Raw genomic sequence first — 72,089 nt, 5'->3', positions numbered from 1 at the left:
AGTCGTTCGCTTAAAGACCTTCTTTCACCACTAGACACGGTCATAATCGCCAACAAGTAGTAAAGGCAGTAAGCTTGCAATAAGGAGAATTGTCCTACGGCATCTCCCCATCGTTCCTTCGAACTCAGGGCACCCGTTCATGGTAATTCAAATGCTTGCGAATCCCCTTTGAAAAAAAAAAACAGACATTGTCAATAGGACTTGGCACTTAACCAAGGCTCACCCTACTCAGACATATGACACGGGCATCTAAAATCGAAATCTAAAAGTATCATTAAAGGGAAGACATAATAGCAACTGGGGGCTAAAAATTGAAATGAAAGAGCTAGGGACAGAACTAAGTATACCTTGACCTTTTGTACAGACATACACCAAGTAAATCTAAGTCAGTTTGAAAACGGTTTATATTCCCGCAATTCTGGAAAAGATGGCCCTAAAAGCCTAAAGTATATGCCAAAACGGGCACAAGTATATTTTGACGCCTGCACCCTGGCTCCCAGCAAATCCTTAGACAACATTCCAAAAATCGTAACAGTACTTTGATTCACTCATGTAATCCTGTACGAACCCTTCTATAAGTCAACCTACTTAGGACACCTCGGATTGTACACAGTAGGACTCGGATTTTAAATAATTTTCAAATGATTTTTAAAGACTTCTTCGAACATAATAAAGTGTCGTTGGTTTAAGCTTAGTATGCGTCTATCTCAACGTTGCAAGTGAGTCAAAAAGATTTCTAAATATGATTATGGCTAAAAAAAAGGCACCTAGCTTTTGGCCAAGGCATACTACAACATGTGACTACCTTGACCATGGCAATGTCGCGCAATACGACATTTACAAGAGAAGTAGCAAAATCACTACTCAAACGTACCTCGCACTAAACGAGTCTGGTTCAAACTATTCATGATCCATGTCACCATGAATGCATAAAGACGTATGCAAAGCATTATAGCACCAAGCCAATTCCGTAGCTACGTTTGGGGGCATGAGAAAAACACTCTAAAAATGCTCGAAATGACGATTTTATCGCAAATTCTCGACGCTAATGCTATACATACATAGGGGCACAATCCTAAGGTTTGATCGTGTAAAATGAACCTTATAATGGCTACAACCCCTCCCAAATTCTAAAGCACTACTTAGAATATATGAAGTCACCCCACTATCAAGTGTAACTGTAAATCGCGAGTCACCAAAACTCCGATCAAACTACTACACATAGCACTCGCCCTACAAGCGCCCGTTACACAGTCTACCTCGTTCCAAAGCAAAAGCGAAAGAAAAAAAATCAAGGATAAGAACTGTCAAAATATACCCAGAAACCATTTCCAACGCCCAGAGCTGGGCGCCGATATCTTTAACGGCCCAGCCTGGGCGCTGAATCTTTCTGCTAGCCAAGTTTTGCCCAGATATAAAAATAAGAAAGAAACACCTATGAATCCTCGCATCGAACGAAGTAATAAGCCGTGCAAACCCGCACAGAAGGTGCTACCCTTGTTCGAGCACCTGAACTAGGCGTGATGAAGTACTCCAATGCAAAAAATAATAATGATATCCCAACACCTGGAGGAATGTTCTAAAACATGTTGGTAGGCCACACAAGCCTACGTCGCACCATAAGTTCAACCATCCCACGGTACAAGTCTAAATAAAGAGAGTACTTCATGTTGCACTAATGCGGGCACGACCAAAGAGCATGTGTAAAAGAGGCAAAGACTACTTATCGCCCAAATTCAAAATGCAAGCCACACGACTTCTACATTAAGGATTAAAGGTAGCAAAATATTACCTACCACGAAAGGGATAGCTCGCACCTATACGAGCGGAACCCCAAGGCATCTTTCTCAAAAGAACCTACCAAAAATCGTACGCCAAAAGGAAGCATCCCAACATGCATACTTGGGGGCTCCAAGCTACGAAACAATCATAGCAAAAAAAAAAATATCTCGAAGCAAATGTTTGAACAATCGATAGGGCACGATGTTTGAGCCCACTTCATGAATGGGCCTGACCCCTATCAAGCTTCTAAGCAAACTATTCAAAATCAGTCATTGTTCAAAAAATGATTCAAGCAAACTGATTAATGGACCGCACACGACGACCATTCTATGAACGCTCGTTCGCACATACATATCATCATTCTAAGTATCGAACATTCAAGAACGCAAGAAAAAAAATATATACAAGAGCGATCAAAATCTTACGCCTCAAGGTATGTTCCTCGGGCCAAATAGACTCGCCCAACTATTGCAATAACTGTACGCCTTAAGAGCAACAGTTCCTTAAAATAATCTCCCCAAAGCGATAAGCACCGTAGTCCACCAATCGGCTACGACTTCTCAAGAAAATCATCACGTTCTAAAAATAAAAAAAACAAAAGAGAAGAGAATACATAGAACTTCCAAGTGAAATAAACGAATGAACAAGAGGCCAACTGTGTCATCAAAAGACTAGCCCAAACAACATTTTCAACGCCCCACCTGGGCGTGAATTATTTCAACGCCCAGGCCAGGGCGCCGAAAATGAACCCAGGCTCAAAAAAAAAAGGCCCTAACTTCTATTGGGCCCTGCCGCATCCATTTGACTCGAAAATTGCCAATTTCCTTACTGAAAGTTGCACCTCACGACTTTGTCAAGAGTAGCACACCACTACGAAGATCGCTCGCACTTACGAGCACGATCCCAAACACAATCAAGGACATTACAAAATGCGTATCCCCAAAGAACCTCTTTGACAAGAACTGACCGCCAAGCACGAGTACTTGGTGGCTCGAAAGAAAAAATATATCTCAAAAAAAGGTATGCAAAGTTAAAACAATATTCCCAGACTACGCTGTACAAAGTCCCGTGTTTGGATAATCTCAAAAGAAAAAGAACCGGTTTACGACCTCAAGACAAAGGTCGCCATTGACACTTATACATAGTCCCCTAATCAAGGACCCAGGTAGTGGCAAAATTGAGCCATAAAGACTAGCTCAAAACCATGAAAGATGATGACCACGAGACAATGGTCCGTCTAAGCACGTTATCAACCCACATTCAGGTTGCAACTAAATTCGAGCATCCCTCGAAAGAATTCGCTCTTACAAGAATGAATGAAAGAAATTCTCAAAAGATATCACAAAGAACAAAAGAAATAGGAACTTGCCCATCTTCAGTTGGCAAGATCGCGTCACAAACCACGCGAGTTCCCAAATCGAAAAAACGAATTCAGGGATGTCCACCCTTAGCGGACAGAGCTCGCCCACCTTCAGCGGGCGGGGTCTGCGTCACTAGCCGCGCAGGTCCTCAGTTTTCCAAAAAATGAAGTTTTCAAAATTCAAAATGAAACAGGCTCGCCATCTTCAGCCGGCGGGGTCTACGGTGCAAACCACGTAGGTCCTAATTTTCAAAAAAATAAACACAAAACAAATTTCCAAAAAACAAGATTCGTCCACTTTTTCGGACAGGGCGTCCAACTTAGCGGACAGGCTCGCCATCTTTAGCCGGCGGGGTCTACGTCACAAACCGCGTAGGTCCTTATTTTCAAATTTCAAAAACAAGATTCGTCCACTTTTTCGGACGGGGCGTCCACCCTTAGCGGACAGGCTTGCCATCTTTAGCCGGCGGGGTCTACGTCACAAACCGCGTAGGTCCTTATTTTCAAATTTCAAAAACAAGATTCGTCCACTTTTTCGGACGGGGCGTCCACCCTTAGCGGACAGGCTCGCCATCTTTAGCCGGCGGGGTCTACGTCACAAGCCGCGTATGTCCTTAGTCGCTGCAGCGATAACTTTTTCTGGTTTTCCCTTTTCCAAAAATTAAAAGGATTGGTTTTCCGTTTTTTCCAAAAAAGAGCGATGTGCTGGATTTTCCTTCGTTTTACGTCCCATAAAAACAAGGGGGTTTTCTCGTTTAACTAGCCCTGAAAATGAGAGTCTTTAAAAACATTTTTACCTCGTGATTGGGCTTGGCCAGGCCCAATTACACTTTATAGCTTTGATTTCGAAAACATCTGTAGCTACTCCCAATGACAAAGTGAGGGAGTTTCTACGCCTCTTTAGATACTTCCAATGACAAAGTGAGGGAGTATTCTATACTATCCGTTGACAAATCCCAATGACAAGTGAGGGATATGTCGACATTTCAAGTGATGACCCTTAAGTCAAATGTTATCACCCGGGGGCTCGTGAGACCCTCGCAAAACAGGTCACATACACCATGGCTTGTGTGACGCACTCCGTCTAATACTTTGACCATCGTCTCATCCCGAGACTCAGTCAAAGTGGGGGCTAACTGTAGACACCTACTTTTGTCCCCATTCCCGAAAGGGAAGGTTCGATGATGAAAACGTAAATCTCCACTTGAAGGAAATAATGCCCTTGGTCCAAGTATGCATTCTATGTTAAGTCTAATAAATGCGGTTCAGTATTAATTAACAAGTTAATAATTCAGTGAGATCAAGTAAGCTGAATGCCTAGCTAGAGGCCGCTTCAGTTCAAGTGGAATTAATGATATTAATCCACAGCTTACTCTTGACTGAACCCGTAGGGTCACACAAATAGTACGTAAACGGATCAAGTATTTAATGGCATTAAATACTCTATCTATGGATATTCGGAATTGACGGATCTTGGTTTCAGTGGGAGCTGAGATCGTCACGAGCAAGAAATGAATACTCCGGAAACGATGATATTGCCGGAAACGGAAATATGGATCATATCGGAAATATAAATATTATCCAAGTCGTAGATGTTGCCGGAAACGGAAACATGGTACGTATCGGAAAATATTATCGGAAATGGAAATATTGCCGGAATCGGAAATATTGCCGGAAATGGAAATATTGTCAGAATCGGAAATATTATCGGAATCGGAAAATAATTCCGAAAACGGAAATATTAAATATTTGTTCGAAACGGAAATTAATTCCGGAATCGGAAATATTAAATATCGTTCGTATCGGAAATGAATTCCGGAATAGGGAATTTAATCGGAAGCGTATCGTACGAATTAGCATCGGACGAGGCCCGCTAGACAAAGGCCCAGCACGAAGCCAGGCTATCGCCCAGCGAGCCGCACACACCAACGCACGCCTCAACCAGGCCCAGCGCAAGGCCAGGCCCAGCCAAGGGCGCGCGCGCGCACAGCACTGCACATGGGCTGTGTGCCTGTCGTGGGCCGCAAGGCCTGCGCGGGTGCACGACTTGTACGATGCGTGTGCGGGAAATCCTAATCCTATTAGGATTCGTGCGAAGATTAAAATCCTAATCCTATTAGATTTGCTTTGTTATTTAGAGTCCTAATAAAGTTCTAATTAACAAATCCACATCCTAGTAGGATTACAATTCCTTTTCCATACTCCTATAAATAAGTGCCTAGGGTCACAATTTATGGGTACAATTGAAGTATTCAAAGGGTAAGTTTTTGAAATAAAAATCAGCCATACACTTGCAAACACTAGACGAAATTCCTAAGCACCTTAAGGGCGATTCTAGTTGGTCTAACTTGAGGCGGATCCGGACGTACTGTGGACTATCTACGGAGGGACGACATTTGGAGTCCTAAAGACTTGTTCTTGTTCGGTTCGGGCGCAGCTAGGGAAGGCACGCTACAACATGTATGCATCTATTCTGTGCTAAATGATTATGTGTAAATAATATGCTTTCCTGGCTTAATGGTTTTTCCGCATGATTTATGAATTGTCATATGTATCATAATCTAACAGTGGTATCACGAGCCTCTTATTATTTTCATAATCTAAATTGCATAAACATGGTTAAATATTACAAATTTGCAAGAATTAAAAGGGGTGATTAATTTTCGTAATTGTTAATTAATTGCAAATTGCGTTTATTTAATTATACGTATGCAGTTTTTCGGCAGTTTCTTCGTTACTCATCCAAATCGAGTGATTTTTGTGTCAATTCCGCATGAAAAAGGCATTCTAAAATTTTGACAAAAATGGTAATTTTCGGCCGAACACAGAATTCTCAAATTCGAAGCCTAACTATGACTTTTCGGAGGTTTTAGTTTTTCGAATGCAAAATTTCGTAAATTTAAGATGTTAAATTAAATATTTGCGATTCTTGTTGATAAATCTTGAATTTTTGATTGACCTACTGTATATGTTTAACAAGTTTGAATGCCTAGCCTTGTTAATTATGCAATATAATTTGTAATTATGATTAATTTGTTGAAAATTGGAATAATTTAGAATTAATTTGATTTTCTTAATTAGTTATAATTTAATTAGATACCTATGATTAAAAACCACCATAAAAATTGTAAATTTATGTTAAATTTTAAATTTTTATGACCTAGACTTGAATCCATGTTAATTGGAAATCGATTAAATAATAAATTTTCGATTTTTCGCCTTAAAATTATGAAATTAATATGATTTATTAATTTGTCATTAATTTTGAAAATAAATTTTTAATTTTTATGCGATTCGCTCATATAACTTGCACGCACAAAGCAATGGGCACTACGTGTTACCCTTAAGGGGTGTTGTATAGTGCGGGCATGCGACGACGAGCAAGGGAGCTCGTCGCCCATGCGGTACGAATGCAGCGAGCAAGGGCATGGTGCACGAGCACAAGGCAGCAGCCCTGCCTTGTGTCGTGGGCTGTGAGCAATGGGCGCATGGGCAAGGGCGAGAGCAAGGCACGAGCAGTCGCGTGTGGGCAGCAAGCGTGCTGCGCCACAGCGCGCACTGCCTCGCGCAAGCGTGCGGAGCCTCGCGCGCAGCGAGCGCAAGTGCTTGTTGCGACGTGCGACGAGAGCTGCGCCCAGCGATGGCGTGCAGCGTGCTTGTTGCGACGTGCGACGAGCGCTGCGCCCAGCGATGGCGTGCAGCGTGCTTGTTGCGACGTGCGACGAGCGCTGCGCCCAGCGATGGTCAGCAGCATGCTTGTTGCGACGAGCGCTGGCGCGCACCTTGCGATGGGGAGCAGCAGCGATGCGACGCAGCGCATGAGCTGCGCGCACATGGCCAGCGATGGCTGTGTGCGTGTGGCCCATGGGCGTGCGTTGCGTGGGGTTGTTGCGTTGCGATTAGATCGTTTTGAAATTTTAATTTTGAAATTTTCAGTTTACGTAATTTTAATTAATTTTAAAATTAATAATTTAAATTAATTTCTTTGATTTTAATTTTGAATATTGTAATTATAATAAATTTTATTTATTCTAATTATTTTACTAAAATTAAAATCATGAATTAATTTAAATACGACTGAAATTAAATTAAATTTATGGATTCAATTATAAATTTATATGAGCTTTAAATTTTAATTAAATTTGTATGTTTCCGGTTAGACTAGAAATACATTTTTATGTTTAAAATTAGTAAAGCATATGAATTTATTGGTTTAAGTGGGAGCCCTTTTTAGTCATAAACTCTTGATTAGGTTTACAAATCCTTAAAGTTAAAACAACTTGATTAGAATTAATAAGGACTGAATAATTTGTAGATTATTGGTGCCCTTGATTAATTGCTGCAAATGTTTATGTGATGCATAATGTGTTTTACTAACCATCTATGTGGGCCATTCATAATAATGAATGGGTGAATGGTATATATTGTATATGTACTGTTTTGCAGGTTATGAAGTGACTAGTATGGCCCAAATAGGACAGAAAATATGGTATGCGTACCATTAATTTGAATGTAATTGGTCTAAAGTACCAAAATTGTTTTTCAATTCAAATATGGTCTGCGTACCATCAAATAGTTTTAATTAGTTTAATTATAGCTTATCCTATTTGAAGAAAATGGTGCCTCCCACGGAGATTTTCAAGACGGACTTTGAAGTTGAAGCTTCAAGATGAAGTCGGGCCATACTAGATCACATTTATCTTATGCATGTTTTAAGTTATTTATTGCTTTTAAATATGTCTTAAATATGCATGAGATCAAAGCTTGATTATGTTGCATGATTAAGGATTTTAGTTCACTTAAAATCTAACCAACATAGTAAGAGCCTTAAGTTCCAAACTTAAAAATTGAGTTAAAAGGTGCCATGCCAAAATATACACTTGCTTGGATATCCTTTACATCAATCTAGTAATAGTTTTCGCTCAGCGAGGTGTTACTTATTGGTCCTAAAGGGGCAAGGTACACAAATAATTGTGAGTACATGTTAGTTTTGGTGAAACTCAACGATATAAGTAAGGAGTCCTTTTATGTCGTGGCAAAATCGATAGGTTTACCTAATAAGTTCTTAGACGTACCTATCAACCAAGAGTAGTTTCTAGACTATTAGCAAAAGGCTTTTTCCTTACCTAAAATGTTTTAGAATTGAGTCGACAAACTGTGCTTAATTCTTCAATGGTTTTAGGGTCTTGGAATCATTTTATTCACACCTGCCGGAACACATAATTCGAATAAAATGCTAATGACTTGTTTAAATTGCATGATTGCTTTAATTTTCAAGTTATTACTCATGATAAATGTTTAGAGTTTGCATGCTTCAATGTATGTTTTAATTATTGTTTATAATTAAACATCTTGCACTGCAATAAATCCTTTTAGAAAGGTAACAGTAAATTTCCTTGATTGGTAATGAATCCAAGAACGATTCACGGAAATGAGAGAAAATGAGCAATTTAAATGTACGTTTCTTTTAATGACTTTTATGGTTGTTTTCGAGTATCAAAGTCGAATAGCAAACCGATTGGTGCTTGTGAATTCAAAATACAATGTAGTTTTGAGATCATAAAGCATTGAGTTTAAAGGCTCAGCTTTACCAATGGTTAGCAACCTAAAATCTTAGTCCATTTAATTCTCGAATGAGTCTAGTCCCTAGACATTCGAATAGATCAATGCTTAGAGAACTTTAGAAGCTTCTGGTAAGATCATCTAGTTGAAACAGAATATTCAACATAAATTAAATGGTAAGAACCTTGTTGGGGTGACATTGGACATGTCTAACAAAGTATAAAAGTCAACACTAAAGAATTCAATTCTTAAGACTATAAGAAAGGGTACAAGAAATAGGAAAACAAGGAACAAATGAAAGGAATTTACGATTCCGTTTCTATCTATAAGTTTATGTTTAAAGAGAAGTGACCTAGCAATCAAACTTCCTTGGTATCATATACCGCTTGAGGTTCTTACTTCGGTAATAACTCAAACAATGGAAGCTAGGATACACTAATGACCTACAAGTGGGAAATGAAGCATGACAATGCTACATTAGTTGTAGGGTCATCTAGTTTGTTTTAAGTCCTTTCAAAGGCTGGAACATAATGGCTATTTTGTTCCATAATCAACATACCTAAATTTCTGTTTTCAAACACAGAAAGACTCACATTCAAGAAAAACAAAAACAATGTTTGTTTGTTTATTTGAATGAAATGGTCAATTACAGGTTGAGTCAATATGCTTGATTAAAACAAAAAACTCTTTAAAGAACTTTACTAGGTTCAAATCAACCCCTTGATTTGTGTTCCACTAATCTTTGTCATTGTTACTTAGACCATGTCAACAAGTTAACATTCAAAAGCTCTGTTTTGATGGACTTTTGAAAGTTGATTGATTTCTAAATCATTCAAGACAATCTAGTCTTACTTGTTGAAAGTAACAAAAGATATGAACTATTGTTAGAACGCCTAGACAATAGAGTTCAAAGCTAAAGAAAGGTTTTATGACTTTATTATTTCACACAGATTTGAGTGAATATAGGTTTATTTACTCAATGTGATATAAGTTTGAATCTGTTTGGCTAGTTCAAAGATTCAGAAGTATAAATCCCACTTAGCAAGAAATCATAAAGATCTAGGTTAAGATCATGTTGATGATTACTTAATTCAAGAATGATCATCAATGATTGTGTGTCGTAAAATTCACAATCTAGCTCCATAAGATATGACATATCTATGTTGGAATGATCGAAGTCAATTAGTACTTGATTCGATCAATGATGAATCATATAGACTTTTCCTATAATTTCTAAAACAAAATGCTCAAACTAAACCAAATTCGTCAAAACTATTGAAAAGTAATATCAGAATATCTTTTCATCATATATCTAGAGAGTTCCTAAACTCAGTGGGAGCTTAGTGTTTGTTATTCAACAAACTAAGGCCCAAGTATAGATATACGTTTCATTGTGATTTATTCAAATGAGACACAAGGGTATTGTTTCTACCACAAATTTTTGAGAACATAATGTTTGTTTGCTCGAAATGATGTCCTTTTGGAGATTCGTTTCCAAAATGACAAGTGGGAGAAAATAGACCTCGAAAGTCTTCGAGGCGAACAACAAACATAGACGGACATTCCGGAGGCTTTTCGAAGTTCTTTAGAAAATCCGAACACGTATTCTTTAAGGACTTTAGAAGTGGCTTTAAAGAATAGACATCTCTTAGAAGACTTTACAAGTGCTTCAAGGAGAACAGAATATTCAAAGGACTCTCAAAGTGCCTGTTGATATTCTATTGTTTGATGTTCTATACCCAAGTAGGCATAGAGTTCAGGTCAAGGAAACTATGAGATTCTTCTATTAATAGTGAAGAAACCTACAACTTGCAGTCAAACTATTAATGAGTTTGTAACCTGTAAGAAAGCTATGACGAAACCCAGATTCCCTTAAATGGTTAGAGGCCATATATAGACTCAAATGTTTTAGATGGTTAAAGGCCATAAAACATAACCAATGTTTTGATGACAAAATTGAAATTTTGTTGATTTGCAAGAATAGTTTCACACCTATTGGTTGCAAGTTTGTTTTAAGGATAAAAACCATCAAACATGGAATTGTGTTCACACACAAAGCTATATTAGTTGCTAAAGGTTACAAGCAAATTCATGGCATGGATTGTGTTGAAACCTCATGCATAATCGCAATGCTCAAGTCTATAATTCAAGCAATGATTGCATATTGGTACACATGGCAATTGGATGACAAAACGTATTCCTCAATCAAATGTTGGAATAAACTATGTACATGGTATGTCATAGGATTTGTGGATCCAAATAAATGCTTGAAAAGGAAAGCTAGCTTATAAAATCTAAGTACAGATTTAAGCAAGCAATTGGGAATTGGAATTGTATTTTAGTGAAGCTAATAAGTATTTTAGTTTCATAAAATATACATGATTCTTATAGATATATATAAGAAGTTTAGTGGGAGTACATAAAACTTAATTGGTCCTATGTGTATCACACACATATCTCTCTATTGTGAAATAACATTCAAATGCTAATGACTTAGATTTGAGATTATTCATCAATGATGGACCATGGCGAAACTTAGTACATACTGGGTATTAAGATCTATTTACAAAGATCTTATGATATTGTTTTGGATTAAGTAATGGTATTTACTAAATCAAACACGAAAGACTCCATTGGAGATATTCGATCCATATGAATAAATCTAAGTAAAGAATGTTTGAACTATGCATAAGCATTTACTAAGTTAAAACATCAAAGGATCTAAGTGAGATTCTTAACCTATATTATATGTCAAAGAATTTAGCTGGATTCAGTATCTACTGAAATTGAATGAGCTAAAGTTACATGAATAGAATTCAATTGAGAATTATTCTGCAAAAGAATTTATCATGTATGATATAATATGAGGATCGCCAAAAACGTATCGTATGACTTTAGGCATGACGAACATATACCAATCTCTATTGATCTAAGTGAAGACCAATTAGATTGAGATCAAGAAAAACTTATGGTACTTGAAAAGGTACATAGGATTACTTCTTGATTCAAGGAAATAAAGATATGCTAAATATTGATGCTACACGCATAAACACTGGTAAAGGATCAAGAAAGATCCCTTTGGAGTTAACCATTGGCAAGGACGATCTATAGAGCATCGTGTTTTGAAATGGAAACATGGATTGGAGACCATGAGTTGTTGCGTGGGAAATTAAATATTAATTTCTATGTTCAAAGATACAGCTGGAAAATCTTCCACATATCTGTGAACTGCTTGGATAAGTAAATCCAAACAAAGCATCACTAGCAAGCTATACAGTTGAAGTGAAAGTACTTATTGCCTAAGAAGCAATAAAACTGAGTTGTTTACATTAGAAAGTTCTTCACTGAACTTGGCTGGATCACATGTCTGCTGACTTGATGGTTCTTCATTGCAAAATGCGTAGAACCACTATTTAAGTAAGAAAGACTAGATCACATAATAAACAAACTCAAAAGATCTTATCATCATATCTCGAAAATCATTCGATGAAAAGGATATTAAGATTGGCAAAGCATGATAACTAAACCTATGCAACAAGTGAGAAGCAACACTCATATTGTAGCACTGGAAATCAAACATAGCTTTGAAATTCCATGAACTGTTTTAAAGATGGGTTTAAGGCCCATGGTTGTAAAACATTGGGGTTAAAAGTTTATCATATATGAAATGTATTTTCATATTCCATTTAATCTTGGTTTAGTATTAAATGATGGGTCCCTTCAATTTGACGAAATATTCAAGATAGACTGTCAGGACCAGTCCTGTGACTAAGAAATGTCTATGAAGTGAACTTGAATGTCAAAAGTTGAAAATGGTCCCTGGTCGGAGTTTTCTATAAAATTGGACGCATAGAAAACGTTAGACGACTAGAATGCAAGATGACTAGTAGTTCTGTTTCTTGAACTATGTGGACATGGCAATGTCATAATCATTTGCATAGATACTTACTTTGAGAAGACTAGTATCGGACAGACCTATGAAACTTTACTGTAAGAGATGAAAATCTGTCATAAGTAAATTTCATTAAAATTATTAGACACTAAATCATCAATACCTGAGTGATTTGAGATTACTTGTTTGAGAACTGGTTACTTTGACGTTGACCAACCGTCGCACCGTAAAAGGAGGCTATAAAGGCAACGCTCAGGTAATCACCTATCAAACGAAGTCTAATCTCAAGATCGCAAGATTGGGATTGTCCTCCCATAAATCGGGATGAGATGCTTAAAAGTTGTACAAGGCCACTCGGAGAGCTAGAAACTGTGAAATGCATGGCCGTGCTCGGATGAATCATAGGATATGATTATCTGTTTATTTGATCAGTTGAACTCTGAAACCGAGAAACACCTATGGACATAATAAGGATGACAACTCTTACCTTATGTTCAAGAGCAAGCATCGAGCGACAAAGGAATTAGGAAATGCACACTTGTCCCTAAGGACAAGTGGGAGACTGAAGGAAATAATGCCCTTGGTCCAAGTATGCATTCTATGTTAAGTCTAATAAATGCGGTTCAGTATTAATTAACAAGTTAATAATTCAGTGAGATCAAGTGAGCTGAATGCCTAGCTAGAGGCCGCTTCAGTTCAAGTGGAATTAATGATATTAATCCACAGCTTACTCTTGACTGAACCCGTAGGGTCACACAAATAGTACGTAAACGGATCAAGTATTTAATGGCATTAAATACTCTATCTATGGATATTCGGAATTGACGGATCTTGGTTTCAGTGGGAGCTGAGATCGTCACGAGCAAGAAATGAATACTCCGGAAACGATGATATTGCCGGAAACGGAAATATGGATCGTATCAGAAATATAAATATTATCCAAGTCGTAGATGTTGCCGGAAACGGAAACATGGTACGTATCGGAAAATATTATCGGAAATGGAAATATTGCCGGAATCGGAAATATTGCCGGAAACGGAAATATTGTCAGAATCGGAAATATTATCGGAATCGGAAAATAATTCCGGAAACGGAAATATTAAATATTTGTTCGAAACGGAAATTAATTCCGGAATCGGAAATATTAAATATCGTTCGTATCGGAAATGAATTCCGGAATAGGGAATTTAATCGGAAGCGTATCGTACGAATTAGCATCGGACGAGGCCCGCTAGACAAAGGCCCATCACGAAGCCAGGCCATCGCCCAGCGAGCCGCACGCACCAACGCACGCCTCGACGAGGCCCAGCGCAAGGCCAGGCCCAGCCAAGGGCGCGCGCGCGCGCAGCACCGCACATGGGCTGTGTGCCTGTCGTGGGCCGCAAGGCCTGCGCGGGTGCACGGCTTGTACGATGCGTGTGCGGGAAATCCTAATCCTATTAGGATTCGTGCGAAGATTAAAATCCTAATCCTATTAGATTTGCTTTGTTATTTAGAGTCCTAATAAAGTTCTAATTAACAAATCCACATCCTAGTAGGATTACAATTCCTTTTCCATACTCCTATAAATAAGTGCCTAGGGTCACAATTTATGGGTACAATTGAAGTATTCAAAGGGTAAGTTTTTGAAATAAAAATCAGCCATACACTTGCAAACACTAGCCGAAATTCCTAAGCACCTTAAGGGCGATTCTAGTTGGTCTAACTTGAGGCGGATCCGGACGTACTGTGGACTATCTACGGAGGGACGACATTTGGAGTCCTAAAGACTTGTTCTTGTTCGGTTCGGGCGCAGCTAGGGAAGGCACGCTACAACATGTATGCATCTATTCTATGCTAAATGATTATGTGTAAATAATATGCTTTCCTGGCTTTATGGTTTTTCCGCATGATTTATGAATTGTCATATGTATCATAACCTAACACCACTTGACAACGCATCTCCTATAAAATAACGAATCTCAATTCCCCTTTATAGGAACCTGCTATTTATGGAAACCTGCTAAAAATAGTAACTGCCGTGATGGGCAGCTGTTAAAAGTGGCAAGTCATAAAAGATAGAAACCTGTCAGAATTAGGTGTTGCACTCCAACATAAATCCTAAATGAGATAGAAAACTGCGAGAATCCTATTCCTAATGTGATTCGAAAATAAGAGTTACATATTAATTAAAATCCTAACGAGCCTAGAGTTCGTAACGGGCCCAGACGCATTCCGTCATGAAATTGATACGCACTAAAAGACTCGATTAAGTCTCAAACACTACGGATTTCAGGAATCCGAATCTGACTAAGAAAACAGCCCAGACCCTATTTTCAACGCCTGGCTCTGGGCGCCAAAATCTTCGGCGCCCAGGCCTGGGCGCTGGAATTACCTGGGTACGTGTTTTTTCCTAATTCTTTGTGGATTAGAGCTCTGCAATTCTATCTTTCCACAAACTCTTCCCTATAAATACAACCCCAAATTCGACGTGAAATAACACAACACACAATTCATATTCTGAGTATTGACTCCAACCCTTAGCCTAAGCCTCACGCTGCGAAATTGTTCACGCGTTCTGTCGCAATCGATCCATAAATCGAACAGAACGTATCCTGTCCCATAATTTGAGATTCGTTAAATAAAAAGGAGAAATAGCAAAGTCAAAGTGGTTAGTTTTCTGAGAACCGTGACGCACCTCTCAAGGGTGCGTCGTAATGTGTCCCTTTTCGATGATTTAATTGCTTTACTCGCCCTTTTTATGAACTGTTAAACTAACTAAATCTGATTGTTCTATCACGCCTAACAAATATAATATTTTTGGGAAATTGGATTATCATGCTAGGTCCCTTAATGCTATTTAAATCACATAATCGCGATCGATCTAGTATTATATGTTGCATATTGCTAAAATCAACTCAGATTAGTTTAATAGTTAACGTATGTCCCTTCAATTATTTATGCTGAGCTAGTAAGGATATCCTGCCTCTGGAGTTATCGACGAGCGAGTACTCCTCTCGGTAGTTACAGTCCCCCGAACCCTCAATCTCTACCTTGCGGGTGTATGTTGAGAGATCCCCACACCAGGGATCACAAGGGAACCTACGGCCGTCGTGGTCAAACATAATTGCACTCCCTTTATGTCACGATAACCGGGTTTTGTCAGTTTTTCTCATTGTCGTTAAAAACTGAATGGCGACTCCTATATTACTAGTCAATTGAGTGTATACTCACAGGAAATCCAATTACACTTGATTGAATAAAAAGAATCGTCACACCCACGAGGGACAAGGTCATGCATTAGCCTCGCGCTTTTTCGACCCCCTCACAGTCGGTCTCCACGGTCCTATTGAAAAGACCAAGAGCATCATCAAAGGCCGGCCCCGGACCATCAACACCTGAAAGCCGGAGAAGCGAATCCTGCAAACCAGAAGACTGCAAACGGGATGCAAGAAAAGCATAATGTCGAACATCACCAGCTGAATAAACACCCAATCCTCCATAAGAATAAGGCAAGGTGGCAAGACGCCATTGCCAGTCACCGAACCCAGGTCCCGAAGCAGTCACGATACGCTCTAAAGAAGCCTGAAGAGCCAGATCAAAAGATAATTGGGCCGCTTCAAAAAGATGAGGCGGATAAGTGCGCATAGCAAAGTAGAGTTTAGAAACTCCAGTACACGCACGAAGAAGCAACAACTCACATTGGGGATCATTAAGCTTAGCAACAGCATCCATCAACACAACAGTCTTCGACACACGTTGCGAAACCAACCCCTTACAAAAAGAGGAATCCGTACTGACTGGACCACCAAGCAACTTAACACTAAGCGCAGGACGAGCAATATCCGTAGGAAAGACACCCTCTAGACGACTACGTGGGTCCTCCGAAGGCCAGAAAACCTCTGTCTTCTCAACATTAACATGGAGACCTAAATGAGGACCCTCCTCCAAAATCAACTCCAAGACCTTTCCAACCACCAAAGTGTCACCAACGATAGTGCCATCGTCCAAGTACCAAGCCTGAAGAGATAGATCAAAAGAGTCTCTGATTTGACACACCAATGGATGTAGAACCAGAGAAAAAAGCAAAGGGCCGAGAGGATCCCCTTGCTGCACACCTTGACAAGACCACAAGGTATGCTCCCCATAATACAGCCGCGCTGGAGAAGAGTAGCAGAATTCAACCCAACGCGAAAGTGCAGGACAATGTAGCCGAACCTCACGCATTAAAGCCGATCGATCAACTAAATTGAACGCATTATGAAAATCCACCAATAACATAGAGAAGCCAACATCGTCCCCACGAGCCTCAACCAAACGATTGACAGCATGGAGAATGGCCTCACCACCTGCTGGAACCCCAACTCCAAACTGAAGCCCTCCTAAGTAGTTTCCTAAACGCGGACCAATCAAAGCAGCCCCGGCCTTAGAAACAAGGCGCCTCCAAATAGTGCCCACAGCAATAGGCCGAATACCACCACCAGGCTTAACAAGTGGCGTAAGAGGAGCACTAGCAATATATCCTCCAAGCTCAGCAGGACACTTTCCATCAAGAAAGAGATTAACTAGCTGAGTGATAGCATCCACCAACTCATCAGAAACAGCTACAGCAGCACCACCCAAACAATCCAAAAGGTGTTAAGCACGCAAGCCATCTCTACCGCACGAAGTACCACGCGAAAGCCCCTAATCTGCTCCAACACAACAGCGGAGGAAGCAGTAAGGTGATGATCAACAGGGATATCCGGTAAGGTAGGGACCGGAACGGAAGGGTGCTTTGCTTGCAAATCTGCAAGAGTAGCATCATTGTAAGGGGCAAGACCTGAGGACGAAAGAACTCTAACGGCAGCAGTGTAGTGACCGTCAGAAATCTTTCTCTTGCATTGCTTAATATTACGCACCGCCAAATCATGTTCTTCGTCAACATCCAATAGAGGGGGAGACATGCTAGCCAATGTGTCTATGACAAGTTGCTCAGAACCACCAGGCACACCCCAAGAACGAATAGCAGTGGTGATACCCTCTTCCTGTCGTCGCCGCCTAACACCGGAGGAACACTCATGATTACTTCGCGGAGAAAAAGTCTTGAGGACACAAAGAGGTAACACAAGCAACTGAACCCAACAAGCGATGTCATCTGGTCTGCAAATCACCTTATCAAGCGCCCCTTTCAGAACTCGCGAAAAACCCAAACGAGATTTGGGAGGGATGGATTTCACAGAACGCAACCGCTTAGGCAATAAAGTGTCTAGAAGAGCAACATCAAAAGAAAAATGATGTTCTCGAGGCGCATCAGAAGTAGCCAGCTCGGTAGTAGGAGCTTGTGGTTTTTGAATACCGTAAAGAATAAAACGAATAGTACCATCCCCAGAATTAGGTGGGTCCACAAAAACAGTACTAGAACCACTGCCACGTCGACACCTAGTACGATGAGTATGCGTCTTGAAACAATCTCCACATAGCCAAATTCCCATACGACGAAAGGTCACCTCAGCCGTAGACAAAACATGCAAATTGGTAGTAAGGGAATGGCGGGTTACATCCCGCACACCAGTGCAACAATGACGATCCCGTAAGTGAGTGATCAGAGAACTCCTCACCAAACCACGCCCACCTCCATCCAAGCACCCGCTAAGACCAACAAAAGGGCAATGAAACTTCTCCACGGAAGCCGCCATATCAAAGCACTTCAACCAAAAAAGAAACACCAACGTACCCACTGCCAAGCACACTAACACACCCACGAAGACACACAACACACCAACACCACACCAACGAACACAACAAACCCAAACTATACCAACACACCGCCGGAAACTGATCGCAAACTGCCCTATAAAATCGCTTCAAACCGTCCCGAAACTGACCAAAAACTGCCGAGAAAACAGAAACCACTGCTGCCGAAAACTGCTATCGAAATATGAACCAGAAACCACCGGAAAACAACCGCTAACCGCCGAAACTCGCCTGAAAACTGCACCAAACACACCCCACACCACCAGCGTTCCTAAAACACCAAATAAACCACGAACCTCCACACCGGAAACTGATCACAAAAGCCGGCACAAACACTGCCGGTAACAAACCGCCCACAAACACACACGACAAACACAACCGGAAACTGATCACAAACTGGCCAAGAACTCGCCTGAGACTGACCCAATACTGCCGTCAAGACCGTCGCCTGAACCACCGCGGATACTCGCCTAAAACCGACCCAAAACTGTCGTGAAAACCGACCCACCGTTGCCGTTTAAGCCTGCACTAGAAACTGCAATTGTAACCGCCTATTGCCACCTGAAAACACCGCTGAAACGCCGTACCCTTGCCGCAACCACCGCAAAACCGATGAATTATTATTATTATTATTATTATTATTATTATTATTATTATTATTAATATTATTATTATTATTATTATTATTATTATTATTATTATTATTATTATTATTATTATTATTATTATTATTAAGGGTTTTATTTGTGGTATAGATGTAGAATACACTACAAAATATATTTCTTTTCTTATTACTTACCAAACGTTTAAGTAAAAAAATCGTACATAAGTGATTCATTTCCTATGATATATCAAACAATCAATAATAGAAATAGTTAAAATTACCCTTTCCCCTTCTTATTTGTTTCCATTCCACTCCATTTCCAACATACCCCCTAAGTGTATTGAATTTGAATTGCATGGAAACATAGATGAAGTATCAAATGTTGAAAAAGAAAGTCCATGTCCTGAAAGGTGAACAAACAAAAAAATATTAGTCTTCAAACTTTGGATTTACTTTAATCTTTTAACCCAAGTACCTAATCTTTTAACCTAAGGACCTAACATTTTAAAGTACTCTAGTTAAATATGATTAAAAGTAGGAAATGAGGTCCCATATGGTGAGAAAAAAAAGATACCGGCCCTAAATGGTGAAAATTCCAAAAGGTTGCACCCCATATATTAGCTTAACTCTTTAGAAAAATTATTTGCCACCATCAACTGAACAAACAAGAAAAATGAGAATATCATTTCCCAAAAAATTGTTTTTCGTCAAAACAAACAGAGCCCAATTGGAACCAATTGAATACAACTCATATGATCATCATATGAAATACAAATCAATAGAAAACTGAAAATCAATAAATGTGTTTTGTGAATATTACAAATAATTAAAATGATAATTTTCGTAAATACATGATAAGAAAAAAAAGGTGGAAATAAAACAAGAAATAAAAAAGTGAATTAAATGAATAAAGTTTGAGATTAATTTAATAAAATTTAAAATAAAATGAATAAATATTAATTTTAATAAAAATTGAATCTAAATGAATGAGCAGTGAGCCAGTGACGGAGGTACGAAATAAAAAGTTACTGGATTTAGGATTACAAAATAAATAAAAATTAAAACGAAATTGCTCAACTTTCTCCCCGTACTTCAGTCCCCTGTACTTCTTCTCCGAACGTCGCTCACCTCCTGCCTCTCATCGGCGCCGCGTCACCGACTCACCGACGTCTCCGTTTCCGTAGACAAATTAATATATTATCACCAATATTTCCATCTTTGGGATCAATAGATTGAACATGCAACAGGAATCTATGGTAGGTGTAACAATTTGGCGATTCACGCTTCTTTCTTTTTCCACAGTTTATCCTTTTTGTCAATGTAATTATGTTTGTCATATATTTTACTGAAGTTTCTCATTTTATGAAGTATTTTGAATTTGGCTTCTTTACTAATTTGTTGAAGAGCTTGGCTTTATTCTTTTATTATTTATGAGAACATTTATGGTTTTTATTTATTCAACCGCAATTGCAATTTCAAACCCACGAATTGCAGTCAGAGACCTAAACAAGTCAAGCCTCCGTTCTCTCTCTTCGCCGCCGCCTAACTACCAACCATTGTCGGAGTGCCGAGTTACCCACCACCGCCGGCCACTCACCCATTCGGACGACTCAACATCTCTAACTCCATGGCAGGTACTTAATTCCTTCTTCAATTAAACTTAAAATAGTTAGTTTCTCAAAAATTCAGAAAAATAGTTAGGGTTCCTTACTTAGTCACCAGTTAATTCCTTGTAGAGTTGTAGAATGAACTTGAAATAGGTTTCTTGTTAATTTAATTTGTTAGTTGTTGTTCGATTAAACTTTTAGGATGAGATTGAAGGGAAGGGGAAGACTGGAAGAACCTATCTATATATCTATATTATTATACTAAAAGAGAGGAAATCAATGTGGAGCTGACAAATGTCGCTCTCTGATTTGCCTCTCTTTTAATTAAAATAAATATATTTTTAAAAAATATTCTCTGGTATATATAGAATAATATCAAACTCTTAATTAAAGAAAATAAAATTATATCGTCATACTCAATACTCATATTCATCTTTAACTTTATACTAATTTATACGAAGTATATATTAACTAATGTGTGTAGCTTACCATATAGCAACAATCATTTTCATATTAATGTTTAATATGGAATATGGTTTTTCTAAGTTAATAACCTATATACACCTAAATGCATACAATAAGAATGATCCATTATTGAAAAAAGAAATGCCTAAATAAGCAATTACACCCCATAGACTTGACGAAGTAAATTTTATCAGTTGTGTGAAAATTGTATTTTTGGAACTTACCGAAAACAATGCAAAGAAAAATACATGTGGGATATTTATCCTTAAATAGATATTATTTCCATGGCTGCCATCATTGGTAAAATCAATCTAGCGCTAGAGCAACAAACTCAACAAGATATTACACTCTTTAGTCTCCAACTAATCAACACCCGACATACGCGACCATCGCAATTTATTGTCTTATTGAGACAGATGCTAACCGCCATGAGTCCATGACTATTGAGAGAAATTAAGTAATGATTTTGAAACGGACTAAAAAGAAAAGTGACATTGATTTTGAAACGGAGGAGAATCAATCTCCCATAGTCCATATATACGATATTGTCGATATTCTTTAACATTGACATCATTTGAGAGCAAAGAGAAAATCAATGCGGAGTATATAAAGGAGATCGATGGCGGTTGTGTGATTGTGTTTGTGCATAGGTTAGAAATATCGGAAAAATAATTAAATAAAAAATTTATAGGCTCGCATGAAAATTGAAATATTAATATGGGAGTACATATTGTATAACGAGTATCAATATGAATGGCAATAAAATTTTAAAAAATAAATCGCAACAATCTTTGACATAAAATATTTCACATGATCCAAACATATATATTTTCCCACATACAATATTATGGAAAACGTGTATATTCTCTAATCTATATTAACAAATTGAACAAAATGTGTACTAAGATGTACTACCTACGTTTCAAATGATCTTTACGGGTTACTATTTGCATAAATATTAAAACAAATATGAAAAGTGTGTAAAAAGTTGGGTGCATATAATAAAATATGGATAAAGTAAGGTAGATGTGTAGAAATGTGGGTAAGAGGGGTAAGATAGTAGATTTTTATATCATAAAATAGAACAAAGAACAATTTAAAAAACATTTATGAAACAGACTAAAAAGAAAAGTGTAAAAATCATTTTGAAACGGAGTTAGTATATTAATATTGAAATATGTTTTTGTATGGATATTTTGTTACAATTACACCCCATAAAAATAGATTAAATCGTAGTCTATTACATTTTTCACTCTTTGATTTAATCACTTGATTAATATATAATTGTTTTTGGTGAGAATCGGTCACAAGAGAAATATAATTACAGAAGGAGGAGTGAGATTCGAACCTCGGATATATAAAAAGAAAAGAACCGCAATAAAACAAATAATGAGTATGATAGTAAGAGTAAGAATTAAACTAATAGACAATACATTCCAGTATAGTTCATCATCCAAACAAGAGAAAATAATTTGTTCAAGTATTACTTAGTCGTATCGATGTTGGACATCCGCCCCCAACTTGTATTATATATTATGTTTTATTCAAAATTATATTCTTCAATATCACTAATGATTCATCAACCTTAGTCTCTTATATTTTGAATCCTAATTAATATACTAATAACATATTCTATGAATTCTTACTCATAATAATAATAAGTGGTATTTGAATGGAGTATGAGATTGTTTTGAAACAATGTTAACAGTTGATCAATAATGGCTAATTGTTTGAAAAATAATTATTTCTGATTTTTAATATTGTGTTAGATTTCTATTTAGACCAACTTTTGTAGATTGTCTATCATAAATAAACTTTATTTGGAAACTTGACTTAAATTGATTATTGCCTTTGATTATAGTTTCTTATAGTATGATACCCGTGCGATGCACGATTTATAATCTATACATAAATTTATATGAAATATGGTAGACAATTATCATTAAAATAGAGCTTAATTATAGCTAACCTCCAAATTATAATTAATGATGGATAAATTTGTTATTTCCCATTCGGTGTCATATTTATTAAAACAGTTAAAACAAATAAGAGTACATAAATAAATTTATTTTCTTTCTCATTCACATGTTGTGTCAAGAATAAACTTAATGATCTCATCCACCATTCACTTCGATAGTAATACCCAGTTAATACTCGCACAGTCCCCCATTAACTTCATTACCCGACCACTTAAAACCTAATTACACCATTTAATGTATTCAGTTAGAGATGACTTTGAGGCGAGGCGAGGCCTGCACACTATACCCGCCTACAATTCTCATCTCTATCCCCTCCATCTGCGATAGGAACGATACCCACCACTCTCAATCCCCTCTCGAGAGGTACAAAGTAAAATGTATCCCTGCTTCATGACTCCCCCTTCGGTGTATCCAGTATCCCAGCCTAAAATAACCCACCCGTAGACTCAGTTTTTTTTTGGGTAAGATATTTTTGAATTTTAATACTTATTCTAGAGTTTTTGACAATACATTTGTCTGATTAGAGTAATTGAGTAATAAATAAAACATTATAATATGTAAGTTAGTAGTAACTTTTTTTACATATTCATAATCAATTAGATGAAGGATTAGCAATGCATGCATGTCCAATCTAAAATGTTTGAGACAACCTTGTAAAATATAAAAATCAAGAGTTCAAGTTTGTTATTCATATCTGTATTCATTATATGACACTAATTCTTAGAAAGATGATAGTATTATGATAATATAATTTATAGTACATGTTCAACTATTATAATATTTTCTATATCGATTATCAGAAAATGCATGCAAAGATTCATTTGATTACAAATAATAAATGAACAAAGGTAAACATACGTATATACATATCCGCATCCAGTATATGACATAATTTCTAAACAAAAATTGATATTGCATCTAGTAGTTTACAATTAGTCATTATTTATGTTATAATAAGCTAGAGAGACAAATCATATAGCGATATTTGTCATCTCCACATCAATTTAACTTTCTTTTGGTATAGTACAGAATATATAGATATAGATACATATATAGTTTGCCATCTCCGCAAACTATAGTACAGAGTATAAACATTTGTAGGTAGAATAAGTAAATAAGTAAATAAGTGCTTAGTAGTATAATCGATTATTATGAGTCATTCTTAATCATATGAGTAATCATCTAATACTTAAACATCTCCACAAATTTATTGGTCATAAGTAAATAAGTATTTCGTAGTATAATCGATAAGTAATTAGAATGTACGATGTAGGTAAAATAAATATGAAGTATATTAATTATTTTATCATACGATAGTTATTTATATTATAAGAGAGGCACTTCAGAGAACATCATTTTGTTAGCTCCACGTCGATTTGCCTCTACTTTGGTATAGTACTGTGTATATAGATGGTGTTAAAAATTGACCAAAATATAATTCAATGGTTTAGCCTAAAATATTTGGTGGAGCTTTTTTAAGTAGAGAGGACCATGTGTTAGTTGCATATTGATTTTCTTGTATACTACTTTTCCATGTTTTTGGATTAACCAATTTTATTTTCACGGTTGTTAATAAGTAACAATTGTTAATATCTTAAACTATCAAATAAGTAAAAATTATTTAAAAAAAAATTACAACATTGTGCAAGTATTTATACTAATCCAAAAAAATATTACTGGAAAATCCGTACATGACTATGTTCATCATATAGTATTAATAATCACCAAAAGAATAGAAAAAGTAGAGCGATGTGTGAATATAATAGATAGTACAAAAATCAAAGAGTTTTATCTACAATTTGAGGAATTAAGTAGTAGAGTAGTATAGTAGTAGATACATTAAATTACGCAATATATGTTTAAGGAAGTTACATGTTTTTTTTTTTTTAAAAAAAAAAGTAAACTATTACTAACAATGGCATGGATTATATCGAATGTAGTTGCTACATATACTACTAATAAAATCGTACAACCAATGGCGGTTATAATTATCGAATTTAATTGTTAAAATTTTATAGAGTACTATAGTAAAAAAATTATCTCTTAATCACATATACTTGATTGATTTTCAAATTTATTTGTATTATAATTATCCAGTATCAGTAGACTACTTTTAAATTTTTATAAGAATCCTACTATGTATTCCGTAAAAAAATATTTTTATAAGAATCCTACTTTTAAATATATTCTTATATTGGTCATATTTTTTACCAAATTATAGAAAATATAATTTACAAAATAATTCCCATGTGTAGAATGATTTTTTTTTTTTTAAGGAAAATAGAATAAAATATTTTTATGAGGTGCAAGTTAACAAAATCACTATAGAATCAAATACTTTTTTTTAGTCTTTTTGTATATCTATAAGAGATAAATTAAAGAGATGCATTTGTCAGCTTCACATTGATTTCCTCTCTTTTAGTATAGTATATAGATTAATAGATAAAATGGTAGTATTATGTAAATATTTAGACAAAGTCGACAAAATGCTACGGAATACATAACTATGTTCAACATACAATATGAATAACTAATCCAAAAAAAGATGGAAAAACGTAGAGCGATGTGTGAATATAAAAACTAATGTAAAAAATTAAAGAGTTGCATCTAAAAAATTGAGGAATTACGTAGTAGATAGATTAGATTACGCAAGTTTTTCTCTTGTTTAAGGAAGTTACATAATTTTTTTTAAAGTAGTAAAATATTACTATCATATCAACGGCGGTGATAATTATCGAATTTAGTTGCTAAATATATTACGTCTAAAATATAAAATAATACAATCATTGGCGGCTATAATTATCGAATTTAGTTGTTAAAATATTATAGAGTACTACAATAACTTTTTTTTTATACACTCTTATTTATATTGTATTGATTTTCTAATTATATGTATTCTAATATATTATGTAAGTACAGATCGGTTGATTACTGCAATTTATTTTTTATAAACATCCTAATACGTACTCCATATAATAGACTATTTTTTTTTATATAAAAAGATATATAATCATATTGGTTATATTTGTTAACAAAATATAGAAAAGATTTTACAAAATATTCCCCATGTATTGAGTGGCATCTTTTTTTTAGGAAAATAGAATCAAGTACTTTTTAAGGTGAAAGTTAACAAATAATTTTTTTGTTTAATTTATTTTATATCTAAAAGAGAGGCGAATCAATGAGTGACATTTGTCATCACCACATTGATTTCCTCTCTTTTAGTATATTATATAGATGTTTTTTCTGCTCGATATATTTTTCAAATGAGACTATAGTAAATGGGTCGGGTTGACAAGTATACTGGGTTACATCATGTTCAAGTTTATATTGGTTCAGTTTTTTAGTGTTTAGGCTCAAACAATGTGGATAAATCAATAGCGTGATAAAAGGGGTAAAGGGTTGTGCTTCGGGTCATGTGAATTTGGTTTCAAATTATAAAATCACAATTTCTAATATATTGAGGCCTTGATTAGGGGACGGCAAAGTCAATAACTAACTTTTAGAAGTGTTAAGAATTTAAGACCAGTAGCGGGAGTAGCGGGATTAAACGGGCTATAGGTTATAAACGATTCGAATTAAATGGGATACAAGTTGTAAATGGTTCGGATTAAGTGGGTTACGGATTAAAACAATTCGGGTTGTACGTACACAGGTTTTCCCTGGGTTCATACGGTTCGGATTGAAACAGATTGGGTCATTAACGGATTTTGAATCCATTCGGCTCGGATTCAAACGGATAGGGTTGCTGCGGAACGGTTTATTATCGGGTTTAGGATCTTAATCGGGTTAATATTTTCCGGTCGGTTTGGGTTGAATATAACCGGGTCGGGTTTGCGTTCCAACTCGCGAGTTATTAGCGGTTCAGGTTCTAAACAGATGCAAATATGCAACTTGCTTTTATATATGAAATTCCAATTGCATTTATATAATCAATGTAATTCCAAACGCATTTTGTGCAATAGCATGGGAGATCAAATGTTGTTGAATGATTGTTTGATACTTATCTAGAGAGTAGAGAGAGACTTGTTTTTGTATGTTAACATGAATGATGTAATAGATAGATATCAAAACATGAAAATTCATAGAGAACAATTGTAATTTTGAAGTATTGTTGGTTGTAATAACTGACGCTTGTTACTTTTGAGATGAACTTTTTTTAAAGTATTATTTTTTATTTATTTATGCATTGATTATTGATTTTATGGTGAGCGACGGACGATGGTGACCCACCATCCGTGAAATCCTGGCTCTCCCACTAAATGAATTTCTTATTTTATTTACGATTATACCATGTGATTTGTATGGTGCATCGATAATCGTTATTGATTGTAAATTGTAATCTCCCCAACTCAATTGTGCAGAAGTGGCTGCCGCCGCATAATCCGACAATTTACCTTCACTACTTTGGTGACTCCGACAGTTTCTTCTTTTCTCTCTCATCATTCTTGCTTCAAAAAGATGGACTCCATGGTTTTCACTTCATCTTATGTAACTAAATCATGCTTTCTAAAGGTTAGTATGATTCTTGCTCATTTTTTTGTGGGTCTGTTTGTATTGTTTAAAATTTTCAAAAATTGAGTAAATTTTAATAGATATTGGAAAAGAATGGCAGAGCAAAGCAAAGGGTGGAAATGTTAAATTTTATGTTCGTAGCTCAATTGCTTCAGCCCCAATGAACTTGCAATTTTCCGAGAAGAATAATGTGCAGAAAAGTGTACGAATTGGTGTTCTTGGTGCTAGTGGATATACTGGTTCAGAGGTATAGTTTCTTCATGAAATTTATCATTTATTGCAAAAATTTGTGAGTATTTTGTAAAAATGCTTGATTGATTCAATGGAAAAAGGAATTTCGCTCGTGTAAAGTTTGACAGTGCATACATTTTATTGTAAATTATGAAATCTATGTTATTTGTGAATCTCTAAAATGATAAAGGAGCATTAATGGGTACTTGTTATGTTAATTGGACTTGTCACAACCATCTTGTGTTTGCATGACTTAGGCTGAAAAATGAAGTGTCCAATTGATATAACAACTTCTGATTTGATTATCGAGTATGTAACTCGAGTACTTGAGGTGAATTGAAGAGTCGTAAACAACATAGGGTACTTGTTTAATAAGTTATCTTTTTTCTGCATTATGTTTTATGGTTACTTTGCATTAAGATTGAAATACCTCTTATGTTTTTTAGGTGCTCGCTGAAGCTTTTTTTTTTTAATTGATTTTGAGATTAATTTTCTCTTTGATTTAATGATTTTCCGTTTTCTGTTCTTCCTTCTTCTAGATTGTCCGTCTGCTCGCCAATCACCCATATTTTGGTATTGCTTTGATGATTGCCGATCGAAAGGCTGGGCAATCAATTGCTTCAGTATTCCCACATCTGGTCACCCAAGTATGACATAATTGTACTTTTGTTTCTCTCTTGCAAGTTTGTGCTTTTGCTTTAGTTTTTAATGAACCTGCCAATGAAGATGGATATCTTCTTGTTTGCAGAACTTGCCGAATTTGCTTGCTGTCAACGATGTTGACTTTTCAAAAGTTGATGCCGTGTTTTGTTGTTTGCCCCATGGTACAACACAGGTATTTCTCTACCTTACATGTCAAGCTTTGCATAATACGATCCTACATGTGGAATGAAGTCAATCCGTGTGACACAAAAACTATAGGCGTCCCTATGAAGGCGTCTCTTCTCTCAGTTATATATTTGTTAATCATGCAACAATTGAAGACAATTGAATTATCAAGTTTGTGTTTCATAATATTTTTCTTTAGTGTGACATTATAAACATGTAACATCCCCATTCTTTTTGTTCAGGATATAATTAAAGCTCTTCCTCACTCGCTAAAAGTTGTTGATCTTTCTGCGGTATGTGTCCAATGCAGCTTACTGAAGCTAGATTTTTATCTAGTTTCCATGATAAAGTTTTTATTTATTTATTATAACATGAGAGTTTAACTGCTTGAAATTAATATGAATAGTTTCAGGACTTCCGACTGCGAGATATTGCTGAGTATGAGTAATGGTATGGTCAGCCTCATAGGGCACCGGAATTACAGGTATGCCAATTATGGTGTCTATGGAAGATTTTTTTTGTAACCGTATTTCTTGTCATTATCATGTCCTGGTCAATCTATGTTGTTTTGCGGTATGATAATCAAGTCATAAGAAATTGTCTTAGTAAATAAATGTTGTGTACTATGGAGTCCAACACACAAACAATTATTGATGACTTCGATGGTAAAACTTCTTATGACATCTCAGTGCTAAGTGCTAATACATCTATTGTATGTATTCCCCTTCCGGAAGCAATGGCATGAAAGTGCCTGAATATGTTACTGATGATAGAACTTTATTAGTCATGCATTTTATCATGTACTTTTTATTGTTTCACATGCAAGATGTCTTCAATATCCTAAGAATTTGGTTTAAAATTTGAAGCCATCCTTTCTCTCCGTTTTCCTTTAAATTTTGTTGGTTTTCTTGCTCCTAGAAAGAAGTCGTATATGGTTTAACAGAAATATTAAGGCAAGAAATTCAGAATGCTCGGCTAGTTCCCAACCCGGGTTGTTACCCAACAACGATTCAACTGCCTCTTGTTCCCCTGTTAAAGGTTAGTTTTTCCTATTTATGCTTCTAATGATTTACTTTTACCTTTTTAAGAGTTTGGTTCCTGTATATATTTGTAGATTGTAAGTGAGATTTAAGTAATAAGGGACTTTGAGTTGTAATTTTGTGTAACATTACTTATGTATTTCAGCTTCAGGCTATTAATTTAGATGTCGAAGATTGACATGTTTTGAAATAGTATGCAGCATGTTTGTATCTAGGTGGGGCATATGTTTCAAAGTTTAGATTTTAAGAAATTTACAAATTATCATAGTAATACACTAATACGTAATGCTTCAAACATGTTATGTGAGAGATTCATGTTAAAATCAGGTTTTTTTTATGACATCAATTTCAGTGGAGGTTATTTGGAGTTTTTGCTTAACCCCCCCCCCCCCCCCCCTCCCCCTCCCAGGTTCTTTTTGTTTGGGGGTTTTTCTTTATAGTTAAATGGTGAAAGTGAATAGTTGAAAAGACTGTGCAGGAGCAGACACTCTATCCATTTTTTGAACTCTTAGGAGATGAAAACTGATTAAATTTTATATTCACACCCCCTAAATTAAAGGAGCTACGGGTGAGGTTTTGGTCAATTCGTGAACTATGGACAATGGTGATTGGTGAACCAAAAGTACATGTGTGCATAGGCAAAAGAACATGACATTGAGACAAAATTACATACAATATATTATTTCACTTTTTTGTTTTTAAAAAATAATATATTATTTCACTTTTCACGTAACTGAATGTTCTTTTAGCCATGTACTTGTGTTTTTAAGGTGCACCATTGTCCACCATCTAAATTACGGGTTTTGGTAGATGAAGATCGAAGAAGATATTATTAGTCTACCCGACTTAGTCTCCAAAGCAAGAGCAAGGAGGCCTATTTGTGAGAGGGTCGAAAAAGCGCGAGGCTAATGCGTGACCTTGTCCCTCGTGGGTGTGACGATTCTTTTTATTCAATCAAGTGTAATTGGATTTCCTGTGAGTATACACCCAATTGACTAGTAATATAGGAGTCGCCATTCAGTTTTTAACGACAATGAGAAAAACTGACAAAACCCGGTTATCGTGACATAAAGGGAGTGCAATTATGTTTGACCACGACGGCCGTAGGTTCCCTTGTGATCCCTGGTGTGGGGATCTCTCAATATACACCCGCAAGGTAGAGATTGAGGGTTCGGGGGACTGTAACTACCGAGAGGAGTAATTCGCTCGTCGATAACTCCAGAGGCATGATATCCTTACTAGCTCAGCATAAATAATTGAAGGGACATGCGTTAACTATTAAACTAATCTGAATTGATTTTAGCAATATGCAGTATATAATACTAATTCGATCGTGATTATCTGATTTAATTAGCATTAAGGGACCTAGCATGATAATCCGATTTCCTAAAAATATTATATTTATTAGGCGTGATAGAACAATCATATTAGGTTAGTTTAACAGTTCATAAAAAGGGCGAGGAAAGCAGTTAAATCATCGAAAAGGGACACATTACGACGCACCCTTGAGAGGTGCGTCACGGTTCTCAGAAAACTAACCACTTTGACTTTGCTATTTCTCCTTTTTATTTAACGAATCTCGATTATGGGACAGGATACGTTCTGTTCGATTTATGGATCGATTGCGACAGAACGCGTGAACAGTTTCGCAGCGAGAGGCTTAGGCTAAGGGGTTCAGAGTCAATACTCAGAATATATTATGTGTTGTTGTGTGTTGTTTCACGTCGAAACTAGGGGTCTATTTATAGGGAAGAGTTCGTGGAAAGATAGAATTGCAGAGTTCTAATCCACAAAGAATTAGGAAAAGAGACGTACCCAGGTATTTTCAGCGCCCAGGCCTGGGCGCCGAAGATTTCAGCGCCCAGAGCCAGGTGTTGAAAATAGGGTCTGGGCAGTTTTTGAAGGAAATAATGCCCTTGGTCCAAGTATGCATTCTATGTTAAGTCTAATAAATGCGGTTCAGTATTAATTAACAAGTTAATAATTCAGTGAGATCAAGTGAGCTGAATGCCTAGCTAGAGGCCGCTTCAGTTCAAGTGGAATTAATGATATTAATCCACAGCTTACTCTTGACTGAACCCGTAGGGTCACACAAATAGTACGTAAACGGATCAAGTATTTAATGGCATTAAATACTCCATCTATGAATATTCGGAACCGACGGATCTTGGTTTCAGTGGGAGCTAAGATCGTCACGGGCAAGAAATGAATACTCCGGAAACGATGATATTGCCGGAAACGGAAATATGGATCGTATCGGAAATATGAATATTATCCAAGTCGTAGATGTTGCCGGAAACGGAAACATGGTACGTATCGGAAAATATTATTGGAAATGGAAATATTACCAGAATCGGAAATATTGCCGGAAACGGAAATATTGTCAGAATCGGAAATATTGCCGGAATCGGAAAATAATTCCGGAAACGGAAATATTAAATATTTGTTCGAAACGGAAATTAATTCCGGAATCGGAAATATTAAATATTGTTCGTATCGGAAATAGATTCCGGAAATGGAAATTTAATCGGAAGCGTATCGTACGAATTAGCATCGGACGAGGCTTGCCGGACGAAGGCCCAGCACGAAGCCGGGGCCATCGCCCAGCAAGCATGCGCGCCACAAGCCCAGCCAAGGCAGCGCCCAGGCCTACCGCAAGGCAGGCCCAGCGCGCGCCAAGGGCCACGGCTGCATGGGCCGTGCTGCGCGGGCTGCTGCTCGCACGCGCATGGGCAGCCCTTGTGGCTGCCGTGTGTGTGTGAGTTTGTGCTCATGCGTGATTCCTGAATCTACAAGAGTCAGTGTATGATTAAGTTTCTATTCCTAATTGGATAAATTAATTAAATAGAATTCATGTAGGATTCTAATTTCGATTAATTCGTATCCTACTAGGATTACGATTCCTTTTCCATAACTCTATAAATAAAGGCCTAGGGGTCATAATTTAGACACAAGTTTCAAAGTATTCAAAAGTGAGTTTTTGAGAGAAAATTAAAACACACATCTTGCTCAAAAGTGCCGAAATTTTCTAGTACCTTAAGGGCGATTCTAGTTGGTCAATCTTAAGGCGGATCCGGACGTGCTGTGGACTATCTACGGAGGGACGACACTTGGAGTCCTAAAAGACTTGTTCTTGTTCGGTTCGGGCGCAGCTAGGGAGGGCACGCAACAAAGAGTATGCATCTAAATTATGCTATATGATTATGTGTAAATAATATGTTGTCCTGGGTTAATGGTTGTTTCCGCATGATTTATGTAATGTCATATGTATCATAACCTAACAGTGGTATCACGAGCCCCTTATTATTTTCATAATCTAAATTGCATAAACATGGTTAAATATTACAAATTTGCAAGAATTAAAAGGGGTGATTAATTTTCGTAATTGTTAATTAATTGCAAATTGCGTTTATTTAATTATATGTACGCAGTTTTTCGGCAGTTTCTTCATTACTCATCCGAATTGAGTGATTTTTGTGTCAATTCCGCATGTAAAAGGCATTCTAAAATTTTGACAAAAATAGTTTTTTTCTGCCGAACCCAGAATTCTCAAATTCGAAGCCTAACTATGACTTTTCGAAGGTTTTAGTTTTTCGAATGCAAAATTTCGTAAATTTAAGATGTTAAATTAAATATTTGCGATTCCTGTTGATAAATCTTGAATTTTTGATTGACCTACTGCATATGTTTAACAAGTTTGAATGCCTAGTCTTGTTAATTATGCAATCTAATTTGTAATTATGATTAATTTGTTGAAAATTAGAATAATTTAGAATTAATTTGATTTTCATAATTAATTGTAATTTAATTAGAAACCTATGATTAAAAACCACCATAAAAATTGTAAATTTACGATAAATTTTAAATTTTTATGACCTAGACTTGAATCCATATCAATCGGAAATCAATTGGATAATAAATTTTCGATTTTTCGCCCTAAAATTATGAAATTAATAATATTTATTAATTTGTCATTAATTTTAAATATAAATTTTAAATTTTTATGCGATTCGTTCAAATAACTTGCACGCACGAAGCAATGGACGCTTCGTGTTACCCTTAAGGGGTGTTGTATAATGCGGGCATGCGACGACGAGCAAGGGAGCTCGTCGCCCGTGCGGCACGAATGCAATGAGCAAGGGCGTAGTGCACGAGCACAAGGCAGCAGCCCTGCCTTGTGTCGTGTGCCACGAGCAATGAACGAATGGGCGTGGGCGAAGGGCGAGCCAAGGCAGTCGCGTGTGGGCAGCAAGCGAGCTGCGCCACAACGCGCGCTGCCTCGCACAAGTGCGCGCAGCCTCGCGCGCAGCGAGCACAAGCTCGCGTGCCACGAGCGCCGCGCCCAGCACTGCTCGCGCGCGCAGCGCGCGATGTCGCTCGCCCAGCGAGCGATGTCGCGCCCCAGCGAGCGATGGCTCGCGCGCGCAGCGCGCGATGTCGCTCGCCCAGCGAGCGATGTCGCGCCCCAGCGAGCGATGGCTCGCGCGCACAGCGAGCGAGCCAGCGCGCCCAGCGAGCGATCTCGCGCGCGCGCACTGCGAGCGATAGCTCGCGTGCGATGGGGCGCTGTGCGGAGGCTTGCGATAGGACAGCAGCAGCTATGCGACGAGCGCATGGGCTGCGCGCACATGGCCAGCAATGGCTGTGTGCGTACGGCCCATGTGCGTGCAACGCGTAGGGTGTTTGCGTTACGATTAGATCGTTTTGAATGTTTAATTTGAAAATTTCAGTTCACGTAATTTTAATTAATTTTAAAATTAATAATTTGAATTAATTTCTTGGATTTTAATTTTGAATATTATAATTATAATAAATGGAATTTATTCTAATTATTTTACTAAAATTAAAATCATGAATTAATTTAAATGCGACTGAAATTAAATTAAATTTTTGGATTCAATTATAAATTTATATGAGCTTTAAATTTTAATTAAATTTGTATGTTTCCGGTTAGACTAGAAATACAATTTTATGTTTAAAATTAGTAAAGCATATGAATTTATCGGTTTGAGTGGGAGCGCTTTTTAGTCATAAACTCTTGATTAGGTCTACAAATCCTTAAGGTTAAAACAACTCGATTAGAATTAATAAGGACTGAATAATTGGTAGATTATTGGTGCCCTTGATTAATTGCTGCAAATGTTTACGTGATGCATAATGTGTTTTACTAACCAGCTATGTGGGCCATTCATGATAATGAATGGGTGAATGGTATATATTGTATATGTACTGTTTTGCAGGTTATGAAGTGACTAGTATGGCCCAAATAGGATAGAAAATATGGTCTGCGTACCATTAATTTGAATGTAATTGGTCTAAAGCACCAAAGTTATTTTTCAATTCAAAATGGTCTGCGTACCATCAAATAGTTGTAATTAGTTATAGCTTATCCTATTTGAAGAAAATGGTGCCTCCCACGGAGATTTTCAAGACGGACTTTGAAGTCAAAGCTTCAAGATGAAGTCGGGCCATACTAGATCACAAATATCTTATGCATGTTTTAAGTTATTTATTGCTTTAAATATGTCTTAAAATGCATGAGATCAAAAGCTTGATTATGTTGCATGATTAAGGATTTTAGTTCACTTAAAATCTAACCAACATAGTAAGAGCCTTAAGTTCCAAACTTAAAAATTGAGTTAAAAGGTGCCATGCCAAAATATACACTTGCTTGGATATCCTTTACATCAATCTAGTAATAGTTTTCGCTCAGCGAGGTGTTACTTATTGGTCCTAAAGGGGCAAGGTACACAAATAATTGTGAGTACATGTTAGTTTTGGTGAAACTCAACGATATAAGTAAGGAGTCCTTTTATGTCGTGGCAAATTCGATAGGTTTACCTAATAAGTTCTTAGACGTACCTATCAACCAAGAATAGTTTCTAGACTATTAGCAAAAGGCTTTTGCTTACCTAAGATGTTCTAGGATTAAGTCGACAAACTGTGCTTAGTTCTTCAATGATTTTAGGATCTTGGAATCATTTTATTCACACCTGCCGGAACACATAACTTGAATAAAATGCTTAATAAACATTGAATTATGCATGTATGCTAGAATTTAAGTTTATTAAGAGAAACTGTGAATGGTTATTTATTTGTTTATTCTTTTCAATTGTAGTTTTTAATATGGCAAACAACAATTCATTCAACATTCGATCAATTCTCGAAAAGGAGAAGTTGAACGGGAAAAACTTCCTTGACTGGCAAAGGAACTTGCAAATAGTTCTTATGCAGGAAGAAAAGGAGTATGTCCTAGATGAGGCGATGCCCGAAGCTCCTGGCGACAGGGTCACTCAGGCTGCCCTCAATCGTTGGATTGATGCCAACAAGGATGTGAAATGTCTAATGCTCGCCACCATGAGTGCGGATCTGCAGAAAACGTTCATCAACTCAGATGCTTTCACAATCATCAGTGAGTTAAAGAACATGTTCCAAGATCTGGCTCGAGTCGAAAGATTCGAGACTCATAGGCAAATTCTTGAGACCAAGCTTAAGAAAGGCGAGCCCGTAAGTCCACATGTTCTCAAAATGATTGGACTCATTGAGAATATGAGTCGGCTGGATCAGCAATTTTCTCAGGAAATGGCTATAGACACCATCCTCCATTCTCTTCATAGCGGGTATGATCAGTTCAAACTGAACTACAGTATGAATAGTCTGGACAAAACGCTCACTGAGCTTCACGGTATGCTGAAGACCGCTGAAAAGACGCTCAAAAGTGATAAGCAGGATGTGCTTATGGTGCGTGGGGGCAAGTTCAAGAAATCTGGAAAGAAGAGGAATGCTAAGAAAGGTGGCAACAAGGCCAGCCCAACTAAGCAAACTGGCGCCAAATCTGCAAAGAGGAAGGTCAGTCAACCCACTTCTGAATCCGAATGCTTCTACTGCAAGAAGAAGGGGCATTGGAAGAGAGATTGCTTGAAGCTAAAGGAAGATCAGAAGAACGGAACAGTCGTTCCATCTTCAGGTATTTTCGTTATAGACTGTATACTTGCTAATTCAACTTCTTGGGTATTAGATACAGGTTGTGGCTCACACTTATGTTCCAATCCACAGGGACTAAGAAGAAGTAGAAAGTTAAGCAAGGGTGAAGTCGACCTACGAGTGGGAAATGGAGCACGGATTGCTGCATTAGCCGTAGGAACTTACTATTTGTAGTTGCCCTCCGGGCTAGTTTTGGAACTGGAAGAATGTTTCCATGTTCCAAGTCTTACTAAAAACATCATTTCAGTTTCTTGCTTAGATGCTAAGGGATTTTCCTTTATAATAAAAGACAATAGTTGTTCGTTTTATTTTAAAGAGATGTTTTATGGATCTGCTAGATTAGTCAATGGACTTTATTTATTAGATCACGACAAACAAGTATATAACATAAATACCAAAAAGGCCAAAAAGGATGATTCAGATCTCACCTATCTGTGGCATTGTCGATTAGGCCATATAAACTTGAAACGCTTAGAAAGACTTCAAAGAGAAGGAATTCTAGAACCATTTGACTTAGAGGATTATGGTAAATGCGAATCATGTTTACTTGGCAAAATGACAAAGCAACCTTTCTCTAAAGTTGGAGAAAGAGCAAATGAACTATTGGGTTTAATCCATACAGATGTATGTGGACCAATGAGTACAAATGCTAGAGGTGGTTTCAGCTACTTTATCACTTTCACTGATGACTTCAGTAGGTATGGTTATGTCTACCTAATGAAGCATAAGTCTGAATCCTTTGACAAATTCAAGGAATTTCAGAGTGAAGTAGAGAATCAATTAGGCAAGAAGATTAAGGCACTGCGGTCTGATAGAGGCGGTGAATATCTGAGCTATGAATTTGATGACCATCTGAAAGAATGTGGAATTCTATCAGAATTGACTCCTCCTGGAACACCACAATGGAACGGTGTGTCAGAACGGAGGAACAGAACCTTGCTAGACATGGTCAGGTCAATGATGGGTCAGGCCGAACTTCCATTAGAATTTTGGGGACATGCACTAAATACAGTTGCACTCACTATAAATAGAGCTCCGTCTAAAGCTGTCGAAAAGACTCCATACGAATTATGGTTTGGAAAACCTCCAAATGTGTCTTTTCTTAAGATTTGGGGATGTGAAGTATACGTCAAACGATTAATTTCAGACAAACTTCATCCAAAATTTGACAAATGTATCCTTGTGGGCTATCCAAAGGAAACAAAGGGGTATTACTTCTACAATACATCTGAGAACAAAGTGTTTGTTGCTCGAGATGGTGTCTTTTTGGAGAAGGATCACATTTCCAAAATGACAAGTGGGAGAAAAGTATGAAGGAAATAATGCCCTTGGTCCAAGTATGCATTCTATGTTAAGTCTAATAAATGCGGTTCAGTATTAATTGACAAGTTAATAATTCAGTGAGATCAAGTGAGCTGAATGCCTAGCTAGAGGCCGCTTCAGTTCAAGTGGAATTAATGATATTAATCCACAGCTTACTCTTGACTGAACCCGTAGGGTCACACAAATAGTACGTAAACGGATCAAGTATTTAATGGCATTAAATACTCCATCTATGAATATTCGGAACCGACGGATCTTGGTTTCAGTGGGAGCTAAGATCGTCACGGGCAAGAAATGAATACTCCGGAAACGATGATATTGCCGGAAACGGAAATATGGATCGTATCGGAAATATGAATATTATCCAAGTCGTAGATGTTGCCGGAAACGGAAACATGGTACGTATCGGAAAATATTATTGGAAATGGAAATATTACCAGAATCGGAAATATTGCCGGAAACGGAAATATTGTCAGAATCGGAAATATTACCGGAATCGGAAAATAATTCCGGAAACGGAAATATTAAATATTTGTTCGAAACGGAAATTAATTCCGGAATCGGAAATATTAAATATTGTTCGTATCGGAAATAGATTCCGGAAATGGAAATTTAATCGGAAGCGTATCGTACGAATTAGCATCGGACGAGGCTTGCCGGACGAAGGCCCAGCACGAAGCCGGGGCCATCGCCCAGCAAGCATGCGCGCCACAAGCCCAGCCAAGGCAGCGGCCAGGCCTACCGCAAGGCAGGCCCAGCGCGCGCCAAGGGCCACGGCTGCGTGGGCCGTGCTGCGCGGGCTGCTGCTCGCACGCGCATGGGCAGCCCTAGTGGCTGCCGTGTGTGTGTGAGTTTGTGCTCATGCGTGATTCCTGAATATGCAAGAGTCAGTGTATGATTAAGTTTCTATTCCTAATTGGATAAATTAATTAAATAGAATTCATGTAGGATTCTAATTCCAATTAATTCGCATCCTACTAGGATTACGATTCCTTTTCCATAACTCTATAAATAAAGGCCTAGGGGTCATAATTTTATACACAAGTTTCAAAGTATTCAAAAGTGAGTTTTTTGAGAGAAAATTAAAACACATCTTGCTCATAAAAGTGCCGAATTTTCTAGTACCTTAAGGGCGATTCTAGTTGGTCAATCTTAAGGCGGATCCGGACGTGCTGTGGACTATCTACGGAGGGACGACACTTGGAGTCCTAAAAGACTTGTTCTTGTTCGGTTCGGGCGCAGCTAGGGAGGGCACGCAACAAAGAGTATGCATCTAAATTATGCTATATGATTATGTGTAAATAATATGTTTCCTGGGTTAATGGTTGTTTCCGCATGATCTATGTAAATGTCATATGTATCATAACCTAACAGTGGTATCACGAGCCCCTTATTATTTTCATAATCTAAATTGCATGAACGTGGTTAAATATTACAAATTTGCAAGAATTAAAAGGGGTGATTAATTTTCGTAATTGTTAATTAATTGCAAATTGCGTTTATTTAATTATATGTACGCAGTTTTTCGGCAGTTTCTTCATTACTCATCCGAATTGAGTGATTTTTGTGTCAATTCCGCATGTAAAAGGCATTCTAAAATTTTGACAAAAATAGTATTTTTCTGCCGAACCCAGAATTCTCAAATTCGAAGCCTAACTATGACTTTTCGAAGGTTTTAGTTTTTCGAATGCAAAATTTCGTAAATTTAAGATGTTAAATTAAATATTTGCGATTATTGTTGATAAATCTTGAATTTTTGATTGACCTACTGCATATGTTTAACAAGTTTGAATGCCTAGTCTTGTTAATTATGCAATCTAATTTGTAATTATGATTAATTTGTTGAAAATTAGAATAATTTAGAATTAATTTGATTTTCATAATTAATTGTAATTTAATTAGAAACCTATGATTAAAAACCACCATAAAAATTATAAATTTACGATAAATTTTAAATTTTTATGACCTAGACTTGAATCCATAACAATCGGAAATCAATTGGATAATAAATTTTCGATTTTTCGCCCTAAAATTATGAAATTAATAATATTTATTAATTTGTCATTAATTTTAAATATAAATTTTAAATTTTTATGCGATTCGTTCAAATAACTTGCACGCACGAAGCAATGGACGCTTCGTGTTACCCTTAAGGGGTGTTGTATAATGCGGGCATGCGACGACGAGCAAGGGAGCTCGTCGCCCGTGCGGCACGAATGCAATGAGCAAGGGCGTAGTGCACGAGCACAAGGCAGCAGCCCTGCCTTGTGTCGTGTGCCACGAGCAATGAACGAATGGGCATGGGCGAAGGGCGAGCCAAGGCAGTCGCGTGTGGGCAGCAAGCGAGCTGCGCCACAACGCGCGCTGCCTCGCACAAGTGCGCGCAGCCTCGCGCGCAGCGAGCGCAAGCTCGCGTGCCACGAGCGCTGCGCCCAGCACTGCTCGCGCGCGCAGCGCGCGATGTTGCTCGCCCAGCGAGCGATGTCGCGCGCCAGCGAGCGATGTCGCGCCCCAGCGAGCGATGGCTCGTGCGCACAGCGAGCGAGCCAGCGCGCCCAGCGAGCGATCTCGCGCGCGCACTGCGAGCGATAGCTCGCGTGCGATGGGGCGCTGTGCGGAGGCTTGCGATGAGACAGCAGCAGCTATGCGACGAGCGCATGGGCTGCGCGCACATGGCCAGCAATGGCTGTGTGCGTACGGCCCATGTGCGTGCAACGCGTAGGGTGTTTGCGTTACGATTAGATCGTTTTGAATGTTTAATTTGAAAATTTCAGTTCACGTAATTTTAATTAATTTTAAAATTAATAATTTGAATTAATTTCTTGGATTTTAATTTTGAATATTATAATTATAATAAATGAAATTTATTCTAATTATTTTACTAAAATTAAAATCATGAATTAATTTAAATGCGACTGAAATTAAATTAAATTTTTGGATTCAATTATAAATTTATATGAGCTTTAAATTTTAATTAAATTTGTATGTTTCCGGTTAGACTAGAAATACAATTTTATGTTTAAAATTAGTAAAGCATATGAATTTATTGGTTTGAGTGGGAGCGCTTTTTAGTCATAAACTCTTGATTAGGTCTACAAATCCTTAAGGTTAAAACAACTCGATTAGAATTAATAAGGACTGAATAATTGGTAGATTATTGGTGACCTTGATTAATTGCTGCAAATGTTTACGTGATGCATAATGTGTTTTACTAACCAGCTATGTGGGCCATTCATGATAATGAATGGGTGAATGGTATATATTGTATATGTACTGTTTTGCAGGTTATGAAGTGACTAGTATGGCCCAAATAGGATAGAAAATATGGTCTGCGTACCATTAATTTGAATGTAATTGGTCTAAAGCACCAAAGTTAATTTTTAATTCAAAATGGTCTGCGTACCATCAAATAGTTGTAATTAGTTATAGCTTATCCTATTTGAAGAAAATGGTGCCTCCCACGGAGATTTTCAAGACGGACTTTGAAGTCAAAGCTTCAAGATGAAGTCGGGCCATACTAGATCACAAATATCTTATGCATGTTTTAAGTTATTTATTGCTTTAAATATGTCTTAAAATGCATGAGATCAAAAGCTTGATTATGTTGCATGATTAAGGATTTTAGTTCACTTAAAATCTAACCAACATAGTAAGAGCCTTAAGTTCCAAACTTAAAAATTGAGTTAAAAGGTGCCATGCCAAAATATACACTTGCTTGGATATCCTTTACATCAATCTAGTAATAGTTTTCGCTCAGCGAGGTGTTACTTATTGGTCCTAAAGGGGCAAGGTACACAAATAATTGTGAGTACATGTTAGTTTTGGTGAAACTCAACGATATAAGTAAGGAGTCCTTTTATGTCGTGGCAAATTCGATAGGTTTACCTAATAAGTTCTTAGACGTACCTATCAACCAAGAATAGTTTCTAGACTATTAGCAAAAGGCTTTTGCTTACCTAAGATGTTCTAGGATTAAGTCGACAAACTGTGCTTAGTTCTTCAATGATTTTGGGATCTTGGAATCATTTTATTCACACCTGCCGGAACACATAACTTGAATAAAATGCTTAATAAACATTGAATTATGCATGTATGCTAGAATTTAAGTTTATTAAGAGAAACTGTGAATGGTTATTTATTTGTTTATTCTTTTCAATTGTAGTTTTTAATATGGCAAACAACAATTCATTCAACATTCGATCAATTCTCGAAAAGGAGAAGTTGAACGGGAAAAACTTCCTTGACTGGCAAAGGAACTTGCAAATAGTTCTTATGCAGGAAGAAAAGGAGTATGTCCTAGATGAGGCGATGCCCGAAGCTCCTGGCGACGGGGTCACTCAGGCTGCCCTCAATCGTTGGATTGATGCCAACAAGGATGTGAAATGTCTAATGCTCGCCACCATGAGTGCGGATCTGCAGAAAACGTTCATCAACTCAGATGCTTTCACAATCATCAGTGAGTTGAAGAACATGTTCCAAGATCTGGCTCGAGTCGAAAGATTCGAGACTCATAGGCAAATTCTTGAGACCAAGCTTAAGAAAGGCGAGCCCGTAAGTCCACATGTTCTCAAAATGATTGGACTCATTGAGAATATGAGTCGGCTGGATCAGCAATTTTCTCAGGAAATGGCTATAGACACCATCCTCCATTCTCTTCATAGCGGGTATGATCAGTTCAAACTGAACTACAGTATGAATAGTCTGGACAAAACGCTCACTGAGCTTCACGGTATGCTGAAGACCGCTGAAAAGACGCTCAAAAGTGATAAGCAGGATGTGCTTATGGTGCGTGGGGGCAAGTTCAAGAAATCTGGAAAGAAGAGGAATGCTAAGAAAGGTGGCAACAAGGCCAGCCCAACTAAGCAAACTGGCGCCAAATCTGCAAAGAGGAAGGTCAGTCAACCCACTTCTGAATCCGAATGCTTCTACTGCAAGAAGAAGGGGCATTGGAAGAGAGATTGCTTGAAGCTAAAGGAAGATCAGAAGAACGGAACAGTCGTTCCATCTTCAGGTATTTTCGTTATAGACTGTATACTTGCTAATTCAACTTCTTGGGTATTAGATACAGGTTGTGGCTCACACTTATGTTCCAATCCACAGGGACTAAGAAGAAGTAGAAAGTTAAGCAAGGGTGAAGTCGACCTACGAGTGGGAAATGGAGCACGGATTGCTGCATTAGCCGTAGGAACTTACTATTTGTCGTTGCCCTCCGGGCTAGTTTTGGAACTGGAAGAATGTTTCCATGTTCCAAGTCTTACTAAAAACATCATTTCAGTTTCTTGCTTAGATGCTAAGGGATTTTCCTTTATAATAAAAGACAATAGTTGTTCGTTTTATTTTAAAGAGATGTTTTATGGATCTGCTAGATTAGTCAATGGACTTTATTTATTAGATCACGACAAACAAGTATATAACATAAATACCAAAAAAGGCCAAAAAGGATGATTCAGATCTCACCTATCTGTGGCATTGTCGATTAGGCCATATAAACTTGAAACGCTTAGAAAGACTTCAAAGAGAAGGAATTCTAGAACCATTTGACTTAGAGGATTATGGTAAATGCGAATCATGTTTACTTGGCAAAATGACAAAGCAACCTTTCTCCAAAGTTGGAGAAAGAGCAAATGAACTATTGGGCTTAATCCATACAGATGTATGTGGACCAATGAGTACAAATGCTAGAGGTGGTTTCAGCTACTTTATCACTTTCACTGATGACTTCAGTAGGTATGGTTATGTCTACCTAATGAAGCATAAGTCTGAATCCTTTGACAAATTCAAGGAATTTCAGAGTGAAGTAGAGAATCAATTAGGCAAGAAGATTAAGGCACTGCGGTCTGATAGAGGCGGTGAATATCTGAGCTATGAATTTGATGACCATCTGAAAGAATGTGGAATTCTATCAGAATTGACTCCTCCTGGAACACCACAATGGAACGGTGTGTCAGAACGGAGGAACAGAACCTTGCTAGACATGGTCAGGTCAATGATGGGTCAGGCCGAACTTCCATTAGAATTTTGGGGACATGCACTAAATACAACTGCACTCACTATAAATAGAGCTCCGTCTAAAGCTGTCGAAAAGACTCCATACGAATTATGGTTTGGAAAACCTCCAAATGTGTCTTTTCTTAAGATTTGGGGATGTGAAGTATACGTCAAACGATTAATTTCAGACAAACTTCATCCAAAATCTGACAAATGTATCCTTGTGGGCTATCCAAAGGAAACAAAGGGATATTACTTCTACAATACATCTGAGAACAAAGTGTTTGTTGCTCGAGATGGTGTCTTTTTGGAGAAGGATCACATTTCCAAAATGACAAGTGGGAGAAAAGTAGACCTCGAAGAAATTCGAGTCGAACAACAAACTCTAGAGAATGCTCAAGATGACATTCAGGATGAAACTCAGAGATCTTTAGAAGAATCTGGTGAGAATCATGGTCAATCTAGAAATGTTACCCCGCGTAGATCGCAAAGATATAGATCTCAACCGGAAAGGTACTTAGGTATTTTGACGAACGAGAGCTATGACGTTCTATTACTTGAAAGTGATGAACCTGCGACTTACAAGCAAGCTATGACGAGCCCTAGCTCCAAGCAATGGCAAGAAGCCATGCAATCTGAATTAGACTCCATGTCTGAAAACCAAGTATGGGATTTGGTCGATTTGCCAGATGGCTACCAAGCCATTGGAAGCAAATGGGTTTTCAAACTGAAAAAGGACAAGGATGGGAAACTTGAAGTTTTCAAAGCTAGATTGGTTGCAAAAGGTTACAGGCAAGTCCACGGTGTGGATTACGATGAAACCTTTTCACCAGTTGCAATGCTAAAGTCTATTCGAATAATGTTAGCAATCGCTGCATATTACGATTACGAAATATGGCAGATGGATGTCAAAACTGCTTTCTTAAACGGCGTTTTAACAGAAACTGTGTTTATGACACAGCCTGAAGGTTTTGAGGATCCAAAGAATGCTAAAAAGGTATGCAAGCTAAAGAAGTCGATCTACGGATTGAAGCAGGCATCCAGGAGCTGGAATATACGTTTTGATGAAGCAGTCAGTGACTTTGGTTTCATCAAGAACGCAGACGAATCTTGTGTATACAAGAAGGTCAGTGGGAGCAAAATTGCTTTCCTAGTATTATATGTCGACGACATATTGCTTATCGGAAATGACATTCCTATGTTAAACTCTGTCAAGATTTGGCTTGGGAAATGTTTTTCGATGAAGGATCTAGGAGAAGCACAGTACATATTGGGCATCAAGATTTACAGAGATAGATCTAAAAAGATGATTGGACTTAGTCAAAGCACTTATATCAATAAGGTGCTTGATAGGTTCAAGATGGCGGACTCCAAGCGAGGCTACCTACCCATGTCTCATGGAATGACTCTAAGCAAGACTCAGTGCCCAAAAACACTTGATGAGCGTAGACGAATGAATGGGATTCCATATGCATCATTGATTGGTTCAATAATGTATGCTATGATATGTACACGCCCGGATATTGCGTACGCACTCAGTGCTACGAGCAGATACCAGTCAGACCCAGGAGAGGCGCATTGGACTGCTGCCAAGAACATTCTGAAGTACCTGAAAAGGCACAAAGATGACTTCCTGGTCTATGGTGGAGATGATGAATTAATTGTTAAAGGCTATACGGACGCAAGTTTCCAAACCGACAAAGATGATTTCAGATCACAGTCTGGGTTTGTCTTCTGCCTCAACGGAGGAGCAGTAAGCTGGAAAAGTGCTAAGCAAAGCACCATTGCGGATTCTACAACTGAAGCGGAGTACATTGCTGCACATGAAGCAGCAAAGGAAGCTATATGGCTAAGGAAGTTCATAGGAGAACTTGGTGTAGTCCCCTCCATTAAAGGACCAATAGCCCTGTATTGTGATAATAACGGAGCTATTGCACAGGCAAAAGAGCCTAGACACCACCAGAGAGTCAAGCATGTACTTCGTAGATTTCACCTTCTACGAGAGTTCGTTGAAAGAAAAGAAGTCGAGATAAGCAAAATTGGAACTGATGACAACATATCAGATCCATTAACTAAACCTCTGCCGCAAGCGAAGCACAACTCGCACACTGCAGCTATGGGAATCAAGCATATTGGAGAATGGCTTTGATGTCTCTGTTTAATGTTTTAAAGTTTTAGAGTTTAAATCTTTGTAAAACATTATTGGTTAATCATTCACAATAAATGAAAGGAATTCATTTTTCCATTTAATTTGTGGTTTATTAAATGATGAGTCCCTTCAACTTGACGATATATTCAAGATAGACTGTCAGGACCAGTCCTGTGACTAAGAAATGTCTATCAAGTGAACTTGAATGTCAAAGGTTGAAAATGGTCCCTAATCGGAGTTTTCTATAAAATTGGACGCATAGAAAACGTTAGACGATTAGAATGCAAGATGACTAGTAGTTCTGTTTCTTGAACTATGTGGACATGGCAATGTCATAATCATTTGCATAGATACTTACTTTGGGAAGACTAGTATCGGACAAGACCTATGAAACTTTACTGTAAGAGATGAAAATCTGTCATGAGTAAATTTCATTAAATTATTAGACACTAAATCCTCAATACCTGAGTGATTTGAGATTACTTGTTTGAGAACTGGTTGCTTTGACGTTGACCAACCGTCGCACCGTAAAAGGAGGCTATAAAGGCAACGCTCAGGTAATCACCTATCAAACGAAGTCTAATCTCAAGATCGCAAGATTGGGATTGTCCTCCCATAAATCGGGATGAGATGCTTAAAAGTTGTACAAGGCCACTCGGAGAGCTAGAAACTGTGAAATGCATGGCCGTGCTCGGATGAATCATAGGCTATGATTATCTGTTTATTTGATCAGTTGAACTCTGAAACCGAGGAACACCTCTGGACATAATAAGGATGACAACTCTTACCTTATGTTCAAGAGCAAGCATCGAGCGACAAAGGAATTAGGAAATGCACACTTGTCCCTAAGGACAAGTGGGAGACTGAAGGAAATAATGCCCTTGGTCCAAGTATGCATTCTATGTTAAGTCTAATAAATGCGGTTCAGTATTAATTGACAAGTTAAAAATTCAGTGAGATCAAGTGAGCTGAATGCCTAGCTAGAGGCCGCTTCAGTTCAAGTGGAATTAATGATATTAATCCACAGCTTACTCTTGACTGAACCCGTAGGGTCACACAAATAGTACGTAAACGGATCAAGTATTTAATGGCATTAAATACTCCATCTATGAATATTCGGAACCGACGGATCTTGGTTTCAGTGGGAGCTAAGATCGTCACGGGCAAGAAATGAATACTCCGGAAACGATGATATTGCCGGAAACGGAAATATGGATCGTATCGGAAATATGAATATTATCCAAGTCGTAGATGTTGCCGGAAACGGAAACATGATACGTATCGGAAAATATTATTGGAAATGGAAATATTACCAGAATCGGAAATATTGCCGGAAACGGAAATATTGTCAGAATCGGAAATATTACCGGAATCGGAAAATAATTCCGGAAACGGAAATATTAAATATTTGTTCGAAACGGAAATTAATTCCGGAATCGGAAATATTAAATATTGTTCGTATCGGAAATAGATTCCGGAAATGGAAATTTAATCGGAAGCGTATCGTACGAATTAGCATCGGACGAGGCTTGCCGGACGAAGGCCCAGCACGAAGCCGGGGCCATCGCCCAGCAAGCATGCGCGCCACAAGCCCAGCCAAGGCAGCGGCCAGGCCTACCGCAAGGCAGGCCCAGCGCGCGCCAAGGGCCACGGCTGCGTGGGCCGTGCTGCGCGGGCTGCTGCTCGCACGCGCATGGGCAGCCCTAGTGGCTGCCGTGTGTGTGTGAGTTTGTGCTCATGCGTGATTCCTGAATATGCAAGAGTCAGTGTATGATTAAGTTTCTATTCCTAATTGGATAAATTAATTAAATAGAATTCATGTAGGATTCTAATTCCAATTAATTCGCATCCTACTAGGATTACGATTCCTTTTCCATAACTCTATAAATAAAGGCCTAGGGGTCATAATTTTATACACAAGTTTCAAAGTATTCAAAAGTGAGTTTTTTGAGAGAAAATTAAAACACATCTTGCTCATAAAAGTGCCGAATTTTCTAGTACCTTAAGGGCGATTCTAGTTGGTCAATCTTAAGGCGGATCCGGACGTGCTGTGGACTATCTACGGAGGGACGACACTTGGAGTCCTAAAAGACTTGTTCTTGTTCGGTTCGGGCGCAGCTAGGGAGGGCACGCAACAAAGAGTATGCATCTAAATTATGCTATATGATTATGTGTAAATAATATGTTTCCTGGGTTAATGGTTGTTTCCGCATGATCTATGTAAATGTCATATGTATCATAACCTAACAAAGTAGACCTCGAAGAAATTCGAGTCGAACAACAAACTCTAGAGAATGCTCAAGATGACATTCAGGATGAAACTCAGAGATCTTTAGAAGAATCTGGTGAGAATCATGGTCAATCTAGAAATGTTACCCCGCGTAGATCGCAAAGATATAGATCTCAACCGGAGAGGTACTTAGGTATTTTGACGAACGAGAGCTATGACGTTCTATTACTTGAAAGTGATGAACCTGCGACTTACAAGCAAGCTATGACGTGCCCTAGCTCCAAGCAATGGCAAGAAGCCATGCAATCTGAATTAGACTCCATGTCTGAAAACCAAGTATGGGATTTGGTCGATTTGCCAGATGGCTACCAAGCCATTGGAAGCAAATGGGTTTTCAAACTGAAAAAGGACAAAGATGGGAAACTTGAAGTTTTCAAAGCTAGATTGGTTGCAAAAGGTTACAGGCAAGTCCACGGTGTGGATTACGATGAAACCTTTTCACCAGTTGCAATGCTAAAGTCTATTCGAATAATGTTAGCAATCGCTGCATATTACGATTACGAAATATGGCAGATGGATGTCAAAACTGCTTTCTTAAACGGCGTTTTAACAGAAACTGTGTTTATGACACAGCCTGAAGGTTTTGAGGATCCAAAGAATGCTAAAAAGGTATGCAAGCTAAAGAAGTCAATCTACGGATTGAAGCAGGCATCCAGGAGCTGGAATATACGTTTTGATGAAGCAGTCAGTGACTTTGGTTTCATCAAGAACGCGGACGAATCTTGTGTATACAAGAAGGTCAGTGGGAGCAAAATTGCTTTCCTAGTATTATATGTCGACGACATATTGCTTATCGGAAATGACATTCCTATGTTAAACTCTGTCAAGATTTGGCTTGGGAAATGTTTTTCGATGAAGGATCTAGGAGAAGCACAGTACATATTGGGCATCAAGATTTACAGAGATAGATCTAAAAAGATGATTGGACTTAGTCAAAGCACTTATATCAATAAGGTGCTTGATAGGTTCAAGATGGCGGACTCCAAGCGAGGCTACCTACCCATGTCTCATGGAATGACTCTAAGCAAGACTCAGTGCCCAAAAACACTTGATGAGCGTAGACGAATGAATGGGATTCCATATGCATCATTGATTGGTTCAATAATGTATGCTATGATATGTACACGCCCGGATGTTGCGTACGCACTCAGTGCTACGAGCAGATACCAGTCAGACCCAGGAGAGGCGCATTGGACTGCTGCCAAGAACATTCTGAAGTACCTGAAAAGGCACAAAGATGACTTCCTGGTCTATGGTGGAGATGATGAATTAATTGTTAAAGGCTATACGGACGCAAGTTTCCAAACCGACAAAGATGATTTCAGATCACAGTCTGGGTTTGTCTTCTGCCTCAACGGAGGAGCAGTAAGCTGGAAAAGTGCTAAGCAAAGCACCATTGCGGATTCTACAACTGAAGCGGAGTACATTGCTGCACATGAAGCAGCAAAGGAAGCTATATGGCTAAGGAAGTTCATAGGAGAACTTGGTGTAGTCCCCTCCATTAAAGGACCAATAGCCCTGTATTGTGATAATAACGGAGCTATTGCACAGGCAAAAGAGCCTAGACACCACCAGAGAGTCAAGCATGTACTTCGTAGATTTCACCTTCTACGAGAGTTCGTTGAAAGAAAAGAAGTCGAGATAAGCAAAATTGGAACTGATGACAACATATCAGATCCATTAACTAAACCTCTGCCGCAAGCGAAGCACAACTCGCACACTGCAGCTATGGGAATCAAGCATATTGGAGAATGGCTTTGATGTCTCTGTTTAATGTTTTAAAGTTTTAGAGTTTAAATCTTTGTAAAACATTATTGGTTAATCATTCACAATAAATGAAAGAAATTCATTTTTCCATTTAATTTGTGGTTTATTAAATGATGAGTCCCTTCAACTTGACGATATATTCAAGATAGACTGTCAGGACCAGTCCTGTGACTAAGAAATGTCTATCAAGTGAACTTGAATGTCAAAGGTTGAAAATGGTCCCTAATCGGAGTTTTCTATAAAATTGGACGCATAGAAAACGTTAGACGATTAGAATGCAAGATGACTAGTAGTTCTGTTTCTTGAACTATGTGGACATGGCAATGTCATAATCATTTGCATAGATACTTACTTTGGGAAGACTAGTATCGGACAAGACCTATGAAACTTTACTGTAAGAGATGAAAGTCTGTCATAAGTAAATTTCATTAAATTATTAGACACTAAATCCTCAATACCTGAGTGATTTGAGATTACTTGTTTGAGAACTGGTTGCTTTGACGTTGACCAACCGTCGCACCGTAAAAGGAGGCTATAAAGGCAACGCTCAGGTAATCACCTATCAAACGAAGTCTAATCTCAAGATCGCAAGATTGGGATTGTCCTCCCATAAATCGGGATGAGATGCTTAAAAGTTGTACAAGGCCACTCGGAGAGCTAGAAACTGTGAAATGCATGGCCGTGCTCGGATGAATCATAGGCTATGATTATCTGTTTATTTGATCAGTTGAACTCTGAAACCGAGGAACACCTCTGGACATAATAAGGATGACAACTCTTACCTTATGTTCAAGAGCAAGCATCGAGCGACAAAGGAATTAGGAAATGCACACTTGTCCCTAAGGACAAGTGGGAGACTGAAGGAAATAATGCCCTTGGTCCAAGTATGCATTCTATGTTAAGTCTAATAAATGCGGTTCAGTATTAATTAACAAGTTAATAATTCAGTGAGATCAAGTGAGCTGAATGCCTAGCTAGAGGCCGCTTCAGTTCAAGTGGAATTAATGATATTAATCCACAGCTTACTCTTGACTGAACCCGTAGGGTCACACAAATAGTACGTAAACGGATCAAGTATTTAATGGCATTAAATACTCCATCTATGAATATTCGGAACCGACGGATCTTGGTTTCAGTGGGAGCTAAGATCGTCACGGGCAAGAAATGAATACTCCGGAAACGATGATATTGCCGGAAACGGAAATATGGATCGTATCGGAAATATGAATATTATCCAAGTCGTAGATGTTGCCGGAAACGGAAACATGGTACGTATCGGAAAATATTATTGGAAATGGAAATATTACCAGAATCGGAAATATTGCCGGAAACGGAAATATTGTCAGAATCGGAAATATTGCCGGAATCGGAAAATAATTCCGGAAACGGAAATATTAAATATTTGTTCGAAACGGAAATTAATTCCGGAATCGGAAATATTAAATATTGTTCGTATCGGAAATAGATTCCGGAAATGGAAATTTAATCGGAAGCGTATCGTACGAATTAGCATCGGACGAGGCTTGCCGGACGAAGGCCCAGCACGAAGCCGGGGCCATCGCCCAGCAAGCATGCGCGCCACAAGCCCAGCCAAGGCAGCGCCCAGGCCTACCGCAAGGCAGGCCCAGCGCGCGCCAAGGGCCACGGCTGCGTGGGCCGTGCTGCGCGGGCTGCTGCTCGCACGCGCATGGGCAGCCCTTGTGGCTGCCGTGTGTGTGTGAGTTTGTGCTCATGCGTGATTCCTGAATCTACAAGAGTCAGTGTATGATTAAGTTTCTATTCCTAATTGGATAAATTAATTAAATAGAATTCATGTAGGATTCTAATTTCGATTAATTCGTATCCTACTAGGATTACGATTCCTTTTCCATAACTCTATAAATAAAGGCCTAGGGGTCATAATTTAGACACAAGTTTCAAAGTATTCAAAAGTGAGTTTTTGAGAGAAAATTAAAACACACATCTTGCTCAAAAGTGCCGAAATTTTCTAGTACCTTAAGGGCGATTCTAGTTGGTCAATCTTAAGGCGGATCCGGACGTGCTGTGGACTATCTACGGAGGGACGACACTTGGAGTCCTAAAAGACTTGTTCTTGTTCGGTTCGGGCGCAGCTAGGGAGGGCACGCAACAAAGAGTATGCATCTAAATTATGCTATATGATTATGTGTAAATAATATGTTGTCCTGGGTTAATGGTTGTTTCCGCATGATTTATGTAATGTCATATGTATCATAACCTAACAGTTTTGTTTAGTCAGATTCGGATTCCTAAAATCCGTAGAGTTTGAGATTAATTTGAGTCTTTTAGCGCGTATCAATTTTGTGACGGAATGCGTCTGGGCCCGTTACGAACTCTAGGTTCGTTAGGATTTTAAATTAATACGTAACTCTTATTTCCGAATCCTATTAGGAATAGGATTCTCGCATTTTTCTATCTCATTTAGGATTTATGTTGGAATGCAACACCTAATTCTGACAGGTTTCTATCTTTTATGATTTGCCACTTTTAGAAGCTACCTTTTACGGCAGTTACTATTTTAGCAGGTTTCCATAAATAGCAGGTTTCGGGTGAAATGAAATAGGGAATCGAGATTCGTTTATTTTATAGGAGATGCGTTGTCAAGTGGAGTTTTTATGCTTTCATCATCGAACCTTTCCCTTGCGGGAATGGGGACAAAAGTAGGTGTCTACAGTTAGCCCCCACTTTGACTGAGTCTTGGAGTAAGACGATGGTCAAAGTATTAGACGGAGTGCGTCACACAAGCCATGGTGTATGTGACCTGTTTTGCGAGGGTCTCACGAGCCCCCGAGTGATAACATTTGACTTAAGGGTCATCACTTGAAGTGTCGACATATCCCTCACGTGTCATTGGGATTTGTCAACTGATAGTATAGAAACTTCCTCACTTTGTCATTGGGAGGATCTAAAGATGCGTAGAAACTCCCTCACTTTGTCATTGAGAATAACTACAAATGTTTTCAAAATTAAAGCTGTAAAGTGTAATTGGGCCTGGCCAAGCCCAATCACGAGGTAAAACGTTTTTAAAGATCCTCATTTTTAGGGCTAGCTAAACGAGAAAACCCCCTTGTTTTTATAGGAAGTAAAACGAAGGAAAATCCAACAAACCAATCCTTTAATTTTTGGAAAAAGGGAAAACCAATAAAAGTTATCGCTGCAGCGACTAAGGACCTGCGCTGTTAGTGACGCAGACCCCGCCCGCTGTAGGTGGGCGAGCCTGTCCTCTGAGGGGGACCCCCCGTCCGATAGAAGTGGACGAATCTGTTTGATGTTTTTGAAAATAAGGACCTACGCGGTTTGTGACGTAGACCCCGACGGCTGAAGATGGCGAGCCTGTCCGCTGAGGGTGGACCCCCCCGTCCGATAGAAGTGGACGAATCTGTTTTTTGAAAATAAGGACCTACGCGGTTTGTGACGTAGACTCCGCCCGCTGAAGGTGGCGAACCTTGTCCGCTGAGGGTGGACACCCCGTCTAATAGAAGTGGACGAATCTGTTTTGAAATTTTTTGAAAATAAGGACCTACGCGGTTTGTGACGTAGACCCCGCCGGCTGAAGATGGCGAGCCTATTTTAAATTTGAAGATTTTATTTCTTTCGAAAACTGAGGACCTGCGCGGCTAGTGACGCAGACCCCGCCCGCCGAGGGTGGGCGAGCCCATTTTGAATTTCTTATTTTGCCTATGTAGAAAGGCTTTTGTGATTACAACCTGTTGGTGGGTCGTAATATTTCCTGATTAGATGTGTCCTATAAGTGGGTCCACATTGTGTATATTTTTGTTTAACGATATTTTATTTTATTATTTTTTATTTATTATTATTATTATTATTATTTTCTTTTTTGGGATAGAAATAAGATAACGGATATCTTTACACAAAATAGGGGAGTACGCGTGCCCGACAGCGAATATTCGCTGTCTGGGAAGCATTTTCAGCGCCCAGGCCTGGGCGCGGGAATTTCTAATGCCCAGAGCTGGGCGTTGAAAATGCGAAAGGGGGACTGGTCTTTAAATTCGCGGACCGTCTCCTTCCTTTCCCATTTCCACCATTTTCGCTCAAACTTCTTCACTTCTCTCTACTGATTTTTGCTCGTTTTCTTCACTTTCCTTCACGAATTCTACTCCAAATTACTTCCCAATCTTCCCAATGTAAGTAATTTTCAATAATTTTGAGCTTTTCTGTCAATTTCAGTATTTTTGCCAAGTATTTTCGTGCATGAAATTGATTTGGGGGTTTTTGATTTTATGCCCACTTTTCTCCAATTAGATAGTTGGAAATGTTTCACATAACATGTTAATTAGTTTGTGCATGTTAATTTTTGCAAGTATGTTGATTTTTGTTGAATTTGGGTATTTTCATGCTAGCCCCCAAGTATACATACGAATCTAGTATTTTCTTATAATGTAGGTGTTCTTGGTATATTGCTTGCGTTCCTCATAATTCATGAATGACAAATTATGGGAGAATTTTGATTTTGCTGGAGTTAATTTTTACTTAGGGAATTTTGCTAAGTATGAACTTAGTATCATGTTTTTTAGGGAACAAAAATTGTTTGACTCCATTTCATGAGTGAAGTGCACTCTTTTTAGGGATCGGTATGAGTGCCGATTTTGTCAAAGGTATAATGCCTTGTTGTATTGTTGATCAGCATGTTTGACCAGTCGTTACCCCCTCCTGGTGGCCACGAGGTGCGTGGCATGACTCGTCAGTCGACTGGCCCGGGTCCCCTATGGGTGGGCCCTGAGCTTTACGATGGTCGTGATCTACACTACGACCTAGAGCACCATGTGACTTCCCGCCTTCACGCGAGGAGAGAGACTACGGTTCGCGGCTATGGCGCCGCGACGAGTGAGACCGTTTTCAGCTATCTGAGCTCGGACGCCCAGGCCTTGGTGAGGGCGAGCTCACTGTTTCCGGTGGTTGAGACCTTCTGGGAGATACTGCGGCTCAACATCTCCCTGTCTTTTCTGCGGTCGTTCATGAGGTGGTGGTGGGATACCACCAACACCTTCCATTTTCCTTGGGGCGAGATGACGATCACTCCTGAGGACTACACAGCTTTGACGGGTTTGACCTTTACAGGGAACCTCGTTCGTCTGAGGTCGGACGGCCCATCGCCGACTGTTGCCGAGGGTACCAGGCTCCTGGGCTCGTGGATGGGTAGTAGGTTACCTTAAGTACCAGCCCCGTGGGATACCTTTCGCTGACCTGATGTGGGATTTGGAGCACGGGGTAGAGGAGTCGCCTTCGAGAAAGGCTCGGCTGTTCTACCTCCATTTTATTACTTCCACTTTTCTATCGGGTCCGACTGACACCTTTGACCCGAGGTGGATAGGCATGGTGGAGGACGTGTCTACACTGGGTGACTATCGCTGGGGCGATTTGGGCTATGCGACACTTGTCGGCCAGATGAGTTTGTCGGTGCGCGTCTCGGACCCGAGTATACGTTACTTTGTGATTACATTAGCGGGAGTGCCACGTTTGATCGAGGTATGTGCCTAGACTTTCTTTTATTTTTCTCGCTTTTACCCGGCCTCTTTTTTTTTAACGCTTTATTATCCTTTTCTTTTGCAGCTGTTGGCCTTTGAGCACTTACCCTGGCTGGCTCCCCGAAAGGGGCAGAGGCCTTTGGAGTTCCCTGCCGGTCGCCGTTGGGGTTGGAAGAAGAAGCTGACAGTGCGTCCGCCGCCCGATACCGTGTGGGATCTTATCCGGGACGGGAACCCTGAGCATGTACAGAATCTTATCCTCTATCTCGTATTTCGTCATTCTTTTCATGTGCGAGATCTGACTGCGTTTTGTACGAAAACAGGTGGTTTGGACCCCATGGCTCTCTTTTAGGGGTACCCATGCTTCGGTCAGGGAGAGTTATGCCCTGAACCAGATGCGGGTCTTGTTTGTTGACCGCCGGGACCCTGTCTGGTACCTGGGAGAGCGGGTACGTATGCAGACGGTCGGGGTTTTTTCGGTGCCCAGGCCTCCGCCTGCGACCATGCTGTCTACTCGCTCGATAGGCGAGTCGTGGAGGGTCCACTCGAGGACTGGTGTGCCGGCGACAGAGTTGGTGATAGAGGGAGCTAGCTATTACCAGTTTATCCAGGATTCTTTTCGTCTCCCGGAGCCTGGCGCTGTAAGTTGCCTCCTCTCTTTGTATTGATTTTGGTGTTTTCATGTTCGTGCCCATGTGTTTATGCCTACTGTGTTTTGTGCAGGAGGGTCCTGACCCTTTGTTGGGGGGATGGGTGCTTCCCAATGCTCGGATCTCGTATACCGGGGAGAGTGGATCCGAGATTGTGGAGACTTTCCCGGAAGATCGGGTTTTCCATGCTCCGCTCCCTGAGGGAGTAGAGGCGGTATGCACCTTTCATTTGTGTACTCTTCTTTATATTTTTTTCTTTCTTCTTTTACTGACATTCTTGTTTTAGGTTCCGGCTCGTACGGCCAATGCGATGGTGGGGGTGATCAACCGGTTGAAGTCCGCGTTGGTTCGAGCTCGGTCTGCACTTTCTTGCAGGAGCCCCCACTCTACTCGGGTAATGTGCCCTCTTTTTTTTTCTTTTGATCTGTACCTTTGGTTTAGCTTTCGGTTATTCACTTTTTTTTTGTCCCTTTTTGCAGACGGCTACTGGGCGTGCTGGGGCGACGACGCGGGTCCCTCGGGCGGGGGACACGGTCGTCGCGAGAGAGAGAGAGCACAACACTCGCCCCTACGGCATCGCCGTTCTGACGCGAGGGTGAGTTCTTCCGGGGAGAGGTCCGAGCCGGAGCGTAGGCGGCGTTCCGTGTCGGTGGCCCGAGAGCCTAGCCCCGAGTTGCAGTCGCAACCTCTTTTTTGGGGTGACTCTGGCTGGGGTCCCTCATACCACGGGGAGTGGAGTGGATGGACCGGCAAGGCTTGGAGACATGGAGCCGACGACGAGTCTTAGGCTTACCTCCTGTTTTATACATATTCATTCTTGTGTTCCGCATGTATATATATATATTTTTTGCGATTTTTGGTGCAAGAATGTTTTGAGCCTTCCGTGGGCTTTGTTTTAACATATTATAGCAATATTAGCTTCCTAAACCAATGACGAATTTTTAAAAGGAAAAGACTTTCGTAAAAATAATGAGTTCATATAAGAGTGCACATATATTTTTAGACTAACCGACTACTTGGGGTATTACATATGCATGTTCACTATTTTTGTTTTTTGCCGACTCGTGTCATACTCCTTTGTTGGGCTTTTTCCTGGAAACTCTTGTGGCTTTTTCAGTTTATTTGGTCTTGCCCGTGCATGGGTTAGGGTAGAGTGCCCTTTGCGATATCTTTTCTTCTTGATGCGTTGCATTACTTTATTATTTTATAATTTTTTATTGGACCGAATTCTTGAGAAGGATTGCCTACGTATCTTGTCAGAATCAGGTCGCGCGTAGTTCTAGCTTTTTGAAAAAAAAACTTTTTTGAAAGGGTGTTCATTACTCGTCTGCTTCCCCCCCAAGTGTTCGTGGTTCTTTTGAGGGTTAGAAAAAGGAGTACGAACACTTTGTAGAAGCGGGAGGGTAGGTTGCAAGAGAGAACAACGCCCGATTTAGGGCGAAGGAAATATCGGCGCCCAGGCCTGGGCGTTAGAAATAACAGCGCCCAGTCCTGGGTGTTGAAGTTTTGTCCTTCGCTTTTTCTACTTTATCGAGTTTTATGCCGTTTGTTTAGAGTAATGCGCAGAATGTTTGCTTATGAGTTTTAATGTGTTTTATTAGATGCCTTAACTCCGGACTGAATTTTATTAAATATAGTACCTTTTCAATTGGTCTAAGTTCGTGAAGTTAGCGAATTCCGCTCCATCTATGTCGGCTAGTTGGACTGCTCCGCCAGGTAGGATGGTCTTTACAAAATATGGTCCTGTCCAGTTAGGCCGGAATTTTCCTCGAGGGTCCGTAGTAGGTGCGCGGACTTCTTTTAATACAAAATCGCCTTCTTTGATGTTTCGAGGTTTGACTCTTTTGTTGAATTGCCTTGCGATGCGCTTTTGATACACTTGCACGTGATGTAGAGCTCTCAACCTCCGTTCGTCTAAAAGGACGAGTTCGTCGTACCTAGCTTGAACCCAATCAGCTTCGGGTAGCTTGCTTTCTAGGACGATCCGGAGGGAGGGAATCTCCAACTCGACCGGTTGGACTGCTTCCATTCCGTATACCAAGGAGTAGGGTGTTACTCCAATGGAGGTGCAGATTGAGGTTCGATAGCCCCATAATGCGAAGTGTAATTTGTTGGGCCAATCCTTATAATTTTCGGCCATTTTTTCGATTATGACTTTAATATTTTTGTTGGCCGCCTCTACCGCGCCTTTCATTTGCGGCCTGTAGGGAGAGGATTTATGGTGTTTGACGTGATATTTTTTGAGCAGGTCTTGGACTTCGGCCCTGAAGTGGGAACCTTGGTCACTTATGATTTCATGTGGAACCCCGTATCGACAGAATATGTTCTTTTCTAGGAATCGGGCGACATGTTTGGCTGTTAACTTTGCATAGGAGACTGCCTCTACCCATTTAGTGAAGTAATCAATTGCAACTAAAACGTACTCGTGTCCCCCTACGCCTGTTGGTGTTACCTTGCCGATTATATCTATACTCCAGGTGGAAAAGGGCCATGGAGAAGTGAAGGTGTATAGTTCTGAGGGAGCTAAATGGTTAAGGTTACTGAAGATTTGGCATTTTGGGCAAGTTTTTACAAAGTGATGGCAATCGGTTTCCATAGTGGTCCAATAGTACCCTGAGCGGGATATTTTTCGGGATAGCATTTTTCTGTTCATATGGGGTCCGCACACGCCGTTATGGTATTCTTCCATTAGTCTTTGGGCTTGGTTTTGATGGACACAAAGTAACTTGATTTTATTCGGCGTGTATTTGTACAGTTCTCCCAGAATTATGCTATATTGTGAAGCGAGGAGGCGCAGGGCCTTTTGTGCTCGCGGGGAAGTGTTTGGGGGGAATTCCCCATTTGTTTTGTAACGGAGGATGTCCGTGTACCATGGTTCTTCCTCGGTGTTTTCAGGTTCGGAGTCTATGGCACAACAATAAGCCGGCTCTTTCCTTCGCTCGACCCGAAGGGTCATTCCGTCCCATTCATTCGGGATGTTGAGCATTGAAGCTAGCTTTGCTAGTGCATCCGCGAATTGGTTGTCGTCTCTTGGCAAGTACGTATACTCGATTTTTTCAAATTGCTCGACTATTTGGTCCAAGTGAGCTTGATATTTTGAGAGACTAGTGCTTCGGACCTTCCATCTTTTGGATATATGGTTGATTATTAGGGAAGAATCCCCGAAGACTTGTAGGTATTTGACTCCGAGGCTAACTGCGGCCTCTAGCCCAACTATGCAGGCCTCGTATTCGGCGGCATTGTTTGTGGCCTCGAAGTCAAGTTTGACGGAAAGTGGTATATGGGCTCCTTCGGGACTGACTAGGAGAACTCCGACACCGCATCCTTTTTGGTTGGACGCGCCATCGAAGTATAGTGTCCAATAGTCGTCTTGTATCATCAGAAGTTCCTCGTCGGGGAGGAGGTAAGCTTTCGGGGTTTCCTCATTCGTGGCATGTTCGGCCAGGAATTCGGCTACCGCTCTTCCATTGATTATTTTTTCCGGCATGAATTTTAGGTCGAATTCTGAGAGCATGACTAGCCACCTGGACAGGCGACCACTCAGGGCGGGCTTTTCGAACACGTATTTTAAGGGATCTAGTTGTGACACTATATGAACAGTGTGGGCCAATAGGTAATGCCTGAGTTTTTTGGATGCCCAGACGAGGGCGAGACAGGTTTTCTCAAGTTCTGTGTATCTCGTCTCGTACTGTATGAACTTCTTGCTCAAGTAGTAAATGGCTCGTTCGGACCCATGTACACACTGTGAGAGCATAGCTCCTGCTGCAGTATCCGTGACGGTTAGGTATAGGCGTAAAGGGATTCCAGGCAAAGGTGGGGAGAGGACGGGTGGCTGGCTTAGGTATTCTTTGATTTTATCGTAGGCAGTTTGGCATTGTTCATCCCATTCGGCCTTTTCCTCTTTTCTTAATTTTTTTGAATATTGGCTCACAAGTCATAGTAAGCTTGGAAATGAACCTACTAATGTATTGCAGCTTTCCTAGGAAGCCCCTTATCTGTTTTTCAGTTTTTGGTGGGGGCATTTCGGTAATGGCTTTGATCTTAGATGGGTCAATCTCGATTCCTCGCGTACTAACAACATATCCTAGCAATTTTCCCGAGGTTACCCCGAACACACATTTTTGTGGATTTAGTCTCATGTTATATTTCAAGATTCGGGTGAAAGATTTTTTAAGTGCCGTGAGGTGACCGCGCCGGTCTTTAGATTTGACGATCATGTCGTCCACGTAGACCTCGATTTCTTTATGTATCATGTCATGGAGTAACGTGGTGGCTGTTCTTTGATAGGTGGCCCCCGCGTTTTTCAAACCAAAAGGCATTACAGTGTAACAATATGTTCCCCAAGGGGTAATGAAAGTTGTTTTTTCCATGTCTTCTTCTGCCATTAGTATTTGGTTATATCCGGCGTACCCGTCCATAAAGGAGAGGAGCGCGTGTTCTGCGGTATTGTCTACTAGTATGTCAATGTGAGGTAGGGGGAAGTCATATTTAGGACTGGCTTTGTTGAGGTCTCAAAAGTCTACGCACATTCGCACTCGTCCATCTTTTTTAGCTACGGGGACAATATTGGCCACCCATTCTGGGTAGTTGGAGACTTTTATAAAGCCGGCATCTAATTGTTTAGTGACTTCTTCTTTTATTTTCAAGGCTATCTCTGGTTTGAGCCGACGGAGCTTTTGTTTTACTGGCGTCATTTTGGGATCTAGCGGAATTTTATGCTCAGCGATTTCTCGATCTATTCCTGGCATGTCTTTGTAGGACCAAGCAAAGACACCCTCGAATTCCCGCAAAGTGGAGATTAGATCGGCCTTTTCAGTGGGAGTTAAGGTGAGGCCAATTTTAATAATTTTAGGGTTTTCTTCTGTTCCAATATTTACCGATTATGTGTCCTCAATTATTGGAGTTTTGAGTTCTTGTTCATTTACAGCTTTTATTAGTTCGGTATATTCCTCTTCTGGCTCTTTTTCGTGCTCATTAGTGGCGAGACATTTTGCATTATTACTCTGATTTTTAAGCGGCACATACTCAAAAGTTTTGTTTATCTTATTAAAGTCGTGAAGCATTACATCAAAAAGATCTCCCGGAGTAGAGATTTCCGGGTCTAAAATATTTTTGGGAGGGGTTACAATTTTGCTGGGTTCGGACTCGGAGTCAGACTCGGATTCAGACTCTAATTCTTCGTACATCGGACCCTCTCCCGCAGATATCTTGAACTTTATGCCACGAGCATTAGTCCATTTGAAGGTCTTGCGCCACCCTCGTTGGATTTAGTCATCTTTTGAGGGTGACAGAGCGATCAATTTAGTAGGATCGAACACTTCATCTTGGAGAGCTAGTGCCATAATTTCTGTTTCTTTCTTCGCTCTTTTCTTTTCTAACCCAAACAATAGCCCGAAAGCATGTGAGTTGGGGAGTGTTTTTGGCATAGCATGGTTCTTTGGGGCGAGTGGCCTTTGAGAACGTAAAGGGTCGTGTCCCAGAGTATACATCTCTTGGGTTTGTGCGACCTCTAGGTACGGACGTTCGGGATATGCTTCTTCCATCGCGTTCCTTGATGGCTATCACGGGCAAGTACTCAGGGGCCCTGCATTATTGTTGTGGAGTAGGAGACACATTAGTTCGTTTCGTGAGTCGGTTTTTTAGGCATTCTATGACTACCCTTAAGTCGGACTAGTATATTTGGACTGTTATGTGTGCACTTTGAACTCTTTATGTTTTTTGAAAATCTCTGCCCGTGTGACATTCATGATTATTTGCATGGTCGACTTTTAGTGTCGAGCATTGCCGTCGTAGGAGGCCTAACAACGACGCAAAGAGTTATTAATTTTTCGCGAGTCGCTTTTAAAATCGAGTGCTTTTCTTACGCCCTCGTAGCAATTCCTTTTTTATGGATATTTTTTGCTACGTTTTTTTTTTTTTTTTTTTTGCTTGGGCACCGAGGCTGTTGCGCCTGACCAGAAAGCCAAGCAGCAACTTCAGCGCCCAGCAGTGGGCGTGAGAAATTTTGGCGCCCAGCCAGGGGCGTTGAAAATGCGTCCCTGGCTGGTTCTCGTTTTCGCGACTTACGATTTGCGTGCTTGTCTAATAACGTCCTTTACGCGTAACAGCGTTTGTGGGATTCGTTACAGGCCATCCCGAGCGTCGCTTATTTTGTGGCGATCATTCGGGTTTTTGGAACACGTGTTTCGGTATAACTCTTTGGCAAATTAGTCTATGAATGTTTGGGCAATTTTTAAGGTCTTTGGTTTTCTAGGATAGTTTGTCACACACAATCACATATTTCGCTACACATAACTACATTACAAACATGGATTTGAAAATTAAATATGCCACGTAGTTTATGATATGCTTCTATGGGTAGTTTGTTTACGCCTGGCTTGGTACCGCTTCTATCGTAGATCCAACACATGCCCCGGTCGAGGTAGTGTCTTCAACAGACGAATTTCGCTCAAGATGACAACCCGCAAGTGCAAGCCAAGGGGGCATGCAGGCGAGAGGGACCTAATGAGCGAGCGATTGGGTTCGGGATAGGTGTACTACCTGCACAAGTACCGAGTGGGAAACATGCGCGGCGTATGCACCCCCCTGTTGGCGAAAAAGGTATCCTTAGTCCCAACTCCCGAGGGAGCCGAGATTTGTTATGATGTTCTGCCCGTTCACATTAATATGCTGATTTTCAGGTCGTCCCAACTTGATGGGGAAATAAACGCGGGGTAGGATCGTTTCACCCTTCGGCTATTTTGATTTCCTACAAGCACGAGTATTTCCTTCAATATCCCCAGTGGAGTCGCCACTGTGAGGGGGTCGAAAAAGCGCGAGGCTAATGCGTGACCTTGTCCCTCGTGGGTGTGACGATTCTTTTTATTCAATCAAGTGTAATTGGATTTCCTGTGAGTATACACCCAATTGACTAGTAATATAGGAGTCGCCATTCAGTTTTTAACGACAATGAGAAAAACTGACAAAACCCGGTTATCGTGACATAAAGGGAGTGCAATTATGTTTGACCACGACGGTCGTAGGTTCCCTTGTGATCCCTGGTGTGGGGATCTCTCAATATACACCCGCAAGGTAGAGATTGAGGGTTCGGGGGACTGTAACTACCGAGAGGAGTAATTCGCTCGTCGATAACTCCAGAGGCAGGATTTCCTTACTAGCTCAGCATAAATATATGAAGGGACATGCGTTAACTATTAAACTAATCTGAATTGATTTTAGCAATATGCAGCATATAATATTAATTCGATCGTGATTATCTGATTTAAATAGCATTAAGGGACCTAGCATGATAATCCGATTTCCCAAAAATATTATATTTATTAGGCGTGATAGAACAATCATATTAGGTTAGTTTAACAGTTCATAAAAAGGGCGAGGAAAGCAGTTAAATCATCGAAAAGGGACACATTACGACGCACCCTTGAGAGGTGCGTCACGGTTCTCAGAAAACTAACCACTTTGACTTTGCTATTTCTCCTTTTTATTTAACGAATCTCGATTATGGGAGAGGATACGTTCTGTTCGATTTATGGATCGATTGCGACAGAACGCGTGAACAGTTTCGCAGCGAGAGGCTTAGGCTAAGGGGTTCAGAGTCAATACTCAGAATATATTATGTGTTGTTGTGTGTTGTTTCACGTCGAAACTAGGGGTCTATTTATAGGGAAGAGTTCGTGGAAAGATAGAATTGCAGAGTTCTAATCCACAAAGAATTAGGAAACGAGACGTACCCAGGTATTTTCAGCGCCCAGGCCTGGGAGCCGAAGATTTCGGCGCCCAGAGCCAGGCGTTGAAAATAGGGTCTGGGCAGTTTTGTTTAGTCAGATTCGGATTCCTAAAATCCGTAGAGTTTGAGATTAATTTGAGTCTTTTAGCGCGTATTAATTTTGTGACGGAATGCGTCTGGGCCCGTTACGAACTCTAGGTTCGTTAGGATTTTAAATTAATACGTAACTTTTATTTCCGAATCCTATTAGGAATAGGATTCTCGCAGTTTTCTATCTCATTTAGGATTTATGTTGGAATGCAACACCTAATTCTGACAGGTTTATATCTTTTATGATTTGCCACTTTTAGAAGCTAACTTTTACGGCAGTTACTATTTTTAACAGGTTTCCATAAATAGCAGGTTTCAGGTGAAATGAAATAGGGAATCGAAATTCGTTAATTTTATAGGAGATGCGTTGTCAAGTGGAGTTTTTATGCTTTCATCATCGAACCTTTCCCTTGCGGGAATGGGGACAAAAGTAGGTGTCTACACTATTAAGTATTAACCATCTTTATTTTGGACACTCTCTATCATTTCAATCAGTTCCATTTTCTGATTGAACCTCGAGGGCACTGGAATAGATGCCCTTCTGAACCGTCAACTCATGTATTTTCTTGTTTCACCTTTTGGTTTCGTAGGCTAATCTTATAGAGTACAATAACATAATATTGACTCAAAATTTGGTGTGAGTGGGGCAGGTTAGTCTAATGCATGGAATCAGCTTTTGTACTTCCACATTATTTCTAGCAGATGTAGCACCAATTTCTTTATGAGTGGTTCATGGTAGGACGTGGTGCAAAGGAGTCTAATCTATATACCGAAGTAGCTGAAGGAATTCATGCGTATGGTGTTACAAGACATCGTCACGGTCAGTAATTCAAGACTGTCAAATTTTAGTTCTATATTATGTGTGAGATATCCTAAAACGTTTTTTTTGTTGGAGAGATGATTTTTTTTGTACATCCTTCTTTTAAACTAACTACTATCTAGGTCTTCGGATGATGAATCTTCGGTTTCACTGTTATCCAACTCTTTTGCTATGAGTTAAACTTAGACATCAAATATGGCAAAAATTAAACATGCAAGAAGAAGATGATTTGATTAATAAACCGAAATGTAATGATATTCATGCTTTGGAGAGGCTTGATTCTTTCCCAAGTGAACTCTTAAAATCTCAATACAACACTTATCAATATTCAACAAGCCTCTCTCCTTATCTAATGTGTATTATATATATATATATATATATATATATATATATATATATATATATATAGAGAGAGAGAGAGAGAGAGAGAGAGAGAGAGAGAGAGAGAGAGGAAGGCTCACATAGGAACACCTCCTCTACGTAAGAATATGTAAGAACACTCTCTAGACCGAGATTTATTGTGCTGGCAAAGGCATTTTCGTAATTTTATAAACAAATACCCCCAATTTTATTTCTTCTTTCACGCCTTTATTTTCATTTTTTCAGATTTCTCTTTCTCTCTCCAGTTCCTCTTTCTCTCTCTTTACTTCCTCTTTCTAGATTCTCTTTCCGATCTCCATTGATGGCGCCACCACCAACATCCGGAGATCGTCACTCGCCGCTCGCCGCAATTCTATTTCCTCCTTCCTCCAATCGACGCGATGATTATATTCTTCAAAAGTTCGAACGAAATCGATTTCTCAATCGATTGTTCGAAATCGAAATCGATTTCTCAACCGGCAATTCTCAATTCGAAATCGATTTCTCAATCGGCAATTCTCAATCGATTGTTCGAACAAAATCGAACCAAAAATCGAACGAAATCGCGAAAGTTTGAACGAAATCCAACCGGCTATGGTCTGTGGTGGTGCTGAGCGAGAGGAAACCGGTCCGTGGTCTGTGGTGGTGCCGAGCGAGCGACTTGCCACCAATGTTCAAGCCGCCGATGTTCAAGTGAGGAAGGCAGCGAATGTTTGCTAAAGACAGCGAGGGAGTTTATTTAGTACTGCCAACCCTAGAGGTGGCGTCAGCGGTAGAGGGAGGCAACAAGATTCAGTTTTCGTGGCTGAACTGCAGGACTTGGTTTTGCTGGTTGATTGTAGTTGAAAGACATTTCTGGAAAATGTACTCGGATCTCGAAAATTGTGAAAATTGGAACATACTTTAATAAATACTTCCTCCGTTCCGGATATATCGCACCATGGTTGACTTTTACTCTTCTAACCATTACTTTGACTCTTAATATCTCTAACCATGTGCAACTAAAAATTAAAAAATATTAATATTTAGAAAATATATATCGATACGAATCTAACATTATCCACATTACTAAAATTTCCTTGCGTACGAATCACAAAAAATGGCCAAAGTTGTGGTGTGAATAGTGAAAAAAACAAATGGTGCGATATTTCCGGAACGGAGGAAGTATAAAACATGCTTGAATACGTTTTAGGACGTGCTTGAATACATTTTAGAACATGCTTTAATACATTTTGAACACTGTTAAATAAAGTTAGAACATGCTTGAATAAATTTAGAACATGTTTGAATGGATTTAGAACATGGTTGAATAATAATTTAGAACATGGTTGAATAAATTAAGAAAATACATAGTAATTTTAGAACCTGCTTAAATTAATTTAGAACATGAGCTTGAAAATTAATTCAAAAGAATCTATTCAAGCTCATGTTCTAAATTAATTCAACCATTTCTACAAAATGGCTTTACAAAAATCCCAAGTGATCCATCACTCTATATAAAGACCCAAGGATCACATGATTTTCTCATCTTGTGCCTCTATGTAGATGATCTTATCTACCTGGGCACTAACTCAAGAATGGTCGAAGAATTCAAGAAGGCCATGATATTGGAATATGAAATGACCGACCTTGGAGAGATGAAATACTTCCTTGGCATGCAAGTCAAGCAAAGACCAGGAAGTATCTTCTTATCACAAGAAAAGTACGATGACGATCTACTCAAGAAGTTTCACATGAATGATTGCAAGCCATTTGTCACACCAATGGCACCCAGTGAGAAGCTCTCATGGCAAGGAGAAAGTAGATGCCTCAATATATCGAAGCTTGGTCGAATCTCGCATATATCTTACACACACAAGGCCCAACATCGTACATGTTGTCAGCATCGTGTCAAGGTTTATGAGCGAACCTAGTAAAGCCTCATCTCACAGCAGCGAAAAAAATCCCTCGGTATGTCAAAGGCACAAAAAGCTATGGAATATTATACGAGACTGAAAATGAGTACAAGCTCACGGGATACACCGACAATGATAGGGCTGGAAGTATCGACGACAGGAAGAGTACAAGTGTCTATGTGTTCCAGTTAGGAACTAAAACCATTTCATGATCATCAAATAAACAAGCAATCGTGGCTCTATCATCATCAAAATATTGAAGCAGCAAGTTCATCATGTGAAGCAGTCTGGTTCAAAAGAATTCTTGGTGATCTACGACAGCCAACAGAAGCCTCAACAAGAATTTATTGAGAGAACATGTCTGCTATAGCCATGACAAAAAATTCAGTCTTCCACAACCGCACAAAGCATATCGAGATACGTCATCACTTTATCCGAGAACTAGTCGAGAAGCAGGAGATTGAGATACAATTTTGCAAGATGGGGGAGCAGCTCGCATATATCTTCACAATGGAAATCTCAACAGAGAAATTCATCCAATTTCGTCGACAACTTGGAGTTCAAGATTTTTCAGCTCAAGGGGGAGTGTAAAAAACTATAATCTAAAATAATCTAGAAACATGTAATAAAATATCTAGACTATCCTAAAAAATATCTAAGAGTAGAAAGACCTAGAACTATCTACAAAGGGAAGAAAGTAGAATAGTCTAGAATATTGGAGTGGTGGAAACAACCAACATTGTGTTACTATAAATATAGAGCATTGTAAAGCATGAAAATTGAAATAGCCAATAAAACAAGAAGAACTTCACACAAAAAATCAACTTTGTAACTCCTTTTACATACTGTAACATCATCAATGTCACTTAATCAATTAGCCTCAAACAACTAAAGCCCACCGCACTTCCTAAATATTTCCAACAACATCCACAAATTTTATAGTTATACTTTTTTTTAATAAACCAACTGTATAGTAAAAATTGGAGGGGTCCTTTGCATTTCATTAGAGGAGCTAAAATAAAATTTTCTAGGTTGAAAAAATTCACTTATGAAAAATTAGGTTATGTTTAAAATACTTTAGGCCAATTTGCATAGTTTTATTTCCATTATACAATGTAAACTAGAAAAAACTTAAAAGAAAATTATGCATGAGCAGATTGTAATCATAACCAGGCGAAGAACTCAATACATCTACCTAGCTAGTCCTTGTTTTGCAAGAACATAAACGGCGGAATTATAGGAAATAAATCCTTTTATGCTGAAATAGATGTTACACTATTATCCTTTAGGAAAATTTGGTAATATTAATCCAACCTTTGGCCGATTTTCTTTTATTAAGCCCACCTACGACATATTTTTTAATAATCCCATCTTTACTACCCATCGACTTTTATTAGGCTTAAGTGACCGGTAATCGGTAAAAAAATCATCGAGATGGTGATGAATTGATGATGATGACTGAATATATCGAGATAGAATACTGCCACGTAGGGACATATTACCGCCTACAATAGGTTTATGACGTGTTGGGCCTAATAAAAGTCGATGGGTAGTAAAGATGGGATTATTAAAAAATATGTCGTAGGTGGGCTTAATAAAAGAAAATCGGCCAAAGGTTGGATTAATATTACCAAATTTTCCTCGATAATAGTGTAACATCTATTTTACCATAAAAGGATTTATTTCCTATAATTCTGCCGTTTATGTTCTTGCAAAACAAGGACTAGCTAGGTAGATGTATAAATCGGCCAAATGTTGGATTAATATCAAAAAAGTTTGAACATTTTGGACCAATTAGCATAATATTACGACAACCACTTTATTATATAATATATTTTCCAACAAAGCACACAAACCTCCCAGGATTACAACACTCGCCTACGCATCTTATGACAGACTAAATGGAGCATTTTAAAGCAGGGGGTTAATCTAACCACCTAAACTACACACACTCATGAAGTTTCAACATCATATATACAGTCGAACACGAATTACAATCCTGATTATTAGCCTAATGACATTTTTGCCTAGCTCAAAATGAGTTGTTAAAAAGGGTAAGTATAACTACCTCTGCAGCTGTACTGCAGCAAAAGCGACAATCTCCCTCAAGGAACCATGTTGCACTATAACTAAATTCATTTTCATCAACCTTCCAAAATTCCATTACTGGTTTGGCATCTCCACAACATCCTAAACAAATAAAAAAATTTGGTAGGTATACACGTTGCAGAACAAACTATTTTTTAGGAAATTCAAGCCAAGAAACATATGTTAATTCATATCTCACTTAATAAACAGTGAAAGTTTTTCAACCACTTCTGATGGTGAAAAATATGCATGTGATCAAACATTCACACACAATACAATAAAAATTTTGGTACATATTGACACCGCAGTAAAAAAATCCTTGATAAAATCAGTACATATTCACATCACAGTAAGGACCCCCTACTCTCCTCACCCCCTCTGCTTAAGAAAGGTATTGTATTCAAACGGGGAGGCGGAGAGTGTAAATGAAAAAAAATATACTTTGCTTCCTTTGCAGCAAAGAAACAAACCTAATCTTACACTTCATAAGATGAACTTTTCAGTTCTTGTACTTCTCCTAAGCAGCACCTCTCCCCTCAAAAAGAAAGAGAAGGTACAGAAGGATATGCAATTGCCACACTAGAAAAAGCTATAGTTCTCATATTAGGTAACTGTCCTAACTAAGAATGAAAATGCTGCATCAATCTCACATTCTCCATAAATAATATGTGGAACAAATTAAAGCACAAAACTTCACAATTTGTTGTCAAACCTGCATGCTCTTACGTATCACTAAATTCTTACAGCAAAAACTTTGTTAGTCTGGATTTAGATTTCAAATACAAAAGGCAAATGACAAGCTTCAGCTCCATATCTAGAACGAAGCAGAAACAATATCTCTAAAGAAAATAGATGACTAAGAGAAGAAACATAATGCATGCTTGAGTGTCAATGATCATACATCTACAATAGCGGAGAGTTATCAATACGTTCCTGATAATAGGTAAGTCAATCATTACTGCTTTCTTAAACATTCCAAAATACAACAACATACATATTACACCCGGAGTGTGAAAATAAACATTGAGCTTTGTATTACAATTTTAAAGCAAACGACTTATTCCTGTAAACAAAGCATGTATGTGAGAAGGGTAATCCAAAAACACCAATGCCTATTCCAGTAAAACAAAATTAAGATGCAGAAAATTCTAAGTGAAATCCAATGTGAAATAAGTGTGAATAAAACAAACGCTAACCTAAAAAAATTAAGATACACTAGAATATGAATGAAGGATTCACAAGAACTCATCACATGAAGCATTAGTACGCAATGCATACTAATTTTCCATATACTCATATCATCAGTGTTACTGAAAATTTAAGGCCACACCCCTGAAACGAAAGAACAAATTTAAACTAATCTTTGATACAAAGCATAGCACCATAGAGATTGATAAAATTTAGCAACAAATATCACAAGATTTCGGATGATTTCAGTTGGGAAAATTATATACCTTTAATGTGGTTAGAAGAAAGCACAACAATGCATCTCCGAGTAAGGAGAACTTGATAAAAATCTATATCGTTAATTTGAGCCTCACAATAATTTATTTTTTAGAGGGACATGACTTCAGATGTTAATTGGAATCAAGAGGATTTTGAAAATCATTTTCCATACTAATGACTATTTGTGCACAAAATTCGAGCTACGGCGCATATTCAAACAATATGCTCCAAGTTTTCTTCTACCTCTCCACATACATTGCACCTAGGATCATCCGTTAAGGTTCGAATGAACCTATTTCCATTTGACATTAATCGGTCTTGTACAGCGAGCCATAAAAAGAACCGAACACGTTGAGGTACCGGGGACTTCCACACATTATTCCACCTTCGAGCCGCACTAGTTCATTACTCAGTGTGATTTACAAAATATTTATAAAACTTTGAAAAAATCATTACTGTACAACAGTGAAAACAAAATAAAATAAAATATTCTTATGTATGTAGTTTCATTATACGTACATACCGGCACAATCTATTTACAAAATTTACTTAAAAATTAAATAATATCAAGAATATACACACCACTTCTTTGCAAGATTTTTCTGGCGCATTTTTCACTACCAAAGTTGAATAAACACACAGGAATCCATTAATATTAATTTCACATGTAATAATGGTGGATGACTGAGATATCTATAAACTTGAGAAATTATTTATAAAAACATCTTTTGTATTTTAGTAATCGGCGGATTAACAAACTCATTAATCGATTAACAAACTCATTAATCGATTGTATTGCAAGTACATTCTTTATTGCCAAGTATTTCTCAACAGAAAGCAGGGATTACATCAAACACATAGACAAACATACACCAATGAATGGAGAATTACACTGTGGATCATAGTAATACTCCATAGATCATTCATTACATAGTTCGCAAGAGTTAATAAAAACGGTAATAGTATTAGATAATTAACAACTTACAAAAGTAATTTTAAAAATTATGCCACCTCGTCATGCTTAATCATCTCTAACGAAAATAACTCTACCAAAAATTTGGTGGTAAAACAACCAAAATCTTACGGAATTGAAGATAAGTTATTCTTGTGAAATTCGTCAATTCTATGGTGCAATTTCGCAAGCAATTCGCTACAGGTACGAGGAGAAGAGCAAGGACCACACATCAAATAAATAACATTCCCCAATGGCCTCGCGTATATGCCATCTTCACGAAGCTTTTGAATTATAGATGTAGCTATAGTAGATGCATATCTGCAAAGCAAAAATGTTATATTCTTTGTTAAAATTAAGATTGTTTTAAATTGACTTCAAAGGAATTGTATGAAATAGTTCGATAGTTTTACCCAGCGTTAGAACCATGAGTTTGGAGCTCGACCGCAAAAACTGTGCCCAACACCATCAATCTTT

At 38.9% G+C, this 72,089-nt stretch overlaps 3 protein-coding genes across 4 annotated transcripts in view; 2 read left to right on the top strand and 1 right to left on the bottom strand.

Moving 5' to 3' along the window:
• Window positions 1-27,194: 27,194 nt before the first annotated feature.
• Window positions 27,195-31,417, top strand: LOC110805207 (probable N-acetyl-gamma-glutamyl-phosphate reductase, chloroplastic). 2 transcript variants are annotated; one of them, XM_056836742.1, is made up of 7 exons: window positions 27,196-27,481; window positions 27,582-27,728; window positions 28,252-28,359; window positions 28,461-28,547; window positions 28,783-28,833; window positions 28,947-29,024; window positions 29,459-31,417. In XM_056836742.1, exons 1-6 carry the CDS (start codon window positions 27,428-27,430, stop codon window positions 28,986-28,988), a joined length of 489 nt encoding a protein of 162 aa, XP_056692720.1. In that variant the 5' UTR covers window positions 27,196-27,427; the 3' UTR covers window positions 28,989-29,024; window positions 29,459-31,417. The 2 variants fall into 2 exon arrangements, with proteins under 2 accessions (XP_021866501.1, XP_056692720.1); XM_022010809.2 differs by lacking the exon at window positions 29,459-31,417 and having other exon boundaries at window positions 27,195-27,481; window positions 28,947-29,086.
• On the top strand, window positions 29,440-57,158 carry LOC130467834 (uncharacterized). Its single transcript, XM_056836741.1, has 7 exons — window positions 29,440-29,578; window positions 54,745-55,586; window positions 55,671-55,829; window positions 55,909-56,226; window positions 56,309-56,449; window positions 56,522-56,629; window positions 56,715-57,158. The coding sequence occupies exons 2-7, from the start codon at window positions 55,308-55,310 to the stop codon at window positions 56,832-56,834; spliced, it is 1,125 nt and encodes a 374-aa protein (XP_056692719.1). The 5' UTR covers window positions 29,440-29,578; window positions 54,745-55,307; the 3' UTR covers window positions 56,835-57,158.
• Window positions 57,159-71,504: 14,346 nt separating this feature from the next.
• The window catches only part of LOC110805202 (bifunctional dethiobiotin synthetase/7,8-diamino-pelargonic acid aminotransferase, mitochondrial), a 13,725-nt gene continuing 13,140 nt past the window's right edge, over window positions 71,505-72,089 (bottom strand). The window contains exons 13-14 of the mRNA XM_022010807.2: window positions 72,026-72,089; window positions 71,505-71,933 (exon numbers count right to left, since the gene is read on the bottom strand). The exon at window positions 72,026-72,089 is cut by the window's right edge and continues 49 nt beyond it. Of these exons, the coding sequence (XP_021866499.2) occupies window positions 71,741-71,933; window positions 72,026-72,089 (257 nt within the window). The 3' untranslated portion in view covers window positions 71,505-71,740. The remainder of the gene's footprint in view (window positions 71,934-72,025) is intronic.

Source organism: Spinacia oleracea, chromosome 2, assembly GCF_020520425.1.
Source record: "Spinacia oleracea cultivar Varoflay chromosome 2, BTI_SOV_V1, whole genome shotgun sequence".
Classification (NCBI taxonomy): Eukaryota; Viridiplantae; Streptophyta; class Magnoliopsida; order Caryophyllales; family Amaranthaceae; genus Spinacia; species Spinacia oleracea.
Note: the sequence above shows the minus strand (reverse complement) of the source record. Positions and strands in the feature narration are given on the sequence as shown.

Bases quoted from the DNA above. Each gene is read 5' to 3' on its own strand.
- LOC110805207 (XM_056836742.1), top strand. From the start codon at position 27,428: ATGGACTCCATGGTTTTCACTTCATCTTATGTAACTAAATCATGCTTT. The intron at 27,482-27,581 runs GTTAGTATGATT...AAAGAATGGCAG, and splicing joins CTAAATCATGCTTTCTAAAG to AGCAAAGCAAAGGGTGGAAA. The intron at 28,834-28,946 runs GTATGTGTCCAA...TAATATGAATAG, and splicing joins AAGTTGTTGATCTTTCTGCG to TTTCAGGACTTCCGACTGCG.
- LOC130467834 (XM_056836741.1), top strand. From the start codon at position 55,308: ATGTGGGATTTGGAGCACGGGGTAGAGGAGTCGCCTTCGAGAAAGGCT. The intron at 55,830-55,908 runs GTACAGAATCTT...GTACGAAAACAG, and splicing joins GGGACGGGAACCCTGAGCAT to GTGGTTTGGACCCCATGGCT. The intron at 56,450-56,521 runs GTATGCACCTTT...TTCTTGTTTTAG, and splicing joins TCCCTGAGGGAGTAGAGGCG to GTTCCGGCTCGTACGGCCAA.